Consider the following 71150-nt stretch of genomic DNA (forward strand, 5'->3'; position numbering starts at 1 on the left):
ATAAAATGACTCATGAATGAATGTCTCTGCTTCATCCTTCCCCATCTCCAAAGTACAAACTACTAGGCTAGCACAGAGGGTACTGCGGCAGGGTAGTTAAGAGCGTAGGCTGCGGCGTCAGATGCGTGAGGTCGGAGGCCTGGCTCTGCCACTCACTGTTGATGTGTCCTTGGGGAAGTTTCTGGACCCCTCCATGCTTCAGCTGTCTTCACAGTAACAGAAAGAGGGCAATAACAATAGCATCTATTTCATGGAACTGTTGACAAAATTAGTATGTAAAGCTCTTAAGCAGAAAATATTTGCTGTGATGTTAATATTTTGTGTAGCCAAGAGATAATGTCTAAAAGGAGGGCTGCCCAACATGGAGAGAGCCACTTTGCTACAGGCCCTCCTACAGTCCTCAGATCACACCATGAAGAGCCCTCGTTGAGTCCTGAAGAGGATGGCGTCCAGGAGAGGAAGAGGAAGGGGGTGTCTGGGAGACCTCCCATAAGTGAGCCTCCTTGGAATGTGGGGGAAGTACAGGGTGTTGCTGTGACTTCTACAAAGGCATCCTGGCCTCTGTGTTCATGACCCGGGGCACTGGTGAGCACAATGGCCGGAAGAGCTATTCACAGCCCAGCAAACAGACAGCGTCTGAGCCTCCCCATGCTGCCTAAGAGAGGTTGTTCATCAAATCCTGCTGAAGCAACCCCACCTCTGCCAGGAACACAGCACCCCCCCCACCCCTCCCAGTAAAGCACTGGGTAGCCTGGGCCTCCAGCGCCCCCACCAGCCAGGCCACAGCAAGACCATCTCAGAGCGGCCAGACGGGCACCAGCCTTGGCCTTGGGACAAGCCAGTTTCCTCTGAGCCTACCTGTCAGCATTTATGGAGCACCATCTGTGAGCAAGTCCCTAAGGGGCACTGGCTTTCCCAACAGGCGGCCCAGAGGCTGGTGCCAGGCCTGGACTGCAAGTCGCACTGCAAGTTGCAATAGCGGGTGTGAATTCTGCCGTGTCTCAGATTAGCTGGATGGACTTAAGCAGGTCACTCAACTTCTCAGTGCCTCGGCTTTCTCCCTGTTGCTGGGAGAAACCTCTCCCAGCCTGGGGAAAAGCACTGGAAGTTGTTTGGATGAAGGCGCTTGGAGGGCCCCACAGCACACAGCTTTCTTCCTCACACAGCACCTGCCAAGAAAGACCTGTGGCTCTCAAGGTCTGTGATGAGGTTTTGGGAGTGATACTGGGGTTCACGGGGTCCAGAGCCAATGACCCGGAAAGAATTCTGGAAGACATCTTTGGTGCAAAAAGGTGATTTTATTGAAGCATGGGAACAGGACCCCTGGGCAAGAAGAGCTACCCTGAAAGAGACTGTTTACAGCTATGAAGGTATAGAGGTAAAGTCCAGGGGAAGTTTCCAATGGGATTTTCATATGCTAAAGAAGACCCCCAGGACACTGGAGACCTAGCTTTTGTCAAGCTCAGGTTGTTTTTCCGACAGTAGGGAGTTCCTGGAGAAACAATATACTGATTTTTGCCAGCCTCAAGTATTTGTCAATGGGCTGCAGGTTAGAGGAAATGGAGTTCTATCTGCTATTTCCTTCTGCCTTTGTTTCCCACATCACTATGGAGGGATGCTGTTGGGGCTCCAGGAAATGGAGTCTATAGGTTTCTGGAGATGAGACTATTGAGAAGATTGCCTTTTTCTTGTGACTTACTAAGATATTTGTCCATAGATGGAGACTATGATCTCTATCAGTCAGCTATTTGTTTTCTCCTTTCTTTTGTTCTTGGGCAGCCAGGAGTGCCCCTGAGGAATATCACACATATCTCCCCTGGGGTGGGGGGGTGGGGGGGAGTGTGGCCTGTCAGCTTGCCTACTGAAGCTTACAGGTGAGAGCCTGGGCCCAGAGTGCTAAAGTGATTCCCCCAAAGTCACCCTGCACGCTAGTGACACAGCGGCCATGGGACTCCAGTGTCACCTCATCACCTTAGACGGATGGAGCGTCCCTGAGGTTTCTGGCCTCAGCTGAGTTCAAGAACAGAATTCCTGAGCCTGCTCCTAGTATGTGGCTCCATCACTTGTCTCTCTTTGACTCCATTTTCCTCCTCTATAGTTTGGACAGAATAAGCAGGAAGAATATTCAGTTCGATTCAAACAAAGTTCTAGGAGTTTTATTGACCACCTTCTTTGTGTGACGCACTTTAGCAGTCTCTGGCACACACAAAAACAAAAACTGCCCTAGGTCCTGCTCACAAGGAGCGCACAAAAATGACAGTAATTAAAATCTGAAAACACCTTCCAGTTTTTCTTTTTCTCACTTTTCCTTCAAAACAGGCAGGCGTTCCTGGCACTGTTTCACAAACACGGCCCTGAGATGGAAGGAGCTAGCCTACGTGGGGAATTGTGACATTCTCACCAAATCCTGTTACACTTTCCACGGTCTCTAAAAAAAACTAGAATCGAAGACAAAATTTGATGCTTTCTGTTGCTTCATCTAGGACTCTCTCAGCTGCAAGTGACCAAAGAAAAGAAGAAAAAAGGCAGAAACCAAATATGAGATCACAGAGCTGAAAAGTCCAGCAGCAGGGCTGGGCCATTTCCGGTGCCGCCTGTCGCGGGTTATGTTCCCACAAAACCCTGGTTTCTCTCCCTGTCTCAGCTCAGCTTTGATCGCCTCCCCGAGCTGATGTCTTCTCAGGCCACCTCGGATGACAAAAATGGAGACAGTGGACCCAGAGTCCATGCTTCCAGGTTCAAGCCTGGGGGGTAGGGGACAATGGGGCGGAGCCCGCACCTCTCTTCCAGAAAGTCTCATTGGCTCTGATTCGAGCCCAGGCCCCTCCCAAGCTCATCACCATGGCCTTGAGGACAAACTGTGGCTTTGGCCAATCTGGCTGACTCATAGAGTGGGATCAATCCCACCCAAAGTGTAAGTGCGGGAATGGGGGGGAGTGGGAGGTTCTTTTTTTTTTTTTATGTTTTTTGCTTATTTTTGAGAGTCAGAGAAAGAGGGAGACACAGAATCTGAGGCAGGCTCCAGGCTCTGAGCTGTCAGCACAGAGCCCGACACGGGGCTCGAACCCACGAACCGTGAGATCATGACCTGAGCCCAAGTTGGAGGCTTAACCGACTGAGCCACCCAGGCACTCCAAGGACGGGGAGGTTCTTAATGGGCATGTGAGGTGCTGTTTTACACAAAGGGTGAATGGATACTCAATGGCCTGACAATGCACATGTGTGAAAATGAATTAAACACTGTCATCCACCTCGTCTTTGTCTCTGTGTCTGGTTCTTTGAACCACCTTCTGTTGGATAACAGTTGTGCTCTGTTGGTATCTAAACCACAGCCTCCAAGGGCACTTAAGTGTTTTCAGGATAGGAGAGGTTACACAAAAACTCCACAGGCCCAGATTTGGATTGGAAATAGCAGATTTAATGGTGTATTGGGCAGCAACTGTGAAATGATATGTTCTGTCTTCCAAGCAGGTCCTGGAGGTCCATCTTTCCCTTCCACTCACCTCCCCCACCTACCCAGTAAGTAACCAAAATGTGACAGTCCTAATTCAGAAATGTTTCCCAGCTCTGGCCCCTCCTGTCCATCCCAATGTCACTGGGTCAATGCCAGCCCATCATCTCTCACCTGGGCTTTATTTAATTTTTTCAGTTTATTTTTATCCATTTTGAGAGAGAGAGGGAGAGAGAGAAAGAGAGAGTCAGCAGGGGAGGGACAGAGAGAGAGGGGGACAGAGGATATGAAGCAGGCTCTGCCAGAGCAGAGAGCCCGATGTGGGGCTCAAACCCACAAACCACAAGATCATGACCTTAACTGACTGAGCCACCCAGGCACCCCCTCTTACCTAGACTTTAAAAGTCTCTTAACTAGCATTCCTGGCTCCATCTCTCCCCACTCCACACCCATCTTCCTCGTCACCAGGGCTATTTTGCCCACCAAATACTCACTAAACCACACCCCTACTGCATCAGGCAGGCTGCTTGAGAGAATCAGAGGGAACATACAAAGGGATTTTCTAAAGAAGAGTTTCATGCAGGGTTCAGTGAACGGACAGGTATGGAGACACATCTGGGGACTAGCTGGGGAACTAGCTGCCTGACAGGCAAAGAGAAGAAGCCATGCTACCAGAGCCAAGGAAAGCCAGAGCTATGGCCACAGAGGGACACAGCCACTGCCTAGAGTGTGCCAAGGGAACAGAGGGATAAATACCCCAACTTGTCTCTCCTCCTGCCCTCCAACCAGGGGGCCAGGGAGCCTGGGTTAAGCAATGTATGGAGAAGGTGATAAGTGAGTGGGTGGGCTAGCAGGAAGGGGGGCAAAGAGAAAATAACCAGCACACACACACGAGGCCTAGATTCACTCCCTGTCACTCTCAGGAGCACGCCCAAGTTGGTGAGTCCAGTACACCAGGCACTCTGGCCACACCATCTCCCTACAACCTCCCACCACCCCCATGCTTGAGCCCGTGACCCCAGATCTACATAACCCTTTTGTGACTTCCTGCCTTGCCAGGTGCTATGTCCTCTGCTTATATTATGCTTTCGCCTTCTTTACATGTCAAATTCCTATTCATCCGTCAAGGCCTTTCTCTGACGGCACCTCCTTGATGCAGCCTTCACCAAGTTCCACACTCAGAGTATCTCCTCTGCCCCCACAGCCACCTACATAGACTCCATCAGAGCAGCCACGGCCTTATTCTGGGACAGCTTGCCTGTCTATCTCCCTGCTCAGGCTGTGAGATCCTTGAGGTTGGGGAATGAGTCTATTCACCTCTCCATCCTTGACCTAAACACAGTATCAGGCACATAGTCAGTCCATAAATAGTCATCGAATCCATGAATAAAAGATGAGGAGAGGACTTTTGTTTCCTTCTGCTTCTCGCCCCCACTCCTATTTTTTTTCTCTCACAACAGAGAAACAGGGTGGGTCAGGAGTAGGAAAGAGAAAGAGGAATGTGTACCCCGATATCCACCCAGTACCCTTCTCTTCCAATCCAGTTCCAGGCTGCGCCTGACATACTATGGGATGGCCTCCTCCCTGGCCTTTCTATTACTGGACAAGTGCTAGGTGTGAACTGAGTGGACCTAAGGAAACAGCTTTGTCCACCAGGCCCCTGACCTGCCCCTGGGACTTTCCACATCCACGCCACTCAGGAGAGATCCCAATCAGCTGGCATGGTCGGGGGAGCGGGGGGGGACCTCTACTGCCTCTGCTATGATAAGCACATTTTGTCAACACATGTCTGACTGAAGGGGGGCGGGGGCAGGAGGCGGGTTGGTCATGACAAGACTCATTCCTTCCCCTTCCTACAGTATTCATTCATTTACAATGTGTACCGAGTGCTCCAAAGAGCCCGGCACTGAGGACACAGCAGTGAATGAGCACAAAAGGTCCCTTGCCTCCTGGACCCACAGTCTAGAGGGAGGGAGAGATAGACGCTGAACAAGTAATTGTTCATATATTGTGAAAGGACTGTAGAGAAGGGGGAGGAGGCAGTGGAGTGAAGGAGCAACCAAGAGAACAAATGGAATGAAAGAAAAGCAAAAGCAGAAGAATCCTCACAAACAGGCTCCCCTTTTCTCTGTGAGTCTGAATTCCAGAAATCAAGGGACCTTGACAGGAAACATTACCACCAGGAGAGGTATTGTATCCATTTCCTGGGGCTGCTGGAAACTACCGCAGATGGGGGGGGGGGGTAAACAACAAGAACCTGGGGGCCAGAAGTCTGAGATGAAGGGGGCCAGGTTTGGTTCCTACTGAGGCCAAGAGGGACAGCCTCTCATGCCTCTCCCCCGTGTCTGGGGGTCTGCAGGCAATCATGGGTGTTCCTCGGCTTGTCAATGGTGTTCTCCCTGTCTTCACAATGTCTTCCCTTTGTCCATGTCTCCTTCTCTTCACAGGGCCTGCACACACGCATACGTGCCTCTGTGTGTGTGTGTGTATGTGTGTGTGTGTGTGTGTGTGTGTGTGTGTGTGTAACATACACATAACAAAACAATTTACCATTTCAAACATTTTGAAGCCTGAGAGTTCAGTGGCGTGAAGCACATTCACAATGTTGGACAGTCATCACCGCCATCCATCTCCAGAACTTTAGCATCTTCTCAAATGGAAACTCTTCCCCATTAAATACTAACTCTCCCATTCCCCACTCCCCTAGCCCCTGGTAGCCACTGTTCTGTTTTCTGTCTTTATGAATTTGACTATTCTAGGTACCTCAGAGGGAGAACCGTATATTTGTCCTTTTGTGTCTGGCTAATTGCACTTAGCCTCATGTCTCCAAAATCCATCCATGCCTGCAATGGCATTCTTTTTATAAGGACAGGATCATATTGGATTAGGGGCCCACTCCAGCCCAGTATGACCTTATTTTAACTTGACCGATTATATCTTCCATGACGTGATTTCCAGTTGCAGTCATATTACGAAGTACCCGGCGGTGGGGACCTCAACATATGAATTCGGGGGGAATGATTCAACCCAGATATGCACTGACCAAAACAGTGGGGAGATCCAGAAAAGGCACCTCTGATCAGAGTGGGAGGGGTGCAAGTTCTTGTTTTGTTGACCGACCCCTGCTGTACTCCCGACTGGGGCCATTTCCCTGGCGCACTTCCCCAACCTGGCTGACTCACTACACAGGAAGGGACGGGCAGGAATGGCTGTCTGGGGCCAAAGACACCTCACCTCTGGCTAGGCAGAGTCCCACACGCCAGGCCTCCCCACTCTGTGTTCTGCCTGGACAGTGGGTGGCCCCTAAGCGCTCAGAGGGAGGCCGAGGGGGCCCCTTTCTCTCTTGACAGCGTCCTTATCAAGCGGTCCAGCTGTCCCTGCTGAGAGGCATCCGCTGCAAGTCCTATCCATCCACACACATGAAGCACTCCCTTTTCAACAACTATGTATTAACACCCACTGAAGGCCTGGTCTAGGCCCCAGAGGTAGGGCAGCAAAGAAAAGGACAGCCATTGTCCCTGTGGAGTTTACATTCAAGGGGAAGGAGACAGAGGCAAAACAAATCAATGTACTTCAGGTGGTGAAGAGGGTGATGGAGGAACAAAGCAGGGCAGGTGGACAGGGAACGGCTGGGCTGGGCTGGGCTGTATCCCCAGTAAAGCTGAGAAACCATCCAATAGCGATGCATCAGAGCAGAGGTCCAGAAGAAGGAAGGGTCTTGAGGGAACAGCACGTGCCCAGGCCAGAAGGGGAGGGTGCCTGTTGATTTCAAGAACAGCCGAGTGTCCAGGGTGTACATGTTGGGAGAGGTGCACCATATACCGCAGGCCCCAAGGAATTGGGCTTTACCCTGAGGAACTGGGGATACAAGAGGAATGAGAGTAAAATCCCCATGCCCTCAGGGAATTTCCAGTCTAGGTTCGTAGCAGAGCGCTCCCCAGAAATGGGGTTCATGCTACATGTGCCTGGAACTCAGCCTGACTCAGGAGAGATGAACGTGGACTGCCAGGCCTGGGGGGGACACTGCATGTCTCAATTTAGAAGTCTGGTTTTCTGTGTCAATGTTGGTTGAAGACTCTTTGTTCCAAAAGGGGTTGGTTGTTTATTCATCTTAAATTTAAATTGGGAGGGAAAGTGCAGTAATTTCTGGGTTAACCACTTTTGCCTTGGTAAGCTAGCTAATCCACCCACAGCCAACCCCCTGCCTCCCGCCGCAGAAGGCAGGACAGTGTGTGTGTGTGTGTGTGTGTGTGTGTGTGTGTGTGTGCGCGCGCGCACATGTGGGTGCACACACTGGATGGTGTGTAACACCCTCCCCAGCCAGCCTCTTGGGGCCAAGAAGGAAATGATGTCTCCCTCTCACCGCCTTCCCTTGCCCCCTCTAGCTTCTGGCTTTCCTGGGACTGTTCCTCTCTGCTGGAGGGAGGGCCAGGGCAGGTACAGGAACTGAGGAAGATGCTGGGGAGACACTCTTGAGAGTGTGTGTGACAGAAAGAGGTGTGTACAAGTAAACAAGGTGACTGGGAGAAGGGTGGGCACAGCCCCTGTAAATGTTGTGACCACAATGCATTCCTGTGACTCTACAAATTTGGGAAAACAACTTGCAGATCTGGACAAGTTAACTAAGAGAGCAGTGCAGTGGGATGGACCCGGGCCAGAGCTAAAAATAAGGAAGTATTCCCATGCCGAGTAAAAGCATTAGCATCTGTGGGTTTGTGCGGCGGGGAGAGGAGTTTTAGCCCACCATCAGGCACAGGGAGCCAGAGAAGCAGGGAGGGCTGGGTGGGGCTCCGTCTTCAGCAGTGAGAGGACAGTGCTTCTCCCAAACCCCAAAGAGGAAGAGGGTGTTCCGGCCTAGAAGCAAAGCAGGGAGAACACCCAAGTTAGGGCGGGGAAGGTTGACAGCAAAGACTATCCACAGCAGAAGATTCCAGGCGGTAATGAATCCCTGGAGGCTGGCCCTAGGTCAGCGCCCTCCACTCCCCAGTAGTCAAAGGGGCAGCACAGACTCCAAACCTCCTCCCCAAGGAGCAGTTAAGATGTGGCCTGGAGTGGGAGAAAAGGGAAACGGAATTTACTGTGCGGGGGATATTTTCTGTAGGGCCCCACAGTGATGCCGAAACATAGATATTTTTTTTCCTTTCCTACAGATTATGGAAACAAAAAAGACTCACATAATCCCAGGGCCCATTCACCCTCGCCCCCAGCCTAGGATGCTCCTTCTCCCACTCCACACTCATCTAAAAAGCAGAAGGGCTGCTGTGTGGAAGGGGAAGCAGACTCATTCCATGTGGTGCCAGAAGGCAGAACATGGACAGGGGTCACAGCGAGGATGAAGGCCTGTCCAATAACCACAACGACCCAAGAGGAGAGTGCTGGCCAGAGGAGGAGGTGAGCTCGCACAAAGATGACTACCAGGGACAGGGAGAGGGATCCTGGACGTCGCCATCACTCAGAGAAGCTATGCCATGTGGGAGCGGCCTGAGAGCCTGCCAGGATCCATTGGACCTTTGACGCGCCCTTCACGTGGGAAGGAGGGAACCTCAACTATGGAAAAAATAGGAGAGCAGTGGTGGCCACTGCTTTCAGACGCTGCCTTGAGCTACCCCTGGAGCGCCCAGGGAGAGATCCTTGTTGTAGTAATTATGTTACTAATACTAGTAACAGCTGGCCTTTTAAAAATTTTTATTTATTATTATTTTTTAAAATTTACATCCAAGTTAGTTACCATATAGTGCAATAATGCTGTCAGGAGTAGAATCCAGTGATTCATCCTCTACTTATAAGACCCAGTGCTCATGCCAACAAGAGTCTTCCTTAATGCCCCTTGCCCATTTAGCCCATCCACCTCCCATAACCCCTCCAGCAACCCTCAATTTGTTCTCTGTATTTAAGAGTCTCTTGGAGCACCTGGGTGGCTCAGTTGGTTAAGCGTCTGACTTTGGCTCAGATCATGATCTCGCGGTTCATGGGTTCGAGCCCCGCGTCGGGCTCTGCTGATTGCTAGCTCAGAGCCTGGAGACTATCTTCAGGTTCTGTGTCTCCCTCTCTTTCTGTCCCTCTCCTGCTCATGCTGTCTCTCTCTCTCTCTCTCTCTCAAAAATAAATAAAACATTAAAAAAAAGAGTCTATTATGTTTTGTCCCCCTCCTTGTCTTTATATTATTTTTGCTTCCCTTCCCTTATGTTCATCCATTTTGTATCTTAAATTCCTCATATGGGTGAAGTCATATATTTGTTTTTCTCTGACTAATTTCCTCTAGTTCCATCCACCTAGTTGCAAATGGCGAGATTTCATTCTTTTTGATTGCCAAGTAATACTCCATTGTATCCAGTGTGTGTGTGTGTGTGTGTGTGTGTGTGTGTGTGTGTGTGTAATCACATCTTCTTTACCCATTCTTCCATCAATGGACATTTGGGCTCTTTCCATACTTTGACAGCTGTCCTTTTTATGTGCACTTACTATTGTCAGGCACTGTGCTCAATATTTGCATGGGCAGTATGATTTAATCCTCCAAGGATTTTATTACTCCCTTTTTTATAGATAAGCAGTCTCAGAGAGGTGATGTAACTTGCCCAAAATTGCACAGCTCGTATGTAGCAGAGCTGAGACTCTAGCCCAGATCTGTCAGATTTCAGAGCCAGTATATAACCTGGGGGCTTAATGCTGCTACAATCTCTGTGCTGATATAGAAGTATCTTCAAGATAGAAGGTAGTACCTTTACATTGCTGCTATAACAAATTACCACAAACTTCAACACACATTTATCATATTGCATTTCTAGAGCTCAGAAGTCTGACACATGAGTTTCATTGCAATAACATCAGGTGCCATAGGTGCTGTGTTCCTAGTTCTGGGGGCTTTCGGGAAGAATTCACTTCTTGGCCTTTTCCGGATGCTAGAGGCTATCCTCGTTCATTGGCTCGTGGCTCCTCTCCTCCAGTGTTCAAGCCCGGAGTGTCTAGTCTTTGACTTTTTGTCACATCTCCCTCTAACCACAGCCAGAACCACAGCATGGATTTTAAGGATCCAGGTGCTGAGACTGGATCCATTTGTATAATTCAAGATAATCTTCCATCTCAAAGTTCTTAACCTGAATCACATCTGCAAAGTCCCCTTTGCCATGTAAAGTAACATATGCACAGGTTCTAGGGACCAGAATGTGGACTTAGCGGGGGGGGGGGGTAGGCATTATTCTGCCTACTGCACATAATCAAGACGGGAAAAGCTGAATGCACTGGTAGCAGGGGGCTAAAAAATGGTGGGGAAAGGGAGTGAGTAATAACACATATTAGTATTTGCATGAAGAACCATGTATAAAAACCAGCACTGGTTACTGGGGTGTGGGTGGGGGGATAGACCGATAGGGGATGGGAGGTTGAATGGAGATTTGTCATTATTGAAGTGTTCAAATACACAACAAAGTACAAAGAGTAGTATAATGAATTCCATGCACGTTTACCGTGCATCAATAATGACCACCATTTTGCCATTTGTATTTCTTTTGCCTCCCCCTGTTTTGGGAAGGGGCTGAGAAGTTTAAAGAAAGTCCCAGACATCAGATAATTCTGGCCATAAAAACTTCAGGATGAATCTCTAAGAGATAGGGTGTTTCAAAAACACACCACAACACCATCATTCACTTAAAAAATTACAATGTTTCCTTAATATCATCTAATACACAGTCAGTATTTAAATCTCCCTAATTGCCTACACAAAAATTTTTTAAATAATTGATCTTGTTGAATAAGGATCCCAATCGGGCCCATATGTTGCCTTAGGTTGATACGACTCCTGAACCTTAATCTAGAACAATTCCAAGAGGGACCCTTCTCCTTCTCCACTCTTTTATATCTTTCTTTTTCAATCATGTAAATGTTAAACTTTAGATGTTAAACCTAAAGTTAAATTTAGAGGAAAATACACACCTAAAATGCTTCATGGAGAAGCTAGCCCCTCAAACATCCCCAAAAGGTGGTAGGTGAGAGATACCACCCCACGCAGTGACGACTCACGGGTGGGACGATGGGGGGGGGATGCAGAAAGCCCACCAAAGCCCCAGATGGTAGATGGAGTCGGGGAGCCCAGGGGTATGGCATTCTGGGGGGTTTCCTGGACTGTTGGGCAGAGGTGGGTTGATGGGTGTTGGGGACACAAGCCACAACGTAGCCTGGAGTAACATGAGGAATTCCCCAAAGCCAAGGATGACACAATCATTCTAAATATGCACGGTGCTGAGAAACCACAGGAAGCCCAGTAGCCACCACACTAGACCAAGTGTTACACCAAAGTATACCCAGACTGGACAACGGAAGACAGCAGAGACTGGCCAAGCATGAAGGATCGAGGCAGCCAGCCGATGAAACGGAACTCAGAGACCTGGGTTCCGGTTCCCCCTCTGCCACCAGCGACTACACTGTCCTATGAAAATCACCTGTGGACCTTGAGTAACCACAGCTGGGAGAAGGGGGAATGAGTAATAATATATGTTAGTATTTGTTTGTATTTGTATAAAGAAGAATATATAAAACCCAAATGAGAGTCAAATGAGATCCTGGGCATGGAAGGGGGAGTGGCACTTAATACTGCGAAGAGTCAGATACCCAAATCCCAAGCCTACCAAGTTTCCCACATTTTTGACTCAAAAGAAGGGTTTCTGCAGGATGAATAAGAGTTTGCTGTGAGCAGGAAAGTTACTGTGACAAAGAAACTGACAGGACCCAAGGCAAACAGGCAGGCATGAGCCCAGTGAATTCAGAGAATTAGAAAAAAATGGAAGATACTAAATCCCCATGAGACCTTAGATTGGATACTGGAACAGGAAATGGACATGAGTGGAAAAACTGGTGAAATCTGAATAAAATCTGCAGTTCAGTTAATAGTACTGTACCAATGTTAACTTAGTTTTAACAAACATCCCATGGTTATATAAGATGTTAACATTAGGGGGAAGCTGTACTATTTTTACAACTTTTCTGTAAACCTAAAGTCACTCTGAACTTTAAAAAAAAGCTATCAAGAAAGAGAGTAAGAAAAAAGAAAAGTAGAGCAGAATGTCTAGAGTGTATCAGTTTCTGGAAGTGGGGAAATGAGTGACAGACATCAGCACAGGACAGATCACCTCCTACATCATGCAGGGAGGTCCAGACTTTATCAATCTGCAGGCAATGACTTTGTGGCAATATTCTCCCTCTCCCAACCTTTCTCACAGGCCCCAGGTAGAGGCTACTGACAGCTTAGGCTCCAGGTAGAGGCTACTGACAGCTTCTTACCCCCAGATTTACCTTAACTGTATTTCACCTGCCCATATCTACCTGAACCCACACACACTAGGGTCCCAGGTCTTACACACACACACACACACACACACACACACACACACACACAGCCCCTCTGGGAGGAGCCTGTATCCAGCTTCTGATCATCCTCCTGAATCCAGAACAGGATTCAGACCACTCGGAACAGATATGAGAAGCCATCCCCACTCTGCATTGTAGAAGAAAAACAGCAAATCACCTAGCTCCATACCTGTGGAAAGGGAGGCTCAGAAAGACACTAGCAGAGGCCAGTCAGGTACAAATTCCGCCTGTGGCCAGCCCTGAGACTCAGAGAGTCGGCTTGCTTGGAGGCACCTTCAGGATGGCATAGCCCTTCACCCTCTGCTACTATCAAAGGCAAAAAGTGTTAACACATCCACTTAACCCAGGAAAAGGCAGGTTAGGACCTGGGTTCTGGAGCTAACCACCCGAGTTCAAATCCTAGCTCTGCTGCTTCCTAGCAAGTTAAGTAACCTCCTTGTACCTCAGTTTACCTATTTGTAAAGTGGAGATAATAAGACTATCAACATTAGGGAGCCATTTGTGGGTTAAATGAGTTTATATATAGCAGGTAGAACAGCACTGAGCACATCATATGTGCCCATCCAAGGGTTATTCTTCAGAATGTTTTTTCACTGAGTATCTGCAGAGCACCTACAGTGGGTACCACAGGAGCTGATAATCTGGTTGGGGAGATTTTTATTAAAGACTCATGAAATATGATATTACCATCTGGGACAACATCTGAACAGAGTCTAGCGGGTGATCCTGAAAAATTGCTATAAGAGTACTGGCGGGTGGTCAGCACCCCCAGTCACTGGGGCGTGACCAAGGGTAATGGGGAAGGTGGAGGCCCCGCTGGCCTCAAAGCTGGTCAGCTGCCCCCAGGGGAAGAGAGGGGGATGTCCTGGCTGAGGTCAGAGGAGGTGGGAACTCGGGCATAGATGCAGGAGTGCGCGCGTACCCTAAGAGAATTGTATATATCAGAATTGTAAATATCAGTTAAGACCAAGTACCTTTGTGATGATTTTAGAATTGGAACCTTAGCTTTTCATACATTCAATAAATAAATATTCCTCAAGCACTTGCTGTGTGCCAGGCACTGTTCAAGGCACTTGGGACACATCTGCAAACAGGACGGTCCAACACCCTCTCACCCCCCGGCTCTGCTGGAGCTCATATTCCTCCCGGCAGGCGGAGGCAGAGCCTACCAGTACACACACGAAGAAACGTCCCCACTCTGTTAGAGAGTGACAGCGCCCAAGAAAACAACGTAGACACAGGGGCAGTTGGGAGGTTTTTGAGCAGGAAAAAAATGAGTAGGGAAGAGCAAAGCGAAGCTTTAGGAGTATGACAAAAGTTCATTAAACATCCATTACTTACAACCTCTCCCTGGCCCCCCTTTTAAAAAGGACAGATCCTTGGGGCGCCTGGGTGGCTTAGTCGGTTAAGCGTCCGACTTTCGCTTAGGTCATGATCTCGCGGTTCGTGGGTTCGAGCCCCGCGTCGGGCTCTGTGCTGACTGCCAGCTCAGAGCCTGGAGCCTGTTTCAGTCTGTGACTCCCTCTCTCTCTGACCCTCCCCTGTTCACGCTGTCTCTCTCTCTCTCTCCTAGAAATAAATAAAAAACATTAAAAAAAATTTAAAAAAAAATAAATAAATAAAAAAATAAAAAGGACAGATCCTGAGAAATATGACTTGCATTGCTGAGCTGGGGTAGTGGGAGTAAAGGGTCCACATTGGAAGTGCCAAGTGAGCGCTCCATCACTCTGCCTGCAGAGAAGGCTGGTGGGGGCTGTGCTCAGGGGCAGGGGACAAGGCAGGAGTGCCAGCCACCGAATGTGACCTTGAAGAAAGAGGCATCCAGATACGGGTTTTAGAATGGTGTCCTCTCTAGGGCACCTGGGTGGCTCCATCGGTTAAGCATCGGGCTCTTCATTTTGGCTCAGGTGATCCCACAGTTCATCGGATCGAGCCCCAGGTAGGGCTCCAAGCTGACAGCTCTGAGCCTGCTTGAGATTCTCTCTCTCTTTCTCTCTCTGGCCTTCCCTCTCTTGCATTCTCTCTCTCACCCACATGGGCGGTCTCCCATTGACTGCATGTGTGTTTAATGCAATAGAAAGAAGATGTGGGTAGGAACGGAACAGCCCAAGCCCAGTGACAGCACAAGGCAATCTGTCGAGAAACATGTGTGGACTGGACAGGGGAAGACAAGAGGTCAGAGGAGCTGGGATGGTTGTTGGGCTGAGGTAGAGTTTTGAGGGCATGGCCCACAGGAGGCAAGACGAATGAAAGCTGAGAAACCCACTCGGAGCTGGAGGCAGAGGCCTGAGGCCTGATCGTTGCCACCAATCACTATCTCCTGCCTTAGCCTTGCTTCCGTATCTCTAAATTGGACAGCCTCTGCGATACTGCCAGCCGTGGCATGAGAGATGCCCAGAAACAAGCTCCACATTCTCGAAGCAGGTGTGGGACTGGAGGGAGAAGCAGTCGCAGGTAACATGAATTTCCGGGCTGACAGATGAGAGGGTAAGGAGAAAGGCTTCTGGTGCAGGGAGGCTCTCGAGGTCCTGAATTCTGATCTGGATGTTACTTTTGAGATTCCTCTTGATTCTGTAACAAATTAAGACCTGACGTCTAGGGGCGCCTGGGTGGCTTAGTCGGTTAAGCGTCCGACTTTCGCTTAGGTCATGATCTCGCGGTTCATGGGTTCGAGCCCCGCGTTAGGCTCTGTGCTGACTGCCAGCTCAGAGCCTGGAGCCTGTTTCAGAGTCTGTGACTCCTTCTCTCTCTGACCATCTCCTGCTCACGCTGTCTCTCTCTCTCTCTCTCCTAGAAATAAATAAAACATTAAAAAAAAAAAAGACCTGACGTCTAAAATTGTTTCTTCTGGCCGCTATACAGGACAATCGGCTTCCTGGCTGTTGCCAGCTTCTAGAAGCAACTGCTTGCGTCCCTTCGCACATGGCCCCACACCACTCGGACCTCTGCTTCCGCACTCACATCTCCTTCTGTGACTCTGACCCTCCTGTCTCTCCTCATAAGGACTCTCACGATCACACCTGGCACACCAACATAATCCAGGAAACCCTCTCCACCTCAAGGTCCCTAACTTAATCACACATGCAAAATGTCCTCTGACGTGCCCCCTTCACAGATTTAGGGGATTAGGATGCGAGGGACCATTAAAGAAGAAATACCCAACAGGCCCTTGGATATCAGGATGAGTTTACAGAGCAGTCAGCTTACAAGAGAAAAGGTGGAGGAGGGGGTTGTGTGTGAATGTTGAGAGAGAGTCTAGAGAGGAGCAGAGGGCATTGGACTAAAGCCTGAGGAAGACCAGTCCTCTGCAGTTTTTCCACACACGTGTCCAGAGGACCTGGCTGGGCAGGCAAGGGACTGGGAGCTACGGAGGACCCAGAAGTTAATCAAGTGAAGGATCCTTCAGAGGAGCTCACCACCAAAACGTGTACCCACAAGAGAACATGGTGAAGGTCAATGAAGGTAATCCATGGAGGGAAAGACCGGGATGTTCAAGGAAGACTTCATGAAATGCTGGCACTTGAGGAGCAGGAAAGAAGTTTCTAGAAGTGAAGGGAGTGAGTCAAAATGGTACAGCACCTCCTAGGAATACCAAGGGAGAAATGTCTAGAAAGAAGGGATGGTCAGCAGGGTGAAATGCTGCAGCAGCATCAGGGAGAAAACAAGCCATGAAAGGATCCCTAGTGAGATCCTGGTGGCCGGGAGGGCCTTAGTGGCCAGTGAGCACGTGAGTCCCGCCTGTTGCGTCCCACAGCTGGAGATGGGTGTGGCGGGTCATTAGCTCGCCACGCCCCCCGAGGCTTCCAATCTTAACACCAGGGGGCGCACAAAAGCCAAAGCGGAACTTCAGCCTGAATCTGGGTTTTTCCAGAAACAGGATGCCCTGAGGGAAGGGAGGAAAAGTTTCCCACTCCCAGCGCCACAAAGCCTGGAAGCCCTTTCTGCTTCCATGTGATCTCTGACTCAGGGGCTTACCCAGATTTTCCCCTTTCAGCTAAAGCAAACCACATTTTTTTCCATCTCTGCCTTTCCTGGTTGCCTGTAGAACTGTGTGTAATAAACACACTCTGGCCTGGAGGCTTGTGGCACCCTAGAATGTCACAATGGAGCCCCCCCCCCCCCCGCCATCTCCTAATCCAAAATGCTCATTATACAGGTGAGGAGCTTGAGGCCCAGAGAGAGAAGGGACTGACTCGTCCAAAATAAACCAAAGGGCAGATCTATCTCCACATTCACATGAAAAGGACCCTCTTGACTGTAATTTGCAGCATAACTATGCCCCCCTCCATTGTTTCTTGAGTAAAAATAATATTATGGTAACAATAGCTAACATTTCTCAGGACTTGTGTGGCAGGCGCTGTACTAGGCCCTCTAGTAGATCACCTCATTCAATATGCACGTCACCCTAAGAAGTAGTTTCGATTTGGGGCGCCTGGGTGGCTTAGTCGGTTAAGTGTCCGACTTTCGCTTAGGTCACGATCTCGCGGTTCGTGGGTTCGAGCCCCGCGTCAGGCTCTGTGCTGACTGCCAGCTCAGAGCCTGGAGCCTGTTTCAGTCTGTGACTCCCTCTCTCTCTGACCCTCCCCTGCTCACGCTGTCTCTCTCTCTCTCCTAGAAATAAATAAAACATTAAAAAAAAAAAAAGAAGTAGTTTCGATTTTAAGCTCAAATATTTGCTGAACTCCTCCCACCTTTGCTTGTGGACAGGTAGGGATGGGGAGAGAAGAGAAGGATATAAAAAGATAAAATCTTCTTTCTTTAGACGAGTTCTCCCTAGATAGGTGGCCTCTGCCCGGGAGCCACACAATGGGACATTGTCTGGTTTTTAACCACCCCCACACACTGCCCTGCCCCAACCATCCACAGTGGGCACTAGAATAGGGTGAGTCACTGAAGTAGAGCATTACCAAAACTCCTCTACTTGACTGCTCTCGGTACTGTGCGACACAGCAGGGAGCCCTGTTTTCCTGGCTTCTTCCTCGCCCTCCTTCCTTCCCTGTCTCACCCACTAGTGTCAGTTTCCCCAGAGTGGCCGGCCGCCTGCAGTTTCCTGTTCCATGCGTTTGCGTATACAGTTCCCTGGACCTGGAATTCCCTCCTCCCTGCCTCCCAAAGTCAGCTGCTGCTGTGTCCCCTGCACTGGGAAGCCTCTCCTGACGCTAGCAGGCTCAGGGATGCACCCTGAGTCCCACTTGTTCCTAGACCACAAGTCCCCTTAGCCAAGATTCCGGGAGCTCTCACTTGTCTGCCCTGCATGGCTCCCTCCGTCTCAGTCCAAGCCACAGCGGGCTCCCAAGAAGCACTAGAACGGGTGCATGGAGTCCATAATCTGGCTCTTGCTGTTCTGGCTGGGATCTCTCCCCACCACGCCCGTCCCCACCCTGTTGCCTACACACACACACACACACACACACACACACACAGTCCCCTCATCTGGTTTTGCTGCACTCTCCAGCCCCACCTGTCCACTTCTCTTTGTCTCTCACCTGAACTACACTGGAGCCTCTAACTGCTCTCCACATGTTCTCACCTCACCTCACCTTTTGTGTCCCATGCTCCCCTCACACTACCTAGTTTCAGGCACCCCCCCCCCCATAACTCATCACCTGTCACCTTCCATATAATCTCCCAAAGCTCTGAGCCAAGGTCTGCACAGACAAATTGCTCTTAGCCTCAAGGAGCCAAATGCCTGTACCTCCTGCCCTCCCCCACCCAGCTGCATAAAACACAAGTAGCCATCAACCTAAATCACACAACAGACAGGACCCACTCCCTGCCTGAATCCTCAGTGGTCCCTTACCTCAGGGTGCAAAGTGAGGGGAGGCTCCCCCTCACCTCACCCCAGCTGGGGCTCCACTTTCACCTCCCACAGACTCCCCCAAACTGTGAGCTCCAGCCCAGACCCCAGATGGCCCTGGCCCCAGGCTTTGCCCAATGTTCTCCAGTGATTACAACTTTCCCTGTGGTTCTGCAGCATGACTTCCCAGTCTGTATCCGAGGCCCCTCCTTTGAGCTCCCTGAGCCCCCAACCCTATCTCTGTGACCCCCAAACAGCACTCTCCCACATTGTCTGGCTGTCTGAATCCCTCCACCAGTGGACATCCAGCCCCTGCCCCTAATGATTGCCCTTATAACTAGACACTGAAGAATGTTTTTGAATGAATGAATCAATGAGCCAAATCTGACAGTGATAATAAACAGCAAGATAAGAGCTACAAAGTGCTGACATCCTCTGTTCCTAGTGGGTGAAACTGAGTTATATTCTTTTTTCGCTTGTTGGTACTTTCTGATGTTTATTGCTTTTGTAAAGGACACTTCATTTTGGAAAAAATATATACAAACAGATTTTGGGACTTCAAAAGAAGAGGGAATCTCCTCATCCTTTGGTGAGAAACAGGAAAGGAATGTTAGGGGAGCCTCCGAGTTTCTACGTCTGAGTTTCTACATCTGAAGAGGGTAGGGCCAGCCAGCCTGAGGGCACATACCACATGCCCCAAGGGCAAGGCCAAGCAGAGGTGAGGAGTGAATGGGGCAGTGTGTCCCAGGTAGAGCAGCTTTCAGACAGACACAAGATCAAGAGCTGAATGCAAAATCGGGAATTTCAACTTGGGCCATTGAATGGGGCGAGCTACAGACAGCCTTTGAGTGGGGGAGAAATAGGCCCAGAACTCAGCATTCGTAGGTCAAAGAGCAAGAGGGAGGGTGACATGGAGCAAGAGCAAGAACGGAAGCCTGGCCACAAACTCTCCTCCTCTCAGGGCATTTAAACCTCAAGGCGAGGAAGCACTCCAGGACCACCTGACTCTCAGCCTTATTACCATTCGGTGATTATATTTGAAAATTACTCCCATAAGCCTTCAACGTCTCTTCCCACCTGGACTGCCAGCTTCTAATTCCTCCTAGTCCGCATGACGTGCCAAATAAGTGTACTCCAATGACAGTTTACAAGGAGCCGCCTCAAGGAGAAATAAAGTCAGCCAGCTTCTCTTCAAGGGGAGCCCAAAGCAAGAAGAGCCCTCACTCTGCGGGCCACCCGCCTTGAGGTAGGGGACTCTACCCCCAACGACCCGAGGAAAGTCTCCCCAAAGAGAGAGCTCAGGCAGGAAGCCCAGAATCAACAAAGGGCGAAGGGCGAGGCCTCCAAAGAACTTCTAGGTAGAAGCGTGGGTGGGGGGTGGGGGGGCAGTCTGGAGCGATCCCAGGACGGTTGAGAGCGAAGGGGGAGGTCGGTGGCGGCAAGGAGGGTGCGGCCCACTAGGTGGGGGAGAGGGCTGTGCTGGAGGCGGGAGAGAAAAGGGGAGTGCAGCTCCAGGACTGCTGAGCCCGGAGTCCCCTTGAACCTGTGCTGCAGCCGGCCGCCCGGCATTGGCCGGGCAGGTGGGGCCAGGGGCGGGGTCGCCGGGGGCGGGGTCCACCGCACATGCGCACCGCAGTCGTCGCGCGCAGTAAGGAGTGGCACTTTTTAAAAGTGCTACCCGGAGGCCAGCCCGCAGCCGCCGACACCTCGGTCCGCAGCCCGGTGCCGCTGGTCCCGACCGCACGTCCCCCCGGTCCCACCCCAGTCCGGTCCAGGCCCGTCTAGCCCGCACCATGCCGGTCAAAGGAGGCACCAAGTGTATCAAATACCTGCTCTTCGGATTTAACTTCATCTTCTGGGTGAGTGAGTGCGACTGCCGCGCGCTCCTCTCCGGAGCCACCTGTTCGTCCCGGGGACCCTGTCCGCCCCGGGGACCGGGGGCTGCGGTCGGGGGTGCCGGTTGCTGGCGCAGCTAGCGCCGGGTGGACTTGGGGCGGGAGGAGAAAAGGCACCGGCAGCCGCCAGCTGGCTCCTCGACGGGGTCCGGGGACGAGCTGGGCGGGCACGATCGTAGAAGGGCTCCTCGGAAGCCGAGCGGGCAGCGGGGCGCAGGGGGCCGTAGTGGGGGGGGGGGGGCGCGGAGACCTGCCCCGGCCCTCTCCTTCGCCGTGGGTTCGGGGTGGGGTTTGTGTCTGCTCCCCGCCCAAGCCCCCCGAGTGCAGGAGAGGAAGGCGGCAGGGAGAAACGGAGCACCCCTCCTCTGGGAACTTAGGGCCCTGGCCAGGGAGGACTGTGGCGTGCAGTAGTTCGCGATCTGGCTGGGGTCTCGCAAGCGGAGGGGGCCTCGAGGAGGAGGGATGCGGGCGCACGGAGGACTTCAGCGGCGCAGGGGGAGCTCAGCCCAGAGCTGAGGACACTTTACCCTGGAAAGGGAGAGGGAGGGGGGACTGGGACTCCGTCCACCCGCGAGGAGGTACCTGCGCGATGGATTCTGAGCCGCCGCCGTGAGAAAGTCTCAACTGTCTTGAAACTACCTGAAAGACTAGCTTGTCTTGATTTTTTTTTTCAAAGGCGATAAGTATCTGAACTGGAGAGAACTCTGGGAGCGTTGGGGAGAGGAGGGGCAGATGCCTGTTGGCACTTTTAGTCCAGTGTTTTTTCCATTTCCGGGGGAAGATCAGGTGCCGGCCGCCCACTTGCCAGCCCGGGGCCTCCGGCCTCGCCCACGCCCCCATGCCAGCCCACCCAGTAGCAAGGCGGGGCCTCGGAGAGTGGAAGTTCACCTGGAGAGGACGCCAGGCCGGGAAGCTACCTGACTCCCACTGCTGACCACATTCCCCCTTTCTGCAAAGGGAATCAGCAGAAAAGGGGATGTCACCTCCACACCTTCTCTTGGGGGATTAAGGGACTGCCCAGAGACAGAAAGAAGCAAGGAATAGGGAACCTTTGTGTCCAAAGTCTGAGAGCTACATCCCCTGTACACAGATGGGCAGTATTTGCTCCTTGGAAGTCAGGAAGGAGTTTGGAAAGGCAGCCTCTATGCCACTTGAGAGATGACTATCGAAACAGGCCTGCCACCAGAGCCTTGTAACAAAAAAATATATTGTGCTTATTCCCCTGGAGGTGGTCACTGGCGTCCCCAGGAACCTTGGGGCAAACCTCTTGAGATTTTAATCCTCTCTCCAGAGCTGACGGTAAGGGACTGACCTGCCCTTGAAAGACTTACCATCCCTAACACATGTCTAGTGAGGACGGCACATAGATGTGCCCCTGCCCAACACTTGGCCTGTTTTAGGGAGACCCCCTGGTGGTGGCTATTTCTTCCTCCCCGGGTTCCCACCAGCCCCGAGCAGAGCAGCCAGCCTGCCAGCTAGCTCCCAGGCTTGGCTTCCTCCTCTCCCCAACCGCTGGCACCAGAAAAGAATGTGAGAAGGCGGGTTAGCCCCGCCCCACCCCACCCTTGTCCTTTGGGGAGTTTTTCTCTGCCCTTCCCAGCACAATCTCCCCCCCCCCCCCCGCCCCCTCAGTCTGTTGGTTAGTCCTCAGCTATCTGCCTAGGCTGCATCAGGGTTTCAAGCTGGGGAGGAACCACAGGCTACCCTGGGCCTTCATACCCCACCCCAAGTCTGCCCTGTAGTACATGCAGTAGCCTGATGGAAGGCTCCAGGGCTCCTCTGGTAACTGCAGTCTCTTATTGTCTCCAGCCTACCACCCCACCCACATTCAGAGCTGCCCCTGCCTGGGCTAGGTGCTGCTGATCAGCTATGTCATCTAAAACAGAACTGACTCACTCTGGGAACGTTTGGATCCAGAATTAGGAAGGGTTCTAGGGATCATCCAGTCTGGCCCTTAGATTCACAGTGAAGAAGCAAAGAACCAGAGAGGGGCGATTGGCCCAGGATCACAGACACCAAACCAATACCACAATTCCTGCATCCCTTACTTGAGTCTCATCCTCTTCTGTCTCCATCATGAAACCAGCAAGGGGACCTGGTAACAAGTTGGTGTAGGGGGGTAAGCTACATTCTCCTGAGTTAGCGATTGTTCAGTCGTCCTGCATCAAGGTCCCTGTAGCGATGATGGAATAAGGATCCACTTGTGCCGCCTGCTAAGGTCCCTTCCCAGTCCCATGATCTAGCCAGAGCAGGAAGCATCATCCCCATTGTGCTGGTGACCAGGAAACAAGTCCCCAGGGAGGTTAAATGACTTATCCAGGCTCCTGTGGCAGGATAGCGGACGAATAAGTTTGAAGGTAGGTCTGGTTGGCCTAAAGTCCAACATGCTTTGCATCCCAACCTGCTGCCAGGCCCAGCTGAGTAGGAACAACTCCCAAAAATATCTTTAATGGAAACTGCTTGGATTGTTACGATGATACCCCCAGTTACCTTTTTCTCTTGAGGCCAGGACTCGGCATTTGGGATCTGATGTGGGCCTTGAAAGACAGGAGTTGTGAGGCCAGGAGCCACCAGCCCTCCTGAACAAAGGATGCTGAGAGGGGTGGCCTAGCAGGGACCCAGAGGGAAGCCCACCTCAGTGGAGGTGGGATTAGGGGGGTGGGGAGACAGTATACCTCTTCCCTGGCCCAGCCCTTAGCCTTGGGGAACCCTCAGTGACAGCTGAGCCTGAACTCCCTGCTCTCCTCCATCTAGTAGGGCCTCCAGTGCTCACTGCCAGACCAGCAACCGCGTCTGTTCATCCAGCACCGCCACAACCCTAACTTTTTGGCCCTGTTTCAGTTGTTTCTGTATTTCCTCCAGATTGCCCCACCTACCCACTCCCCAAAAAACTGTGGGAACCTGGACAGGGACCTAGGTATCAGTCTAGCTTTGTCTTCATGTCACTCTAAAACCCTAGAGAGGTTGCTTTTGTGCTCCAGACCTCAGTTTCCTCATCTGTAAGACCAGTGGGTTGAAACAAATGGTCACAGAACGCCCCTTCAGCTAAGTCTATGAGCCTGGCCCCACCCCAAGTACCTGCAGCAATAGGACTTTCCCAGACAACCCAAAATCAAAATCAGAGTTGGGGGAGGGACATGTGCAGCAGCTACGAAGGCTTGTCTTCGGAGCCTGGCTTCATCTGGGTCTTTACCTCTTCTGGGTCCTGATTCTTGGTCTCTGCCCTGTTCGCCTCATATTTCCCTCTCTCTTGCCCTTGATGGGGTTCCTCTGTGTGGGGGCTCTCCGTTTTCCTCACCCTTAGCCATTTGGGACGGTACTGCCGACTGGGCAGCGCCCCGCGCTGGATTCAGTCTCACCATCACCAGATGGAGCCGGCGTCTACCCCGTGGCGTGGCTGCGGGCTAAATGAGGGAATGTGTGTGCTGCCCTTGGCATAGTAGCCTAGTACTAGACACACAGTAAACTTTCTGTTTACTCTAGTGTGGTTGCTCCTCTGTTGGAAGTAGATTGAGGCAGTGGGGAGGGTGGGAGCACTTCCCTAAGAAGTGGAGAAATTGAAACCAGGGACATAGGCAGGAATCCACATTCAGAATCCACACACATCCCCACCCGCCTGCCTTTCCTTCTCTCCCTGCATCACTGCCAGCCTCATGATCCACCCCGCCTCTGTGATTCCCGTGTTAGGACACCCACTCCGTTTTATGTGTGGCTACACATTTGCCTTTGGGGCGGCGCCCCACTTCTGAAAATAAACTACACAGCAGAGGAACCCTAAGACATCAGGCTTCTGGGTCAGGGTGGGGTATGGACCTGGCGGGGGCGTAGTGGAGGAAGCCCATCCCACCCAACTGGCAGATTCCCCCAGAAGCTGTTGACCTTCAATGTGGGGCTGAGCAAGCAGCTAGGACTATTCCCTAAAATGGCTCCCCAACTTTGGCACACAGACAGCCGGAGCTCTGGGAAAGCTGGCGGTGTTTGTACTGAGGCTGGCAGGTTTGGGGAGAGGTGAGGCGAGGCCAGGTGTCTGCAGCTGCTAAGGAAAACAGGACTTCTCCCCTTCTCCTCTGCCCAGAATCTTGGTGGCTTCCCCCCCATACTTTCCTATTGGTTATCAGTAGCAAAGACCTGACTGATTTGGGGGAAAGGGGATTCCTCTACACACACACACAGGCGCTCTCTCTCTCTCTCTCTCTCTCTCTCTCTCTCTCTCTCTCCCTTCCTTTTCAAAGTGCCCCGCACCATTCCAGACCTTACTCTTTTGTAAGGAAGAAGAGGTTGCTCGTTAAGACCTGAATTTGGATCCACTTTGATAAGCAGCCCCGCGGAGGGCCATCCCTGCCAGAGCACTTAACTCTGCTCAGTGAGTCTTCTGTGATTTCAAACCTCACGAGCCAGTGCTCTCACACCTTTTGTTGTGTGTCCCAAGTTTGTTTTCCGGTTCGATTCAATTTTATAAGGAGGCGTGGCTTTTGGTCTCACAGTCTGGAACTTAATAATACACCTTGAACTTGCAAAGGCACCTTTTCTTCTAAAGAGCACAGCCTTGACAGTTCTTCTCTGGGCCCGCCTGGCTGTGAGGGTAAGGGACCTCAGGCCATGGGTTACTGTGGCTCTCATAACCTGTTGTCTGCTTGGTAGCTGAATGTTCTCAGTACAGCTGTGTCCAGCAGGGGAGAAGAGAGTGGAGTGTGAGGAGCTGCGTGTTTATTTTCTTCATTCCCCCTCCCCAGGGTGGGAGTCAGTGGGACTTCCTTCCATAGGTCTTTTCAAGCAAAGAAAAGAAACCACCTTTCCGTCTCTCCTATACGGGAGAGTGATGACTTCATTGTTTAAGGGTTTTGAAAATCTGGGGAAGAGCCTGTTGGGCCCATGTTCTCGACTACTCAGAAATGTCCTCTGAAACTGAGGGAATTCTGGAGACGAGAAGAGCTGATCTCAATAATACAGTTTTTAAATTTATGTTTTTGAAGTCTGCCTGCAGATCACTTGCCTGTTTCATTCTGTGGAAAAAGTCATGCTGGTCCAGGGACATTTTCATTTTCCATCAAGTGATGGCATCCAGCTGTGGAAAGTAGCATCCTGCCTCCCGATGAGATAATTTTATAATAATTACATCCATCCGGTAATTCCAATTCCCCCCACCCCCAACCACCACCCCGAAAAAGTATTTGGTTCTATATAGTTTGTAAATACTGTGTGCTATCATCCTAGACTCATGGACCTTAACCAGATTTTTAGGGAATCCCACAAAATCAATAGGATCTGCCTTCAGAAAAATGTTAGGCCTTTTTTCTTTTTCTTTCTTTTTCTTTTTTTTGTTTTTTGTTTTGTTTTGTTTTGTTTTATTCTTTTTGGAGGCCAATGGACCTCAGGTTATGAACACCTCCTTTTAGGTTTTCTTTCTTGGTTTCCAAACAACCTCTTCTCTGTTCTAAATCCTTTTTTTTTTCTTTTTTTTTTAATTGTTTATTTATTGTTGAGAGAGGGAGAGAGAGAGACAGTGTGTGAAGGGGGGAGGGACAGAGAAAGAGGGAAACACAGAATGTGAAGCAGGCTCCAGGCTCTGAGTTGTCAGCACAGAGCCCAATGTGGAGCTCAAACTCACAAGCTGCAAGATCATGACCTAAGCCGAAGTCGGACACTTAACTGACTGAGCCACCCAGGGGCCCCTGTTCTGAATACTTTGTTTCAGCCATGAGCAGTGGGTTGCCTTGCCACTACCCAGGGACAATGTGGGGGAGCTGGGGGTGATTTGAGAAAGGCTAAGTTCCCTGATGATCAAGAACAGTATAGACTGGAGAGCTAGCCTCCCCACCCATACTTGCTCTGATTCTCAGCTTAATCATTGCCCAGGGAGTGGCTTTGACTCTCGATTAATTTAATGAGTGTTCTGTATTTCTAGTCCACATGAAGAATCCAACTTTATGAGCTTCTAGCCAAGTTTTGCTTCTTGGGTTAGGTTTTCCCATAACTTGGGTGATTTGTATCTGTTTAGGAAGAACTGAATTCTGTCTTTCCTTCCTCCTCCTTCCCACCAAATGGAGACTAAAATCAGCCAACCTTCCCTGGCCTTGCCCTTGAGGACTTTGGAAAGGGAGACGTGTCCCCAGAGGAGCATTTGGGGATTTGGACTCCTGAGGGAGATGATACTCAGTCTGGTTGAGTAGCAGGGGAAGATGAAGCCCTCTGACTTGGAGAGGGGCCTGCATTCATGTGATTCTAGCAAAGATCCCTGGGTAGAGAGATGTGGAGGCTACTGACTTGGAGAAAAATCAGAAACCTGGGTTTTAAAGATCCTTCTTGTTCAATCCTCTGGCCAGACACTGTACAGGGAGGCCTAAACAATGACTCTTGCTGGTGTTGTTACCAAAGTAACCCTTCAAAGCTTAATCCTGTTACTATTATATTCAGCGCACATTCCAGGTTCCACTGAGCACCTCTCAGGCCGGGCAGGCCAATGGCCCGTGACTTCTACCAAGCCCTCGCCTCCTATGCTCAGGACACGATCCCTTGCTTCTGTTCCCAATATGAGCTACATGTCAGTGTCTAAGTGTAAAAACAGCACAACACATGGATCCTAGCAGCAAATCCTTGGCCGGAGCTTAAAAATACAATCAAGTAAATCAGTTTAAGTCGGTAAAATCAAGAGTTTCACCAACTTCAAAACATTTCTATAACAATCCAATTTTATCTTTAAACCTACATTGATCAAATCAGTAGTGTGATGGATGATAAAATTGATTTATTAAAACTTTAAATGAAAAGATCAGCAGACTCATACTTAATTGTGAACCCATTGCTTTGCAAGTCAATAGAAGTTTGGTGTTTTTAAAGATAGTTTGCTGTAGACTCAATGTTTGTGTCCACCCCCACAACCCGACCCCAACCAAATGTATTATGTTAAATCCTAAAGCACAGCATGATGGTCTTTGGAGGTGGGGCCTTTGGGGTGATTGGCACCCTCATAAAAGAAGAGGCTCCAGAGAGCAGTCTCCTTCCTTCCACCATGTGAGATTAGAGCAAGAAGACAAATCTGTGTGAACTAAGAAGCAACTCCTCACCAGACACCAAATCTGTTTGTACCTTGATCTCAGATATTAACTGTGAGAGTAATTTTTTGTTGTTAAGACACCCCGTCGATGGTATTTGGTCATAGTAGCCCAAGCGGACTAAGACATAGCTATTTACACATTCAGAATCACCTCTTCCAGCCTAGGTGAGCGATTGCACACACAGCTCACATCGGTGCCCCCTCTGGTGGGTGGCAGGCCAGCTCACCCCCGCAGCACCCCTGCTCGGGGGGCAGAATGCACAGTCGAGACACAAGAAACCCTTCCCACTAAGGCTCTGTCTCCTGCTCTCCCGCACGCAGAGTGAATGCTTCACTCACACGTTACTTCTTGCAGTAGGGAACTCTGCATTTAAATCTGTTACTATTATGCTCGGGCTTTCTAAAGCCTCCTTTCTCCAAGCCTGGGAACATCTCCACGTTCCCTACTTTTCCCCAGTCCCCCTGTATTATAGCTCTGACTCCCTAAGACACATAATCCTTAAGAGACCCAGAATGCTGATTTCAGATAGGAAGTAGATTCTCATCCAGTGCTGGGAGGGACCGTCATTATGGGAAGCTGGCATTAGCCTCATGTGGCTGGTGCCTCCCAGGACCCCACGGCCAGGGCTGTAACACAGGTCTGCGGTCATGCCCTCTCATGCCTTTTGCTGCCAGGATGGTGCTGTGGGGAAAGGGCAGAGGTTCTGGGCCTTCCCTTGGGGCTGTTCCTATAGGGGATGCGAGGACGGTGGCCAGTGGGCAGCTCTAACAGTGCCTGCACTTACCAGGCTTGTGACAGTAGCAAAGCTAGGATGAGAAGAACACATGCCGAGTTACTCTGGGGAATCTGTTTCCCAGAGCGGTCCTTGTGTCCACACAGACTTTCTGGCCAGAGCAGCAAGGGCGTGGACGCCACTCTGGGGCCAGAGGCCAGCAGGAGGAAGTGCATTCTCTCTCGACTCTGTCCATCAGGCAGCCAGCCTCGGAGAGAAGATGGGTTCAGGTGGCGCTGCAGCCAGGTGTCTGTTGCAGGTGTTCGTCTGTCTTGAGAAGGTAGAGCCCTTTGGTGGGCTCTTTTGGACCTTTAAGGATAGAAGGTACACTTTTGAAGTGGGATCAGATACGGCTAGGAGGGAAACAGCATGAAAGTGAAACCTTCCGGCTCTGAAATCAACAAAACTGATCTAAAAGACAGTTTGACAGGATGATTGAGAATTTGGGCTTTGCAGTCAGACTGTCTAGGGTTCAAATTCTAACCCAGCCGCTTATTTGCTATGTGATCTCAGATGAGCTGCTTCTGTGTCCAAGTTTTCTCATCTAAAAAATGAAAGCAAATAGTAACTACTTGGTGGATCTACTGTGAAAATGAAATAATACATGTAAATTGCTATGGGACACAGCCAAGTATTGTCGTGCTAGCTGTCCAGTGACATACAGTTGACCACCGAACAACGCGGGAGTTAGGAACACCGACACCCATGCAGTCAAAAATCTCTTTATAACTTTTGACTTCCCCAAAACTTAACTACTAATAGCTTCCTGTTGACCAGAAGCCTTTCCAGTAAGTCAGTTAACACATGCTCTGTATGTTACATGTATTATATACACTGTGTTCTTGCAATAATAGTCAGAAGAAATGAAAATGTTATTAAGAAAATCATAAGGAAGGGAAAATACATTTATAAGACTGTACTATATTCATCAAAAAAAAATCTGCATATAGTTGGACCTATATATGAGTTGAAACCCATGTTATGCAAATGGCAGCTATAATTAAGAGACCTAAAATGTAGGCAGGGATTGTGGCAAAGGGATAGGATAGATGCTCAGTCAGACACATCAGCTGGGGACCTTGGCCCTTGCCCCTTTCCTGGCTCTGTGCTCAGAACGCACCATGTTGGGGAAGGAGGGCCATTTAACTGAGCAGTGCCAATCCACATACTGCTAATCCACATACCACATGGCATTGTTTCAAAGGTATAAAAAAAGGGGGCATTTCCCACCATTCAGGGCTATGCAAGCAAATGGTAACTGTTCCCACAGATGGAATGAAAGTTAGGTGGTCCACATGGCCAAAGTGTATAAACAAGAGTGTGTGTGTGTGTGTGTGTGTGTGTGTGAGTGATTACCAGGCATCTTAGTGAGGCATACACAATGGAAAACAAATGTGTGGTATTCTGGAATTTAAAGCAAAACATCCCCCAAACAGTCCCCCACATCAGATGATTTTGGTTAAGATCAGAATGCCTGCTTTCAGCAGAAAACAGATTTATGGGCTGGCTGATGTATGATGCTGCATGTCTGGCAAGCAGGCAGTGGAAACTTGAAATGAGGTTTCTTGTTTAGAAAGAGGTTATCTTGGGCAGAGGCCCTCCCTCTCGATTCTTCATCCCCGAACTACTTAATGCTAACCCGTCATATCAGCTGAAACTTTTCAACCCTCTTGGGCAGAATAACGGCTCTGGTTTTTAAATGATGCTGGTGTCCTTGGAAGGGAGGATTTCTCAACTCTTGATCTGGTTCTGAGCAGGTCGCTGCCTAATTACCATCAAGATGTGCTGAGAAAAAGCTTCCAAGGCCCTTCACCCTCTGCCACACCCCAGAGAGGGGACCACGAGGGACGAGGGATGAGACAGGCAGTCGAGTAATTAACCTCTTCATGGCACCTGCTGTGCATGTGACAGAGGGAGGGAGTTGATGGCTGAGTTGCTCCATACCTGCTCTGTGACCTGGGGCAAGTTACTTTACCTCTCTGAGCCTGTTTCCTCATCTCAAACTGGGATGATCAGAACTACCTCAAAGGGTATAAGGTGGTTCTACCAGTCCTCTTAGATTCACAAGGGGCAGCAGGACCTTACTGTAGAAATCTAGCTCCCTCACATTCCTCTTCTCGCTGGAAAATGTTCCTGTTAGCCGTACACCAGCCTTGAAGTCAGACTGGAATACACACTGGCCCAAAAGAGCCACTCTAGCAAACTGATGGTACCCATAGGCTGTACCTATTGAGCCACCTTCCCCCCTCCACCCAGGAGACTGCCCAAGTGCACTAGAATCCCCAGAAAGTGAACCCCTGCCCCCGGCAAGGTCAGCGAGCAGGCTAAGCAGGTGCTTAGGATGTCAGCAGTGCAGGTAAGCCCAAGGAATCATGGAGAAAATAAGAACTTTTTTGAACTTTTTAATATTTATTTTATAATTTCGATTTTTTAAAAATATCGAATTACATTTTCAATATAATTATATTGGTGGTGGAGTGGGTGCCATCATTTTCTCAGTATTTAGGGCTGTAAATGGTCACAAGAGGCAGAAGTGTGCCTCCCCAAGGACCTGGCTTCTCAGGGACATTTGGGTTTGTTGTTGACTTCCTGATGTGCCCCGATGTGGTGTAAAAGAGCAGCACATGGTACCAGGGCCGTTTATGACCCATGGCCATTGTTAGGTGTGGGAGGAGTTGACTTGGCAGAAATGCAGATTCTTGGGGGAAATTGGTGACTCTCCTTAAGCCGTACTTCCCTTACTTGAGTAATGAAGGTAGTACCACCAAAGGCTTAGAGTTGTTAGAAATGATGGCATATTTAATGTAAAGCTCATCACAGTGCCAGGCTCAGACACAAGCTCAGGTATTAATTTGGCAGCTATTGCTGTAGTTACTACTGCCTCTCGCAATGTTTCAGAGATTGAAGTTGTCCTAAAGATTCATATTATTCCATGTCTTCTCGCTTCAGCTCTGTAAAGCCACATGACACAGGATTGTTCAAGGCTGAGACTTTACCCCTAGGCTTCATCCCTTTCAGAAGGTGAATTAGAGGACTTGTCTTTCCATCTGTCCACAAAAGGTCTCCATTTCAGAGATTTCCCCAGTATGGGAAAGGTGGGTGAGGAGAGGGCCCAGTTTTGCACCCAGCTGGAAGTGGCCCCAGTATTGGGGCCATTTGGCAGAGTCCCCCCCCCCCACCCCCACCCTGTGGAGTTGAACTGGGAATTCAACACTAGCCGTAAGAACAAGAAATCTGCTCTGCCTCCAAACCAGGGAGCATAGCCTCAGCACCCACTCTGTTCACTTCCTGTGCTTCCCAAAAAGAGGTAGATTCCTCTTATTTAGAACTTTCCCAACACCTTAAAGCCAAGTCTCAGAGTGGGGCAGGGCCAAAGTCTCTATTGCTTCTACGTGGACCCCATAGAAAGGAGAAAGAAGGTGGAGCTGGCCCTGAAGGTGCGTTTTCCCTGGCACCTGGTGATGGTGGGTTGAAACCTCCACCTCTCCCAGCCTCAACAGAGGGGAAGGGGAAGGAGAGAGAGAGAATAAACCCCAAGGAGAAGTTAGTGGTCAGCGAGCTCCGTCCCTCTTGGCTTTCCTCTAGGCTGGGGTTGGCACCCTGAGTATGAATCACTTTACCACAGGAGACAAGTTAAGGTTTAGATCAGAGCATTTTGCTAAACGCAGCATGTCCAGATGACCTTCTTGTCCCCCGAGAAAGCTCCTAGGGTTCCCAATTGTCCCATTCACCAGCTGGCCAGGAGGGAGCACAGTGTCAGAAAGAGGGTCTCTAAAGGTGACGAGATGATTAAATGAGATGATGTATGTCCATCACCTCCTATAATGTGAGAGTGCATCAACGCCCATAGAGAGTAACTGCTCCTATTACTCTATTACTGATTTTCCCTTCTCTAGCCTCTGGAGGAGTTGCTCATGGACAGAAAAGCATGCCAGAAGGCAACTCAACACTAACCTACAGTGTGTTTGACCCTCAGCCTCTGCATGTATTCTTTTAAAAAAAAAAAAAAGTGCCCCCTAGAATTTAGGAGTGCTTGAGGAAAAGAATCCACTCATACGTAATGGCTGCCCAGCTTAGGGAGAACGCAGGTTGCAGAAATCAGGAGGAAGTCTTTCCTGCCCTGCTGTGGAGGCCGTGGGGGCCATTTTGGCTTCTTGGGGAAGAAGGTTCACAGGGCTGAGCCTGTGTGATGAATGCTTATTTGGAAGCCAAATGCAGGTTCTAATGTAAACCATTTACTATGACTTCCCAGGCTGAGTGGGTTCAAGCTAGAGCTGTCCAGCATTATCTCTTTCTTACCTTTTGCTTCCTTCCACTTACCTGACCTGTGTCCTCCCCCTTGACTATCACAGTTCAGCATATTCCTGAGTTCCTCAGGTCCACGTGACTTCACAGCACTAGGTGAAAGAGTTGAGCTCGCACTCTCCAGATTGCAATGGAAAGTGGAATGGCAAAACTCTGCTCCACATAAGGGCTGAGCCCAGAAAAAGCTCCTACTTCCCCCTTCCCCCCAACACATACTCCATGGCTTCCTGCCCTTCAGCACTGGCATTTAGGAAACTAGTCTCTGGAGGTGCCTGGGTGGCTCAGTTGGTTAAGCGTCCAACTTCAGCTCAGGTCATGATCTCACAGTCTGTGAGTTCGAGCCCTGCATTGGGCTCTGTGCTGACAGCTCAGAGCCTGGAGCCTGCTTTGGATTCTGTCTCCCCCTCTCTCTGCCCCTCTCCCACTTATGCTCTGTCTCTCTCTCTGAAAAATAAATAAACATTAAAAAAATGTTTTTTAGTTAAAAAAAAAAAAAGAAAGCTAGTCCCTATGTCCAGAACCCCCAGAGGAAGCTTCTCCATGTCATCCTGATTATATACTGTTTACATAAAGGCCCACAACAGTGGTTCTCAAACTTGAGCAAGCATCAGAATCATCTGGGGAGTTGCTGGGCCCCACTGCACTCGTTTCTAATTCAGTAAGTCTAGGATGGAGGCAGTGGATTTTCACGTCTAACAAATTCCCAGGTGCTGCTGCTGCTGCTGCTGCTGCTGGTGTGGGGACCACACGTGGTGGCCCGCTGGGCTAGAGACAAGTTTCACAGTGGCCCAGCTTCTGTCCATCTGAGTGCTGCCCCCAGATGAGTGGCTCAGTCAAAGCTTCAGAGCAGTTGTCCAGAGGGATGAGATGACCCCACCCCCCCAAGACGATCATACTCACAGAGGGACTTATTCTCCAGGACTGTCACCTCCACAGCTTTCAATTCATCTCTAATAAAATTAAAGTTACTGATAGGTCCCTTGTTGCTGTCTTTAAATTCTGCCAGGAGTAACATTTTACTTGTGATCCTTAATGAAAGCAAGTCATGGTAGTTTTCTCTCCACTCAGGAGAGTGGCGTTTGGTTTTTGTCGTTTTCCTGCTCAGTAGGACCGGGGACAGGAGGACCCCAGCCTCTGCTCCTGCCTGGAGGCTTTGCCGTTCCAAAGATGACAACCTCAGCCTCCATTTGGAGGTGGGAGTGGAGGGTGCCAGGAGAGGATCAGAGAGGTGGTGGGGACTGGGCTCCTGCTTGTGCATGCTGGCAGTGCCCGGCCCAGCCTCCTGACGGGTGAATCAGCCCATCCAAGGCTTGGCAGTCAGCGGTGAGCCAGGGTTGCCATGGAGATGGGTGAGGCCTGAGCCCACAGGTCTGGGTGGCCTGACTTGTTTTTAAATGTTGAGGCCTGTGTGAACATAGAGGCCCTTATCTCTGCTTCTGAGGGTTTCTTAAAGCGTGACTGGTATTTTTGGGCCCAGAAAAGGCTGGTAGGGGAAACTCACATCCTTGGCATTCAGTCTGTTACTGATTTCCCGGGTGCCATGGGGAATTATGCCTACAGGTCTCCCATGCTTAGTCCTTTAAAAAAATAATAATAACCAGGGTTGATACATATCTTCCTGAAGGAGGGAAGTAAAGGGGTAAAATTGCCTCCCTCTCTGCTCCTTTAATACCTCCCTTTTGGGGAGCTAATTCACCCATGGAAGCAGCCTGTCATCCCAGGACGGACAGAGCCTGCAGTCTTAGCTGACTGTGCCCTTCAGCCTCCCTTCCCCACTTTCCTTCGGCCGTCCCTGCTTCCTAGCAGAGCTCCGGGGGGCGGGTGTGGGTGTGGAGGAGGTAAATTTATCCTTCGTCCTCCACTGCACCGCACTCACACAGACCCAGAGAAACCAGAACCCCTGTGTCCCAAAGTGGCCTGTTCCCTCCTGCGCAGCCACCCTCTCCGATCGTAGAGGGACTCAGCTGATAGCTACCAACTGCCATGAATTGCGCCGCCACCCCCCCCCCCCGTCATCGTGTGTCTTTCTCAAAGTGGATTATTCTTACTATTGCGATTATTTTCCGTACGGAATCTGGCTGGCTGTAACACATTGTGGTCATCGTGGGCTTCAGAGTGCATTGCCTCATTTAATCCTCCCCTTCAAGCTAGATTAAAGGCAGGACAGGCACCCTGCAATCTTTCTGCCCAAATGAGAATGCTTTTTTTTTTTTATAATAGTTTCTTTTTAATTTTCTTAATGTTTATTTATTTTTGAGAGAAAGAGAGAGCATAAACAGGGGAGGAGCAGAGAGAGAGAGGGAGACACAGAATCTGAAGCAGGATCCGGGCTCTGAGCTGTCAGCACAGAGCCCAGTGCGGGACTTGAACTCACAAACTGCAAGATCATGATCTGAGCTGAAGTTAGACGCTTAACTGACTAAGCCACCCAGGTGCCCCAAAATGAGCACTCTTAAGGGTTGGAGAAACTAAGGAAAGTGCTTAGTATCAAACAGCACCTAAGTGGCAGACCAGAGTTACCCCCAGAGTCTGTGGCTGTCTGCTAATCTAGGGCTTCCCAGCAGAGGCATGCCAGAGAACCCCCTGGAGGAGGGACAGATGCATGTGTAGAATTCCCCAGGTGATTCTGACATCCACCCCATGTAGACCAGGCCCTGGCTGGCACAGGCGTGCGAGTGACAGGTGACAGAGCCAGCGCCTCCTACTCTTTCACTTTGTCGTTCTTTATGCACCTTTATTGAAGAATGTTGTAGCATCTCACTGACCACCAGCTCACCAAAGTAACCACACGACCATTGCTTTTCCAGAAGGACAACGGGAAGCAGGAAGGCAAGCACCCCTCCCTCCCCTATGCCTCTCCTCTTACTACGGCCCACCTGCGACCCCCCCCCCCAAGTGCAGATGTGACCACCTAAACTCTGAGGCCAGCCTTAGAGAAAAACCGCTGGTGGAGAATGATCTGCCCTCCCCCTTCCGGGCTTTCTAAGGCAGTTGGATAGAGAAAACCTGATGAATATTATGTCCGTTAACAAAATGTGTGACCGGTCAGGTCATATTACAGAAGGAAAAGGGGACCTGGAGGAAAGAGTGGGGAGGCTAGCCTAGACCACCCAGTTTGTTTGCCATGAGATTTTTCTTTGAAGTGGGATGTGTCCAAGGCAAACAGGGCTGTTTAGAGGGGAAGGACACAGCCCCATGCACACACACGCACACACATCCACGCACACAGCTGCTCTTCTCGTCTCATCCTTCTCAGACTTTCTTTGAGTGTTTCCCGCCTGCATGTAAATACCTCCTCGGGCTCTAACTGGAACGAGTTTTGCAAACTTGGCACAGGGTCCCAAGCAGCCAGGTGCCCCTAAGTGGCATTACGCTTTGATTTGTTTTCAATTCTCCTTTGGAACTAAAGACACTTCCTTTAACTCCAGGTGTGTTTCAGTGTAGGATTTCTGGGCCTGGCCCTCTGGCGAGATTCGTGGTGTGACTCACTGAGGCTCTCAGCTTCGCGTGGCTGCCTTTTTTGTGAGTGATGCTTTCCGTGGCAGGAGAGGAGATGACCAGGAAATGGCTCTCTGTGAGCCTGAGCTGGGGCCCTGCTGGGTTCTCATGGCCCCTTGGAAATGGCATAAACCCCTGGGTGACGGGGTTACCTGTGCATTCCCCCAAAGATTGGAAGGTCGAACTGGACTTCTTCGTGGGGTGAAGAAGTGACTCATGGACTCTTCATAACTTTCATTTTCAAAAGACCCTATACTGATCTGTCACTAAATCTCACTGCGATATTCATCACATGCCCTTATGGGTCTTTTTCAGATTATTGTTCTTGGCAGTTTCTAGTGAGAAACTAGAAGTTGAAATCTGGATGAAAGGCCAGTTGGAAGAGGAAGCCTCTTGAAGAGGAGAGGACCAGAGAGAATAGACTCTGGTGAATTTCAGAGAGTCTGTCCCATTGCAGCAATCCTCTCGTTTGTTGGATGATTGTTGATTGGTTGATCATTTATTCATGAATGTAGCATTTATTCACTGTTGCATCCAAGGTGTGGATGAGCTCTAGTGAGACCCGAGCCCAGCACACCCGTGAGAGGAAGGGTGCGTGTGAGGATGGTGGAGCTCGTGGGATCGTGTTTCCTCCAGAGGAGCCTGAGGACATCTTGGTGGGGAAGCAGCAGGCCCGGGTGGCCAGGAGGCATTCCAGAAGGAAGGGCTGCCACGAGCGGAGGCGAGGACGTGGGGAACTTATTTGCGAACCCGAGTGGTTCTATCTAAGGGGTGGATGAGGAGGAGGTGGGGTCAGGGTTCAGCGGTGTCATGCTGCGGAGAGATCAGAAAACGTGAAGACACAGCTAACGTCTTAAAACTCAAAACCGAGCAACTGACCTAAGCCTTTCCAGGAAATGGCTGCTGTCCTCCGTGGAGGACTGGGTGCATTATACAGTGACTAATTCGTGGGAAACTGGAGGGGGGTAAGACGCTAGCTCAGATGTTAGAGCACAGGGCCACCAGAAGGAGCAGCGAGCCTGGAGGAGGAGAGAGCTCATTTCTGTTAGGAATTTTAGGATAGACAGACCTAGAAGCTTTGAAAGAGAAGCCCCAGCTAGCTTCATATATATGTATATACATGTGCGCACACATGTATAAACACTCTTAGTTTTAGAACAGTTTCAGATCTACAGAAAGTTTGCAAAGACAGTGGAGGGAGCAGCCTTATGTCCCAGCAGTTACCTTGTGGCTAACACCTCTGTTACCATGTTACATTTGTCACAAGTAAGAAACCAACATTGATAACGTCACTGTCAACTAAACTAGGCTTACTCGGATTTCACTTGTGTTACCAGTCATGGCCTCTTTCTGTGCCAGCGTCCCATCCGTGGTACCACATGACAGTTATACTTCTTCGTCTCTGATCTGTGACAGCTTCTGTCTTCCCTGGTTTCTCATAACCTTAGCAGTTATGAGAAGTGCTGACTGAGCAAGTATTTTGTCTAATGTCCTCGGTTTAGGTTCTTCTCATGGCTGTCTTCTAAGAAAAAAAAGAACATGCATGAAGAATTTAAGAATTTCCAATAGGGGCGCCTGGGTGGCTCAGTTGGTTAAGTGTCCGACTTCGGCTCGGTCGTGATCTCACTGCTCCTGGGTTCGAGCCCCACGTCGGCTCTGTGCTGACAGCTCAGAGCCTGGAGCCTGTTTCAGATTCTGTGTCTCCCTCTCTCTTTGACCCTGCCCTGCTCACGCAGAAAAAGTGACTTTTTCTCACTGTCTCTCACTCTCGCGCTCTCTCTCTCTCTTTCTCTCAGAAATAAATAAAACATTTTAAAAAAGAATTTCCAATAAAACAGTGGGGAAAAGCTATCCTTTCTCTCTGCACTGTCACAGAGACGGGACCATTTTGGGCCTGAAGGCAAAGGACCTTTTCCCAGCAAAACCAGAATGTTCCCTTTGGCTTCCTTTGAGAATGAGGTAAGCAGGCAGACTAGGCAGTGCCTCAGGCTGGAGTAGAGGCTCAGGACTTTTCACTTTCATCCCCACCACCCAGCTGGTGGGCTTGGGCAGATGGCTATCCTTTGCATGGGGGGAGGGAGGCTCCCCAGAGCAGGAATCGACTAACTGAGCAGGTCTATGTGAGTGAGACCTGCCTGGATCCTGTGCTGTTACAAAGCAAGGCAGCCGCCGTGGTGACTGCGTGTGGCCAACGTCCCTGCCACAAGTCAGCTAACTAGTCTGGGGGGAGACCGCAACTTCTTGGCCTCCCAGACCCTCGTTTTCTTACTTTATGGAGTCTCTTCATAATCGATTCGGTGCCCTTTTGTCACAGTTAAAGCTCTCCCTGGTTCTTGCCATTTGTTTTCTCCTAGTATTCCAAGTAGCTAGGGGTGAGAGCCGGGCAGGGGGCTGGGGCCCCCCTCAGTGCCATGCCAAAAAGTGAATTCTTCTAGAAAGTAATCCTAGAGCTCCTTAGATAGTGCTGCCTGCACAACCATTAGCCATTATTAGGTGACACCCATTATATGTGGCCCTGTGACCCCAAACCGTCACATCATTACCCAGCCGATAAAGAGATTTCTCCAATAGCATTACAGAAAATAGGGCAGCTAATGGCTTACATATCTTCCCCTCAGGCCAATTAACTTGGTAATTCAATCCAAAAAGGCCGCAGGGCTCATTCCTCTGATTTTTGTGAACCATGTGCTCCCAGTTCTGACCCTGATGCTCCCTTCCACCTGGGCTTCTTTCCTAACCCTTCTTCCTTGTCCCTTTTGGTGAGTTTATAAGCATAAGAAACTGAGATCATTACTGGTTTTTCCATTTCTCCAAAGCCAGGACTTTTTCTTCCTCCTTTTAGTAGTGTTGTGGCTTTGACAACCAAGCAGCATGATGCCAGGCTTTGGGTGGCTTCCAAACATGTAGGACCCCCTACTCTATCTGGCCTTGACCTTGGCCAGGGTGAGACTTAAAGTCTTTTCTCTCCTGGTTCCAATGCTCCAGCACAATGTCCTTCTTGCCACCTGTCTGTATAGACCAGATAAATGACTGGACTTCTACAGATTGTCTCAGGCTCTGTGACATGATAAAATGGAAGAGGCCTGATCACTGCAGGTTTTATGTGAGCGCCCTGTTACCCATGGAATCATTCCCAAAGAGAAATAATTGAAGCTAACTTGTCTTTTTAAAAAATTTTTTTAATGTTTATTTATTTTTCGGAGAGAGAAAGAGGGAGACAAGAGTGCAAGCGAGGGAGAGGTAGAGCGAGAGGGAGACACGCAATCTGAAGCAGCTCCAGGCTCTGAGCTGTCACCACAGAGCCCGATGCGGGGCTCAAACTAATGAACTGCAAGATCATGACCTGAGCCAAAGTCGGTGGCTTAACTGACTGAGCCACCCAGGCGCCCCTGATTTTGTTTTCTTTAGGTAGGCTTCACACCCAGCGTGGAGGCAAACACGGGGCTTGAACTCACAACCCTGAGATAGTGACCTGAGCTGACATCAAGAGTGAGACACTTAACCGACTGAGCTACCCGGGCATCCCACGGCTAATTCTTTGATAAGCCCAAGCATAGAGCAGAAACGGCAGTAGGGACACAGGCCTCTCTTAGGTCCCAGGTGTTCTTAGCAAGAGGGAGGACTGAGGACAAGGTTTTTGGCCAATTGCTGCCTGAAACCGAGAGCTACCTCCAGAGCATGGTCAGTACCTGCCTACCGTGGTCTCAGGTCAACACTGTCATGTCCACATGGAGGCCAGCAGCCTCAGTCTCCCATTATCCAGGGGGCCCACTGGGCCTCTATATGTGGTGGGGAGAGGCAAAAGTATTGCCTTCTTTCTTTTAACTCTCCAGGAGCCCAGGGCGGAGCTAGGCCAGAGCCCGCCCACTGGAGTCAGGACCCACTTAGTGTGTGCTTGTCCTGTGCTCAGTGTGCAGGGATTTCCCGGCCTGGCCCCACTGTGTCCCTGACCCAACGGGTGGCACTACTGAGTCAGGAGAACACAGGGTGTCCAGGCTAGTAGCCGGAAGGGAGATTCCTGCTTTCCCCCATGAGCCACATCTGCTGTCTTGGGATGAGGCTGGGAGACCCTCACTCACCTGCAAGTCTCCTGTGAAGAGGGAAAGCCTGGCATCCATGAGTTTTTCTTTCCTGCAGCCTCCAGCCACGGGGCACCTGGGGTTAGGTATTTCCCACTGATGTTCGATGCTCGCCTTCTGTCACGTGAGGACTAAGTCTGGGGAGACGAATGACTCCCCTCCGACGGGGGGAGTGTGATGCTTGTGGCCTGGGTGCTGATGAAGTTCTTCCCACAAAGCCCTTTGGGTTCCTCTTTCAGAATTACTTCTAATATGATCCCCTTTACCTCCAGCCATACTTAAAAGGCAAGGAAGGGCCACATTTCACCATTCCTGTTGTACAGATGGGAAAACTGAGGCAATAGAGCTCTGAATCAGGAATTCCAGAGCCTCGCTGTGGAAATACACCACCGGAGGCAGGGGAACGGTTTTGACCCTATGGCAGCCTGAGGCCCTGGGTCGTCCTTTCCACTGCCGCCACCTCCACCCCCCACCGCCAAGTTCTGGGGAAAAGAAGAGGAGCAAACAATTAAGGAAAGAGGACTGGCCACACCATGGGCCACCCCCGCTCCTGGAGCAGAGAACCAAGCTCTCTCAGGAGCAGGGCTCTGACATAGGGCGCCTCTGTTGAGGAGGCATCCAGCAGGCCCTGCGCTGCAGCCTGAGAAACACTCTCACACAAGCCCTGGTCCAAGTGAGACACAGGGGAGCCCAGCTGGCCCTGGGGGTCAAGGACAACTTGGCAGTGGGCCACCTGCATGGGCTTCTAGTTCATCAATGCCAAGCTGGCATTTGGCAATTCTGTCCCTTGGTGGGAAAGGCTGCCCTTTGTGGTCCAGCGATTCCACTTGCCCACCTACGAAATGGGATTTTCAGAAGATTGGGAGATTACTCAGAGTGTCGTTAGCAGATGTTTGTTTAAGGATCACTCATAAGGAAGCACGTGTCTGAAGGCTGGAATGGGACTGGTGAGGTTTCCCAGGGAAAGGGACAAATGTGGGCCACTTAGGGGAGATGCTGCTATATGTCACTTAATGAGCCATGTGATTTTGTGAGGAATCACAGCTGCCCTCGTTGGTGCGTGGCTGTGTCCTTTGAGCAAACTTCTTTTTCATCATATGGTACATATACAGAGTAGTGCCTGAAACGTGAACAGATTAAAGAATAATCACGAAGGGAATATCCACGTCACCACCAACCAAGTCAAGAACTAGAACTAGATCCTGCTCTCCCAAGTGCTATTCCCTTATCAGAAATCCCTTCCTCCCCCTACAGGGCACCACACACTTGACTTTATGTTAATTCCTTTTTTTTTTTTTCTTTATCTTTGTCATTTATATATAGCTCTGAACAGTAGAGCATTTTTTAACTATAAGGCATCACATTGTATGTTTTTTGTGTCTCTTGCTTCTTTGGCATCATAAGATACACTCACTGTATTGCATGTAGCTACAGTGACTCATTTTTCACTGCTGTAGAGTATTCTAGTATCCATAAAGTATCCATTCTACCAGCTAGACTGCTACTAGGCAATTGTTCCCAGCTTGCTGATATTTTTAGCAAATGGACTGAACCCCACACTTGGCGGCTGTCACTACCAGGTGCACGGGGAGAGGCTCAGAGCCCTTTGCAAGTATCCCCTTCGGTGTTGTGGGGCGGTGCTTCCACCAGCAGCCAGGACTGACGCCACATCCTATATATCCTGCAGCTTGCTGGAATCGCGGTCCTTGCTGTTGGACTATGGCTCCGATTCGACTCTCAGACCAAGAGCATCTTCGAGCAAGACAGTCAGCCTTCCAGCTTCTACACAGGTGAGCAGGGGGAGACAGTATTCCCTCCAACCGTGGAAATTTCGGTGTTGATCTGGGGTGGGCCTGGGGAAAGACTTTTGCTCTAGCCACACTGGCCTGTCTTACAGTCTCTTTCGGGCAATGCTTTGTATTGCATGTGCCACAAATTTGCATCGGACTGATGTGGTTTCATCATGCTGACTAAGTCTGGCATTCTTACCATTCCCCCAATAGGAAATGGGCTCTGCCAAAAGTTGCTGCCACTCTTGAGGGTTTAAGAACCTCAGTTCTTATCCCTAACCATCTCTTAATGTCATGTCTTCTTAGGCTTGATCATTTCTTTAATTCAAAAAAAACTTTGTCCTGGGGATCCAGAGTCCCAGGAGTAAGGGAGGTGAGTCCTCCCCACGGTACCGATAGGGGCTCTGAGAACCAAAGCATCTGTCTGCTGCATAGTACAGTCAGGGTTAATAAGAGACCAGCTGAGATGCCAGCCCCTTAAGCCCATGGTGCTGGTAAATGCCACAAGGTATTTGGTTTTGTTTGGGGGTTTTTTTTCTTTTTTTTTTTATGTTTTTATTTATTTCTGAGAGAAGGAGAGAGGCAGCGTGAGCAGGGAAGGGTCAGAGAGAGAGGGAGACACAGAACATGAAGCAGGCTCCAGGTTCTGAGCTAGCCATCAGCACAGAGCCTAATGCGGGGTTCGAACCCATGAACCGTGAAATCATGACCTGAGCCTGCCGGACGCTTAAGCGACTTGAGCCACCCAGGTGCTCCTTTTTTTTTTTTTCTTTCTTTTTTTTTTTTTAAATTTTTTATTTATTTTTTAGGAGAGAGAGAGATAGACAGCGTGAACAGGGGAGGGTCAGAGAGAAAGGGAGACACAGACTCTGAAACAGGCTCCAGGCTCTGAGCTGGCAGTCAGCACAGAGACCGATGCGGGGCTCGAACCCACGATCCGCGAGATCATGACCTAAGCGAAAGTCGGACGCTTAACCGACTAAGCCACCCAGGCGCCCCTTTTTTTTCCTTTTTTAATGTTTGTTTCTTTTTGAGACAGAGACAAAGATAGAGCATGAGTAGGGGAGGAGCAGAGAGAGAAGGAGACACAGAATCCAAAATAGGCTCCAGGCTCTGAGCTGTCAGCACAGAGCCCAATGTGGGGCTCGAACCCAAGAGGCAGGAGATCATGCCCTGAGCCGAAATCAGCCACCTTTCCAACTGAGCCACCCAGGTGCCCCTATATTTTTGTTTTTTAAAGTGCTTTTGCTTTAGGGCAAAAGTTTCTAGTTTAAACACAAATAGGCTTAGCAGCTCACACAGGCTCCTGGGCATCCTTTTCTCTTTTCTACCATTATTCTGTCCCTTTCACCTGCTGGGTCACCACTGAGGCTCACCCAGTGTAACGCCCCAGTTTCTAGGCAGTGCAAAATCCATAGCCCTCCTTTCTGTGTTGGGGAGAGGAAACACTTCATTTACGAGAAACGGAGGAGCCCCCTATTTTTAGGATAATGCTGCCATGTCATCAGGCTCAAAGTGTAAGTTTGGTCACTTCCTTCCCACCCACCAAAGGAGTTATTTTTATTATTTTGTTTAATGTTTTATTTATTTCTAGGAGAGAGAGAAAGACAGCGTGAGCAGGGGAGGGTCAGAGAGAGAGGGAGTCACAGACTCTGAAACAGGCTCCAGGCTCTGGGCTGGCAGTCAGCACAGAGCCCGACGTGGGGCTCGAACCCACGAACCGCGAGATCATGACCTAAGCGAAAGTCGGACGCTTAACCGACTACGCCACCCAGGCACCCCCCAAAGGAGTTATTTTTTTAAAAAAAGATAGAGAATACAGGCTGAAGAGAGTTATCCTCCAGGCCTTCTGGAAGAACGAGGTGGCTGGTGGCCACACGCACCCCCTTCCTGCCTCCCAGGGGCCACCTGGGCCGGGCCTGCACAGCCTGCTTGGCCACACGCACCTGGGCCCTCTGGACATTCCCCTCCTTTGATTGCTTGTTCCTGTTGTTGTTGGGGTTTTTTAGGGTGTGTCTCCCATGTCTCCCTATTTCCAGAAAGCAAGTGAAGGAAAGAAAAGCACAATTATGTTTTCTGGGAAAAAACAAACTACACACACACACACACATACACACACACGTGTGCACGCACGGTTTTAGGAAGCAGGTTTCCATAGTGCCCTGACTTATTTTAGCAACAGCATATTTGCAGGCCTGCGGTTGAGAGCCTGGAATGCCGCCCTGTGGGGAGAGAGCAGCACCGGGGTGCCGCGCTGAGGGGGGGCCCGGAGCACCCCTCGTTGTCATGCCAGGGAGCTGTGAACCCTGTAGGGGAGAGAGGAGGGCACGCCTGCAGCATGTGGACGCGAGTGGCTTCCTGTTGGGGCCGGTTGTGCTGAGAACCGCCTGGTCTCCTGCTCTGCCTGCACTGTCAGCCCCAGGTTCTGTCTTCCGGGCTCTAGGACTCTGGCTGATTCCAAGTGTTTTTAGATGTGGGCAGCAAGGATCACCTTGGCAAGTGGACGTATTAGAAGGAAGACGACCCCTTGTTCATGTGTCTCGCACTATCTCGCACTGTGTATTGTTACATAATTCCATAGGGTACATGGAATGATTTGCATCTTCTCTCCGAAGAAAGCAAGGCCTACAGAGGCTAAGGAGCTTGCCCAAGCTAGGATTCGAACCCAGGACTACAAAAGCTGCTTCTTTTTTATTTTCTAAACATTTATTTAATTAATTAATTAATTTATTTATTTATTTATTTATTTATTTATTTTTGAGAGACAGAACATGAGCAGGGGAGGGGCAGAGAGAGAGGAAGACACAGACTCGGAAGCAGGCTCCAGGCTCTGAGCTGTCAGCACAGAGCCCGATGTGGGGCTCAAAATCACAAACCATGAGATCATGACCTGAGCCAAAGCTGGACGCTCAACCGACTAAGCCACCCAGGTGTCCCCAAAAGCTGCTTCTTGGATTATCCATTTTAGATTGTGGAGACGACTCCCCGTGTGGGAATAGAAAGAATCTCCACTGACTTGATGTTCCCCATTGGGGGAACCTTGGCCTTTGACCTTACCCAAACTGTAGTTGAGAGAGAGAAGCCACCAGCACTGGTGGCCCTAGCCAGCAGATGACAGGTGAGGAAGTCATGCTGGGCGTCAGGAGAGAGATGAGCGCGCGGCTGGAGTAGCCACAGCCTGCCTCTGGGAATCTCACAGGATGCAGGAGGGCAGTGGTCCTACTTGAAGTGACCAGAAGGGTGACTTGAAGGCACAGTCCCAAAGAGACACCAGGATCCCTCGTTGGAGGCCAGTGGGCACTGCCCCCTCAGCTCTAACAGAGGAATATTGACTTTGCTTCCCTAGGAAAGGGCTCTACTTTGGAGATTGTATTGTGCTTGCAGAAGCCCAAGCAAAGGAGGGTCATTCAAGTGGGACTAGAGCCGTCAGTCAGACGGGTGACCGCCGGGATCTGACTGGGCCTTGCAATTCACCAAGTGCTCTGGGAAACTGAGTCATCGTCATCCATGGGCAAAGGGCCAAGGAGGCTTCATTCTCTGTGTCCCCTTCGCCCTTGAGCTGTGACACCAGCCTTTGTGACGCCATGGCAGAGTGTCAGCTCCACCCTGATGATATTCCCAGCATCATGGGGTGACCGTACCTGGCACTGGGGTGCTAGCCATCTGCGGGGCAGCCCACGGGCCAGCCTGACCAGGCAACTGGCCCTTCAGAAACCCTGAAGGACCCAGGGGTGTCTTTTCTCCAGGGAGGCAATGGCTTCTAAAATAAAGAAAGAAACATAACCAGGCAGAGAAGCAAGTTAAAGCTGAAACTTTCCAACATTCAGAACAGTCGATAGTGAATCCAGAATAGCTGACAGCCTTATATGGGCCTTTTCTCCAATTCAGGCCCTGGGAGAGTCAGCCCGTCAGCAGTATCCATAATCCCAGGCCGCAAACATGATGGGGGAACTTCATTTTCTTGGTCCCGGGCCAGCGGCCCTTCTTAACTCCTTGGTGTCCTTCCAGAACCATCACCACTGAATGAGGGCATCTGGGGGCTCCAGCCAGAGGCCACGGATGGCCACCCCTCCCCAGGGACATTCCTCTTTTTATGACAAGGTGCCTGATAATTTCCAGGATACATGGCTTTTGCCCTCAGTGTGCTAGGGCAGTTAGTGGCCTTGGGCACTTTGTCGTGTTGCTCTGTGCCTGGTTCTCCCCATCCTGAAACTGACGGGGCTTACCCACCCCACACCTCTCGGAGACAGACAGCTACTATGCTTGGCTTGTTAGTGCCAGTGGTCATCGGTGGGAGGAAGTGGGAGAGAGAGAGAGAGAGAGAGAGAGAGAGCGCTCCAGTGGAGAGCTGCATAGGTTTCCTTTGAACCCCTGATTGAGTATTTGGAGACAATAAACTGTTCCAAGTTGCGAGATGGGCTTGGGGTGGTGACAAGAGGTGTGTCATTCTGTAGCCAAAGCCCAGAGCCCTGATACACAGGGGAAAAGAATGCTTAGTTTCATGTATAAAAGGACACCCCGGCATTTGCCTCTGCTGCACCAAAGGCTTTTTCTCTCTGGCCAGACCTGTACTGTCAGCCTGAAAAAGGAAGAATAAACAGCCCTAAAGCAAATTAATACAGTAATCCTGGAGAAGGCTCCGTGACGAATAACTTTTTCCATGAGTCAGACAGAAAGCCAACATTCACTTGTTTTATAAAGGGGAACGCTTTGTCATTTATCATCGCCGGCCTTTGCTAACACACTCAGGATGCAGGCGAGAAGGAGCCTTGCCAAAGGGAAGCCCTGCGTGGCCCTGTAAGAGGTGGCCAAGCCCTCCAGTGGTTCTGTGGCTTCCGGGGAGTGTGGCTTGCCGATGAGACCCCCCTCTGGCTTGATAGCTGCTGCTAACATCCCCATCGACAGCTACCAGGGAATTGCTAGTCTTCAGCCCCAACTGGAGACGGTAAGCCAGGATGCCCCAGATCTGCATCTACCTGAGCAAGATTTAAACCCAGCAAAACCTTTGTCCTATGGGCTTCATCTGCTAAGCCCAAGAAATGAGTATTTACTATTTGCCAAGAAGCCCATTAGGAGGAGAATGTTATCTCTCTCTCTCTCTCTCTTTCTCTCTCACTGCATGGGAAATGCTTTTTTATTTAGTAGCTTCCCACTGCAGCTGATCCAACTCTCCTGACTTCCACCAGGGCTGTCCCAGCTTATGAACTGGGGTCTGGACTTAGAGGAAACATGTCTGTCCGTTCATTCCCACTCAATTCTATTTCATGTGCTTATAAATCCTTTTGATCTCTTAATACCCCCTATTTATTCAGCCCCTGCCTCGGAGCTCAAAGGAGTGACCTCATCCTTACTTGTCTTGCCCCAGCGAGATGGGGAGAAACCAGGGCCGTTTGACTGCCGCAGCTTGCTGATGCCCCCATGGCAGAGCCCACGGCTGAGGGAGGCCCTGCCTCCCGAGGCACCCGTGCAGTCCGCCCATGGCCCCACAGTATCGGACAGCCCAGGATAGGACTTGACTCCGGGACAGGCTCCATTTGTCCCCTTGCCCAGTCTGGGCCGGGCATGCATGGGAACAATAGCCATATTCATACAACATAGGGGGTTGCCAGTAAACCCATGTGACCTGACATCACGACAGATGTGGGGGGAAAAAGCAGAGACACAAATGCTCCCTTGTGTGTGCTCTGCTTGGTGCTGCCCGTGAGCCTCAGCTGCAGGCAGACTGCACGGTTTGTTGCCTGCAAAGCCTCAGCCCCAGGACTGGGGGTGCAGATGTGGGACAGTGAGGTCACTGTGTCACCTGCCAAGGTTCTCATTGCAGTACCCTGTTGTGCATTGTATGGAAACATCACAGTCACTCTCTCTCAGCTTCAGCCTGCACTTCAAGGAAGTCTCCCTAGTCCCAGTTAGTAGGGAGGGATCCGCAAGTATGTAAAAAGTCATCGCTGCGGTTATTAATAATTGTCACCCATCCCCTGTATTACTAAGACGAACAGTAGCTAGCATTTGTTGTGCATATTTGGATTAGATCACTTAATCTTTACAACAATCCTTGAGGCAGGCATGATTACCACCCCTGTTTTGAAGATTGAAAATTATTGCACAGAGAGATTAAGCAGCTTCCCTAGGGTCACAGAGCTGGCTTTCACACCCAGACATGTTCTCACCATGTGACAGGGATATGCATGCAAGACAGAGAGGCACGGGACTTCTCTTCCACTGTCCCCATGGGGTCTGCATGTTGGGGAGCTGGAGAAGGGGGTGATCCCTGCAGGACAGCTGTGGCTTTTCAAGAATATTACTGCAAGATGGGCCCATCTGGGCATTCCCTGGGGGGGTCATAGGACTAAGGCCAGGCTCCACTGTGTTCCCCTCCCAGGGGTTTGCTTCCTGTTGGGCCTCCGCAGAAGTTGCTCCCTTCTCACCACTTCCCCCACCATCCCCACCTCCCCCCATCAGTTACTCAAACCCGACTTAAAAACAGGGTCGCTCACTCACCCTCCCTTTAAAGGAGGATCCTTCTCAGCCTTTACCTGGAGTCAATGAATTGCAACTGAAGATCTCTTTCGAGCACTCTAAGGGATGTTTTGAAATGCTCTAGCCACCAACCTCTCATTCTACTGATAAAGAAACAGAGGCCCAGAGAGGGAAAGTGTCTTTCCCAAGATCACACAGTAGTTAGTAGCAGAGTTGGGATCAAAACAAGAGTCTTCTGACACCAGGCCTGTCAGAAGTACTTTGCACGAGAGCAAGTACCTTTGCCAACCCGAGCCCTTGGGTGTTAACTAACTGCACTCGCCTCACTACCACCTGGAAGCCGGGCAGGGAGGCGGCCCTTCTGGGAATGAGGCGGGGCTGGTCCACCAGAGCGTGGATGTCTGAGTGAACGCAACACCTGTCCTATGGAAAGCTTGCTCTGACGGACTCTTGTCGGGTAGAGGCCAATGGGAGGCTCGTCAGGTCCCAGGAAGTTAGCCCTGGTTGGGAGGGTCTATTTTAATTAGTGAGAGTGGATTTGTTTTGCTGGAAACAGCTAACAGACTGGATCCGTTTACATCCTGAGTCAAACCTGGGGATTCCGGTGGATGTCTTTTTCCTAGTTATAGAAGGTAATGAGTACCCTCCAGGAAGGCCAGGGTCAGAGAGGGGTGAGGACTTCATGCGGCCGGGGTCCTAGAAAAGAAATTGGTGGGAAGGAGACTTAAGAGCAGAGGTGGAAGAGGCTATTTTGTTGTTGTTGTTTTAATTTTTTAATGTTTATTTTTGAGAGAAAGAGAAAAGAACATGGTGGGGAAAGAGATGGAGACACAGAATCCCAAGCAGGCTCCAGGGTCTGAGCTGTCAGCCCAGAGCCTAGCGCGGGGCTCAAACTTGAACTGTGAGATCGTGACCCGAGCCAAAGTTGGATGCTTAGTTGACCCAGGCGCCCTGAGGAGGCTCTTTTCAAGGATGGCGGTGGGGGTGGAGGGGCGGCACAGATTATAATCTTATAGAGGGGGAAAAAGAGTTGCAAGACATGTCTAGGTCTCAACACTAATGACTCCATGCCTTACCCTCTGCTGTCTGTCCTCAGGAGTTTATATTCTGATTGGAGCCGGTGCTCTCATGATGCTGGTGGGTTTCCTGGGCTGTTGTGGGGCCGTGCAAGAGTCCCAGTGCATGCTGGGATTGGTGAGTACCCCTCCTGCTCCCTCACAGCCACTCTGACCCAAGGGCCCTGCCCCCAAGACCTCATAGGACAGACGGGGTAGGATGGGGTGCAGAGGGTACCCTAAAGGCATGAGCTATCCTCAGCCCCCACAGTGTTGCTCCATTCCAGGCCCTGCCCCCAACCCCAGCCTCCCAGCCACTGCCCCCCTCCCCTGTAGTGAGGCCTTGCTTCTCTTCTGTTCTGGAGCCTCTCTGTCTTATCACTTCCTTTAGGCAACTAAATGCCAGGACTTTGTTTTCCCCTTTTCCGAGGACCACGTTTGCTTTTTTTCCCTGAATCCACAGGTACCTTTGCCTTCTCTGATTTTAAAGTTTGTTAACAAGTTTCTTCAAATTTCAGAGTGTATTCACTTTCTTTGTTTCTTCAAATCCCTGCGGGTTTCGTGAGTAAGCAATGGTATCTCATCCCTGCCTCTTAATTAACACCTTAAAAATATCAATTCTGGGGTCAGCCGCGCCCCGTTCTTTCCTCCTGAGTTGGAATCTCTTCCTACTACTGCTTCCACTCCTTGCCTTGACTTAATGCTCACAGTTCCATAAACTTCTTCCATCCCTTCCAGGCTGTTCATTTGCACCCCCAGATGTCCGGCCCCCACAGAGTTACCGTTCCTCCTTATTCTCTAGGATGCCCTTTGTGGTTGGCTGGCTGGGATTTCCCCTCATCTTACCCCTTCTTTGCCTTCTAGTTCTTTGGCTTCCTCTTGGTGATATTTGCCATTGAAATAGCCGCGGCCATCTGGGGATATTCCCACAAAGACGAGGTAGGTATCTCCTGTAAGATCTCTCGGCAGTGATCCAGGTTTGGGAATTTGGGGGTGGGCGTGATGAGAGCGGCAGGTGTCCCAGCTGGCCACTTTGGTCAGCTTCCAACCATCAAACGTGCCTCCCATTTCACCACGTTCCCAAACACCCAGCAGAGCGTGAGCTCCCCCAGGGCAGGGGATGTGGGTGTTGTGCCAACCACAGCTTCCGGGTCCATGAATGGTGCTGGCACAGAGTAGATGTTCAGGAAATTCGCATTGGGTCCGTGTGTGTGTGTCTGTGTCTGTGTCTGTGTCTCACACCTCAGCAGGCCAGTCCTGACTCCTCTAGAAACATAACTTAGGAAAATAAGCCTTTGTGGGAGCTGGAGGTCCCTGCTCCCCCACCGAGTCTATGAATATGTGCTACCATGAGCCAGGTGCTGGCCAGACCCGGTGTGGGTCCAGAGATACACAAGCTGTGGTCCCCACACTCTGCCACCCAAATGTGGGAGAAAGATATGCATTTGATAAGTGTCCTAGAAGTCATTATATCCAGAAGTTCCATGGGGTTTGAGAAGGTGGCATGCCAAAGGGAAATCGCTTCTGGCTTCATGGAGAAGGGGACACCTGCCTAAATCTTGGATGAGAGATAGGATTTCAGGAGGAAAGTTGGTGGGAGACCAAGTACTTTCCGGCAAAGAGAGCTGAATGTGGGTTACACTGGGGGGCCACTGAAAGTTGTGGGCCAGATGGGCCATGTCAGAACTGTTTTAGGAAGGGCTATCTTGGCATGTTTAGCAAGAAGGAGAAGAGAAGAGAGACTGGATGTAGAAACGCTGTTTTAACAACAACAAAGATTTAATTATCCAGACATAAATGCTACAACTGAAGAAATAGGAAGGGCTGATCATGACAGCTGCTGGACAAATCCTGGATGTTCATCAGTTAATTGATTGGGGGTGGGGTACCAGGGACAGGCATTTGTTAAAAAGCTAGGGTATACTCAGGTACCCAGATGCAGGAGGGTAATATAGCTTTCATATTATAACAGCTAATACTTATTCCACATTTACTCTGTGCCAGACACTGCGCTAAGGGCTGAACAGGCAATACCTCACTTAAGTCCTCACAGTAACCTCTGAGGAGGCATGGACTGTTATAATCTCTGTCCTACATATGCAGAAACTGAGGTACAGAGACGTTTGGTAACTTGCCAAAAGTCACACAGCCTCTAAGGGAAGAAGTAAAGCTGCAAGCCTGAGGAACTTGCCCAGTCAGGAGCTAAAGGGTTTTTTTTTGTTTTTGTTTTTTTTTTTATTGTTTTTTTGAGGAGAGTCCATTTGGTGCACAGGTGAAGGGAAGTTGCCAAGTGGGGCAGGAGGGACCTGCCCAAGGTGCAAGAGAAGGAGAGATGGCCGGATTGGGTTCCCGGGGCCGTGGGAGGAGACGAGGAGGGCGCCCGAGGTGCTGGGAGAGGCGGGACCAGTCTGGTGGCTTCAGTCTGCTCAGTGACGTTTTCCAAACACAGGAGTTTGTTTGCTGGGCGTGAACAAGATGGAACAGGTGACATGTATTTGTTCTGGAAAAAGCATCTCTGCCCCCCTCTTGTCCACCCATCGTAGGTGATTCAGGAAGTCCAGGAGTTTTACAAGGATACCTACAACAAGCTGAAATCCAAGGACGAGCCCCAGCGGGAAACCCTGAAAGCCATCCACTATGCGGTATGTTACCCGCGTCAACACCACGACGACCACCCCCCCCCCCCCCGTCCCGCCAACCTTCCCCCAGAACGTGCGTGCACACGGGGTACGCATTGCACCGGCCCGTGCGTCTCCGTTCTAATCACCCTTTCTTGTCATTGTTTCTCTTTCCCCATCCCTGTGCTTCCCCCCGCAGCTGGACTGTTGTGGTTTGACTGGTGGCATAGAGCCGTTTATCTCCGACATCTGCCCCCAGAAGGATATACTGTCCTCCATCACAATGAAGGTAAAGTTAAAAACACAATGAAGGTAAACCGTTGCGTCCTTGCCTGGCTGCTCCCACGAGGCTTGACGTAAAACCTTGCCCTCTCATTCTGGGGGGACGGGCATCTAAGTGCTGCAGAACTACCCCTTCCGGCTGCCAGAGGGCCCCACAGCAACCGTCTCTTCCCTCCCCTGCCCTGGGGCCTCTGTTTCCTCAAGGGCAGCAAAACAGAGCCAGGCCAGGGAAATAGCAAAAGGGTTCTAGTGGCACCTGGAACTACCAGCTGCTGGCTTATCTCCAGCCTCCCCAGGTGTGCTCTTATTCTGTACTCCCCCTTCTTAGACGTATAAACGAATCATGAGTGTAAGCTAGAGCTAATGTCCACACTTTACAATACTAGGAAGTAGCCCGATGGCCTGATAAGAAATAGTCCCCAAACCCTTCTTCCTTCCCTTATTTCTTACCCAGACTTTAGGGACCCACCTCCATATCTCTTGGTTCTCCTTTCCACCCACCAGCCAGGACACCTGAGCACTCCTGTCCTGAGCCCCTTGTCCGGGACCCCCAGTGTTCCCAGTGTGAAGCAGGTGCTGTGGGAAAGAGGAGGGGCGCCTGGAGCAGGGATTGTGTGTGACCTGAGTCTTGGTTTGCCCCCCCAAGCCCTGCCCTGAGGCCATAAAAGAAGTCTTTCAGAACAAATTCCACATCATCGGCGCGGTGGGCATTGGGATTGCCGTGGTGATGGTGAGTACTGGGGACGTTGGGAGGGACTGATATGTCTTCGCAATTAACACCTGTGAAGCACATACTCTGGCCAGGCACTGTTTTCATGAATCAGTTTATTCATCAACTAGGTTAATCCTCACCATACCTATGAGACAGGAGCTGTTAGTACTCCCACCTTACAGACCAGGAAGCGGAGAGAGAGGTTGAGTTGATCAAAACCTCGGAGCTCATGAGTGAAGCATCTGGGATTTGAGCTCTGTATGTCTCCAGAATGCATTCTTTTAACCATTAGGGTTCAAGGGCAAATGTAAGGTGATGCCAGTCTGGCTGGTCGGTGAACCATTCTTTGAGTAGTGAGAGTGTAGATCACCCAGCCCTGTTAGTGACCCTGGGATAGTCTTCAGGACATGTTTCTGTTATGTGCCTGCTTTTCTTTTCCCGAAGAAAGTAGTTCACTTAAAGTTACATGGGTGGAAATTGTTTCACACACGTGCATTACACCCATAGTCTGAAAGGCATGTGAAGGTGGCACAGCCAGAAGGAAGATTCTAGGCTTCAAATAAGCTGCTGTCCTGCCAATCAGCCCCTAGAAACCATTAAGTGCATACGAGGTTCTCTGGGGTTACTCCCTCTTTCCCCAAGAGGGAACTCTGTACCTGGCCTCCCACTGCCCCAGTAAGACTCCCAAAAGTGAGAATTCCTTCCTTTCTTAGTGGTTATTTACACCTAAGAAAGGCTTTGAGGCAGCTTTCAGTAAAAGGCATAATACCTTTTAATAGAATATAAAACAGACATTCACAAAGATGGGAAGTTCAGGCCTATGTGGATTATCGGAATGTCTGGCGTTTGAGCATTAAATGTAGCTCTGAATTGGGGCGCCTGGGTGGCTCAGCTGGTTGAGCAGCTGACTTCAACTCAGGTTATGATCTCAGTTTCTAAGTTCAAGTCCGCATGTGGCTGACAGCAGTGAGCCCTCTTTGAATCTTCTGTCCCCCCCCACCCCTCCCCCATTCACACACACTCCCTCTCTCTCCAAAGTAAATAAAACTTTTTTTAAAATTCTAAATTTAGCCCTGAGCTTATTTGTCACACTCTGGAAGTTCTTCAGGGAAGTTGCTTGTGCAGTTTCATTCACAAGCGGCTGCAGACCCTCCGAATCCCAGCAGTCAGCGGCTCTCCTCATTACCTCGCCCCCGTCCCTCCTGCTTCGGCACCCTGTACATTCCTGGCCATGACTCCCTCTTTCCTCTTCCTCAACCTGCCCGGAGCCACGCCACCCTGTTCCTCACGTTCCTTGTTGTCTTCTAGATTTTTGGCATGATCTTCAGTATGATCCTGTGCTGTGCTATCCGCAGGAGCCGAGAGATGGTCTAGAGTCAGCTTGTACCCCTGAGCAGGAAGGTTCACCCCTAAAGATTGTTGCTTATTTTCCTGGGGTTTTGTGTTTGTGTGTTTTGGGTTTTAGTTTTTTGGTTTTATGTTTTTTTGGGTTTTTTTTTGGTGTTGTGTTGTTTTTGTTTTTGTATTTTTTTTATTTTTTGCCACTAACTTTAGTATTCATTCCGCATTGCTAAACAAAAAAGTTATTCCATGTCTGTCTTTTTAATGCTTTATTCAATATTGGTATTTGTAGTTGAGGGATTTGGGGATTTGGTTTGCTTTTGTTTATAATTTTTTTGGTTGTTTGTTTTGGCTTATTATGTTAAGCAGAAATCCTGCAATGAAAGGTACTATATTTGCTAGACTCTGGACAAAAGATATTGTACATAAAGAGAATTTTTTTTTTGTCTTTAAATAGATAAAAAAATGTCTATCAAACTTAATCAGGTTGTAACTTATGTTGAAGACAATTTGATACATAATAAATGATGATGACAATATCCTGGACTGGTTTTTGGTTTTGCTTCCTTTATTTTTTTTTATTATTTTTCATATGTCTTTCATATGGTCTAACTGCATTTATATGAAAAATAGGTTGGAAAGTTGGTCTCCCTACTTGACTAATGAAGAAAGCAAGAGGCGAAGGGATTTTGATCCAAAATCACACAATTATTATTTTTTTATGTCTTTATTTTATTTTGAGAGACAGAGACAGAGAGCGAGCAGGGGAGGGTCAGAGAGAGAGGGAGTTACAGAATCCAAAGACAGGCTCCAGGCTCCAAGCTAGCTGTCAGCACAGAGCCCGATGTGGGGCTCGAACCCACAGACTGTGAGATCATGACCTGAGCCGAAGTCGGACACTTAATCGACTGAGCCACCCAGGTGCCCCCAAAATCACACAATTATTAACAGAGTCCACATCAGACCTAGCCTCCAACTCTTTCTTGTAGCATTGGGTTGTATCTTGGGGGGACAATGGTGACTCCCTGATGGCAGGGACTTTGTTCTATTCACTACTGTGCCCCGAGCACCTAGAACCTATTGTCTAGTGCATAGTAGGTGCTCAGTAAATATTTGTTATCCATTAATATTCGTTGGTTGAATAAATGAGAGTATACACATCAGGGCTTGATCAGAGAAGTGAAATATTAATGTTAAATATCATATAATTTACATTATATATGTATATATAATGTGTGTGTGCGCGTGTGTGTAATTTGCTACAGGGATTTGACCTTGTACAATCATTGGAGTTGGTTATACAGTCTCTTTAAAACCATTGTCTTAAAAAAAAAATTAAAAAAAAATAAAAAAATAAAACCATTGTCTTTAGTCTGGGTGGCTCAGTCAGTTAAGCATCTGACTCTTGATCTCAATTCAGGTCTTGATCTCAGGGTGGTGACTTTCAGCCCAGCACTTGAAAAAAAAAAAGCCATTGTGTTTACATCTGACACTAGATGTAGAAGCCCACAGTGCAGTCAAGAAGGCAAGAAGATGGATGTAGTTGGGGAGAGCAAGAACAGGTCAGAACTCAAACATGAGCTAGCACCCATGAAAACAGACAAATCAAGGGGCACCTGGGTGGCTTAGTTAAGGCTTAAGTGTCTGACTTCAGCTCAGGTCATGATCTTGCAGTCTGTGAGTTCGAGCCCTGCATCAGGCTCTGAACTGTCAGCTGGAGCTGCTTCGGATTCTGTGTCTCCCTCTTTCTCTTTACCCCTTCCCTGCTTGTGCTCTGTCTCTGTCTCTCTCTCAAAAATAAATAAACATTTTTTAAAAATTAAAAAAAAAAAAAAAGAATCTGTGTCAATTCTTGTTCCTCTGATGCTGGTGTGGGTCCTACAGAGGCCAGGACCCTATATGGTAGAGCTAAACACACACTGGCCAGGAGCTCGAGAAGCGGACATGAGCCCTCAAAAAAGCAACAGTCTTGTGTAAGCGGCAAAATGCTGCCTCGTTTCTTTCAGGCCTCCTCTGTGAGGAGGGGGAGAAATCAGTGTTAGCACGCTTGCATCTCCTTGCTATTTTGTGGCCCCAGGAGCCCCATTAATCTGAATATTTGAGAGCTAACTGTACCGTTTCAGTGTGGAAATAACAGGTCAACCGTTCTTTTTATGACAGTGTGAATGAGACTGTCTTCACTCAGGCATCCCAATCCCCGATTAACTCTAATACCTGTCCTGTTGGTGACTGTCAGCTCCCTCTACAAAAAGCAGGTCCCATCCACACATTTTCTGCTCTTCACTGAAGAGTGGATGGACTCAGAGTGTAAGGGCTTGCTACTGCTTCAGTCGAGGAACACTTCAGGGTTATACCCTGTCTTTTCAGTTTGGCATAAATAAAGGATCAATTGGCTGGCTTAAGCAAAAGCTTAAGAACACAAATGGTACCCCATGGAACCCAAGAATGGAAACACGGTTGAGCCATAGCAAGTTCCTGGAACCATGGGCTGGGACCCCCTGCCGCTCTGCACTCCTGAGAGGTGCCTTTCACTCTCCAAAGAGACCCCTTGTCTCTGCCACTCTGTCCACATGGGTTGGAGAAAGGACTAGGCATCAACCCCCAAGTTTACACAGACAACCTCCGGTGACCTCACCTGAAATTTCAGGAGAGAAAATCACCCAGTTTTCAGTGGAATATCTATCCCTGACTCCTCATCGAGCAGGTTGGGGGAGGAGCGCATGTAGTAAAGACTTGACCACCCTCTGACCTGTAGACTGAGCCTAAGACCAGAAGAGAAGGGGTCACCGAGAGCTGGCAGACACCCAGAAAGGAGCCAGCTGGTCCACACTGCCCTCAACACAGCCGAACGAGCTTCCCTGACTCCTGGAGGGTGGGTCTAGTTGAAGCTTTGTAATTAAGGCAAAGCCAAGCTGGTCCACAGCTCTCAGAACCTGAAGGGCTTTTGGAACAAAGGCCTTTAGGAAGCTTTAGTCACAAAAAGGCAATAGACTGCCAATAGCATTAATAGCTATGTGTCCAGAAGGAACCTCCTTGAGCAAACAAAAGAGGAATGAACACACAGCTGGGTGTATTGGCCTTTTGGTTCACCTGGGAAACGCAGTGCGGGGGCTACAAGTTTGAATATAAGCAGGTGGATAGTAAAGGTTATTAAAGTTTATTACTTTACCTGATGCCCCTCAAGTGATTTAAAATCCCCAAACTCCATGCCTTCTAGGGCGGAGCTGAGCATGAGCGATGCAAAGGTAGAGATGAGACCACAGGCATCCTGGCACTCATTCCGTGCTGCTGCCATTTCCTGTGGGAAGGGGTTTTAACTAGTGCATTAGGGCACTCCAAAAAGACAGTGTATTTTTGTTCCACTGAAAGTTAGGTCACCTCCTGAGCTGTTTGGGCACAGTATAGAAGAGTAGGGGTGGACTTACAGCACAGTGAGGCAGATCAGTAGCTGGGTGAACACTCCCATGCAAGGGCAGGGATCTGTGGGTAGGCTGGGGGTCCCGCTTTGCCCTATCCCAGTCAGTGTTTTAAATGACTTGGAATATTATCAAATATTACAGGTCTCACAAAGCTCTGAGGAATACCCAGTGATTTGAATGACAGAATTAGAGTTCAAAGAGATGTTAGGATCTGGAATAATGGATTATGACACCCAAAGGTTGTATCTTAACAGGAATAAATAATAAGTAAATGAAATCAAGGATCTACATGTGATTTAACATAGGTCCTCCTCCTTACACTTGCAGCTGAATAATACGTGGATTGCATGTTTGGCTGGCTAGATGATGGGGTTTTTTTCCCCTTATATATTAAGTCTTGAGGCCACCTCAGGTGTTGAGTTAGCAGCAAGGCACTATCAAAGGTAGTATTTCTTTAATTCTCTTGGCTTCTCTCACTCTGTCACAAGGTAGCTGCCACAGCTCCAAACATCTCTGTATTCACAGCACAAAGTAAGGTAAAAGGGCAAATACTTGCTACAACTACCTCTTTTATCTAAAATGCAAAAGCTTCCCCAAGAAGACTGGAAGCTGACTTCCATTAGTGCATCATTGACCAAAATCTGTCACATGAGTACTCAGCTACAAGGGAAGTGGAGAACACAAGTATTTAATTGTTCCAATCTTAGATACAAAGAAGGTGGGAAAGGGACGAATGAATTATGGGTGTTTTTATTCCATTTTAAAGTTGGAGGACATAAGATCTGGAGAAGTTAAGTATTTGCCCCAAGATCATACAGTTAATATATTGAATACAGATTTGAATCCAATTCTGTTTTTCTCCAGTCTTATTGCACATTTCACACAGTGGTCCCTCCAGGATCAACATCACAGGAAGAAATTTAACAGGAACACATAGGAACCTCTTTTTAAAAAATTTTTTAATGTTTATTTTTGAAAGAGACAGACAGAGCACAATCAGGGAGTGGCAGAGAGAGGGAGACAGAATCTGAAGCAGGCTCCAGGTTCTATCAACATGGAGCCTGACACAGGACTTGAACTCATGAACCATGAGATCATGACCTGAGCCGAAGTTGGATACTTAACCGACTGAGCCACCCAGGTGCCCCTTGGAACACACTGGATCCTCTTGATTGGAATAACTCATTACATAATTCAGGATGGAGAAAGAATTTCATTTGAAAAAAGACAAGGAAGTATAGCTTACCACAAACTTAACAGAAGCCAAAACTGTGAGGTGAGGCTATCTTGGGCTCCATCCAGAGAGGTAGGTATCCAGATGGAAGGAGATAAAAAAGCCACAAAAAATGTAGCAGTCAGGCCCTCAGGCAGTATGATGCTCCAATCTGAGGGCCTCTCCTCAAAAAGTAAGGCAGCCAACTACCTTACTGAGATGAGGGAGACCTTACTGAGGAGGGGCCTAAAACCATGTCATCCAAGAGGAGAGTGAAAGACCAAGGGCTTCTAACCTGCATGGGGTGGGGGGAACCAACATCACAACAATCTTGGTTTTCAAATATCTAAAGTGGTATAACGTGGACCAACGGCATATGTTGTCCCAGAGGCCACAGTGAGAACTTAGGGTGGAATTCACAGGGAGCAGATGGTCGTTTAATACAAAGAAGATTCCTTAGAACCTTGGACTATCCAACAGAGTAGTGGGCCCCAAAGTGTGAAGGAGGCTCCAGGAGAAGCTGGAGATGTGGTGTGCCAATTCCTGCACCAATTGGGCCTTGAAGGAACTCCTACATCCCTCCCATCTCTAAGAGCTTACAAAGATGTAAGTCTTCAAGTAAATATTCAGTGTTGGGGTGGAAGAATTTCCTCTGCCCTTCAGGGTCCTTCTAGCTGAATTAAGAATCCAATTGGCATGAGACAGATTAATAAGAGAAAATCAGATTTAATAGCATATGTACAGGAAATTCACACTGACACGGAAATTCCAAAGAGAGCCAAGCACATGAGCTAAGGCAAGGGGTAGAAATTTGAGGATACAGAGGGGAGAAAACCCAGGAAGGTGAAAGAAGAGATGTTGGAAAACAAAGTCTGGCCTATTATGTAGATAAGTTTCTTAGGTAAAGAGAGATCTTTATGAATAGCTTTCTTCCTAGAACAGTCAGTTGAGGGGGAGGTAGAGAACTTTTCCTAAATCTGCTAGGTTTTGATTGCTTTTAACTCAAAGTATTGTTCATGCCAAAGTGACCCATCTTGGGGCTGCCTGCCCTTTGTCCCTGAATCAGGAAACCATTGCTCTGTCTATATAGGTTTTTCTTTCCATTATTGGGAGGGGGGGGACAAAAAATGAAGGGGGGGCCTCTAATAATGGTTAAAGTAATAGGAACCGTGAATAGTTCTATTGGCAACCCAAAAATATTTCAAAACAATGTTTTATATCTGAAACTTGCATTTTTTTCCACACTCAGTGCCATTTTGGGGCTTTTTAAGATGCAAGGAAAAGAACACCCAGCCCTTAAATAATGGGGTTTGTTGGAAGGATAGTCAGCATCTCAGCATCCATACCACAACTTCTTCCTTTCTGCACTTCTTTCCTGGATGGTGCCTAGTAGAGGCCTGAGATAGGCTCATTCTGGCTCTGTATATGCATCTCTGCTTCTCCCTGCATCTCATATTCAAGCTCCCTTAGCAGAAAGGATCTAATCACTAGTTTGGCATTATCCAATAAGAAGCATCCCCATTGGCATCTCTTGTCAGGACACCGGCCCCTGATGCCATGGTTGTGGCCAAGGGAACAATGTTAATGTCCAGGATGCTTGAATGGCCTTCCAAGCACAGGAAATTAGGCAGAAAGAACTCCCCAGGATATCGTTTCTGGTCAGAGCTAACTGGCTCAAGGATGCATGGGTCAGTCACACTAGATGAACCCTGCCACGTTTTACTCCAAGGGAATCTACAGTGGAATTCTCCGAGTAAATACTGTTGAGGTTGTTTTCCTTCAACAGGTGTGATCACACTCCAAGAGAGGTAAGATTATGCGTGCGGGTCTCTGAGAAGGAAAGTTGCAGAGAGGGTCTGTGAACCATGAAAAGTCAATGGCAGAGGCAGATGCAGCTTCATCAGTCCCAGGCCAGGGATCATCGAAGGCTAAGGACTTTTACACTGCCAAGCTAAGCTATCTCCTCTCCCCCTCTGGCCACCCCATCCACCCTCAGTATTTATGCTAGCTTGGAGACGCCTGAGAAGCTAATGTAATCGTTTTTACTCAATCATTGTCCAGCAGACGCCTGGAGAGCTAATTTGATTTCTTTACTTTTAAATTGGATTTCCCCAAACCATCTGCTTCCCCTGTAGTCATGCAGACAGAATCAGATCTTATCCCAATGTGGAATCTCTACTCCTCTGCGGGGCTCTAGGAGCCTGAACTGACCCGGCCAAGCAAGGCAGTGAGGGACCCAGTGAGGCTGTTCCAACACACCTTGCAAGGACAGTCACAGAGTTTGCGCTGTCCAACTGACCCTCAGCACTGCCCTGGGAGCTAGGAAAACATGAGGATTTTTCTCAATTCTTTTTTTTTTTAATGTTTATTTATTTTTGAGAGAGAGAGAGATGGAGCAGAGAGATGAGACACAGAATCTGAAGCAGGTCCCAGGCTCTGAGCTGTTAGCACAGAGCCTGATGCAGGGCTTGAACTCACAAGCTGTAAGATCATGACCTGAGCTGAAGTCAGATGTGAGCCACCCAGGTGCCCCTCTCTGTTCTTAATACAAGGGGAAACTGAGGGCCAAAGAAAAGAGGCAGTGACTTGCCCCGGACCACAAAGCTCAATCAAGCCTAGAGAAGCCCATTGGCTATGGAGGAAAGGTCAGAATGAGACACTGAAACAGATGTGTGTTCAAAAGACATTCCTAGCATTCAGCTAGCATGGTCTTGAGCCTTGGCTTCTTCATGCGTGAGTAGGAGCTGATAAAACCTATCTCACAGGGAAGTTTTGCAAATTGAAAGTATTAAAAAGAAGTGGGCTACCAAGCTGTGGAAAACACATGGAGGAACCTTAAATGCATATCACTAAGTTAAAGAAGCCAATCTGAAAAATCTACAAACTAGGTGATTCCAACTATATGACGTTCTGGAAAAGGCAAAACTAAGGAGAGAATAAAGAAGTCAGTGGTTGCCAAGGGTTAGGAAGGGAGAGAGAATAGATAGGTGGAGTGTAGGAGATTTTTAGGACAGTGAACCTATTCTGTATGATAACATATATAATAGTGGATACATGGCACTACACATTTGTCAAAACCTGTGGAATGTTCGATGCCAAGGTAAGCTCTGGTCCCCTCAGGTAAACTACAGGCTTTGAGTGATGATAATGTGTCAGCATTGGTTCATCAGTTGTAACAAATGTACCACATCCACACCAATGTTGATTGCGTGGGAAGTTATACATACAAGGGGCAAAGGGGAGGAGGAGGTATTTGGGAACTCCCAGTCAATGTTGCTAAAATTGGTCTAAAAATAGTCTGCTGATATAAAACAATTTTAAAATGTCAATGTATATGTAACAGGATGATAACATGGAAGTTTCAACTAAGATACCAAGATACATCTTATATCTATAAGGTTCCAGAGTGGGGTGCCAGGAACAAATTTTCTAGGGATTCATTTAAAGACCAGTTACATGACTCTTGAGCCTACTTAACCATGGTAGTACTGAGGTGGCAGCTTCCATGAGCTTCCATGTAAATTTGGGAGCTGTTCACTAGCCTGTAGGCCAGAGGAACGATTTTTTTTTCCATTTTACTTTATTTTTCATCATGAGAAGTGTATGCTTTAACCCCCACCCCCCATTTTCCTAATCCCTCAAACCACCTCCCCTCTGGTACCATCAGTTTGCTCTCTATAGTTAAGAGTCTGTTTCTTGGCTTCTCTCTCACTTTTTTCCCCCTGTTCATTAGTTTTGTCTTTTTCAATTCCACATGTGAATGGGATAATGTGGTATTTGTCTTTCTCTGATTGACTTATTTCACTTAGCATAATACTCTCTAGCCCCATCCATGTCATTGCAAATGGCAAGATTTCATTCTTTTAGATGGCTGAGTAGTATTCCATTGTATATACCACATCTTCTTTATCCATTCCTTAGTCAATGGACACCTGGGCTGCTTCCATAATTTAGCTATTGTAAATAATGCTGCTATAAACACAGAGGAACATGCATTCTCTTGAATTCGTGCTTTTGTATTTTGGGGGTAAATATCTCGTAGTGAGATTCCTGGATCCTAGGGTAGTTCCATTTTTAACTTTCTGAGGATCCTCCATGCTGTATTTCACAGTGGCTGCATCAGTCTGTGTTCCCAACAGTGCATGAGTTCTTTTTTCTACATACTTGTTGTTTCTTGTGTTGTTGATTTTAGCCATTCTGACAGGTTTGCATTTCCCAGAAGTTGAGTATCTTTTCAGGTGTCTGTTGGCCATCTGGATGTTGTCTTTGGAGAAATGTCTGTTCATGTCTTCTGCCCATTTTTTAATTGGATTTTTTTTTGTATGTATTGAGTTGTATCAGTTCTTTATATATTTTGGATACTAACTCTGTATTGGATGTCATTTGCAAAAATCTCCTCCCATTCCATTAGTTGCCTTTTAGTTTTGTCAACTGTTTCCCTTGCTATGTAGAAGCTTTTTATTTTGATGCAGTCTCAATAGTTTACTTTTGCTTTTATTTCCTTTGCCTCAGGAGACATAGCTAGAAAAATGTTGCTATGGCTGATGTCGGAGAGAGCCTGTGTTCTCTTCAAGGATTTTTATGGTTTCAGGTCTTACATTTAGGTCTTTCATCCATTTTGAGTTTATTTTTGCATATGGTGAAAGTGGTCCAGTTTCATTCTTTTGCATGTGGTTGTCCAATTTTCCCAGCACCATTTGTCTTTTTCCCATTGTATATTCATTTCTCTTTGGTCAAAGATTAACTGATCATATAATTGTGGGCTTATTTCTGGGTTTTCTGTTCTATTCTATTGATCTATGTGCCTATTTATATGCCAGTACCATACTGAGTTTTTTTTTTCTTTTTTTCATGTTTTTTTAAAATTTTTATTTATTTTTGAGAGAGAGATAGAGACAGCATGAGCAGGGGAGGGTCACAGAGAGAGGGAGACACAGAATCTGAAGACAGGCTCCAGGCTCTGAGCTGTCAGCACAGAGCCCAACATGGGGCTCCAACCCACAAACTGAAGATCATGACCTGTACTGAAGTCGGACGCTTAGCCAACTGAGCCACCCAGGCACCCCACTCTATTTTTAAGATAGAGAGAGAGAGACCATGAGTGGGGGACAGGCAGAGAGAGGGAGGGGACAGAGGATCTGAAGAGCTCTGCACTGACAGCAGAGAACTCGACATAGGGTTCAAATTCACAAGCCAGAAGATCATAACCTGAACCAAAGTTGGACACTTTATTGACTGAGCCAACCAGGCGCCCCCAGTACCATACCATTATAATTACTACTGCTTTGTGATATAACTTGAAATCTGAAATTGTGATAGTTCCAGTTTTGTCTTTCTTTTTTGAGATTGCTTTGGCTATTTGAGGTCTTTTGTGGTTTCATACAAATTTTAGGATTGTTTGTTCTAGCTCTGTGAAAAATGCTGTTGGTATTTTTATAGGGATTGTGTTAAATCTGTAGATTGCTTCACATAGTATAGGCATTTTAACAATATTTGTTCTTCCAACCCATGAGCATGGAATGTCTTTCCCTCCCTTTGCATCGTCTTAAATTTCTTTCATCAGTGTTTTACAGTTTTCAGACTACTGATCTTTCACTTCTTTGGTTAAGTTTATTCCTAGACACTTTATTGGTTTTGGTGCAACTGTAAGTGGGATTGTTTTCTTAATTTCACCTTCTGCTTTGTAATTAGTCTATAGAAATACAAACAGATTTCTGTACATTGGTTTTGTGTCTTGCAACATAAATGAATTACTGAATTCATTTATCAGTTCTAATAGTTTTTGATGGAGTCTTTAGGGTTTTCTGTATACAGTATCATATCATCTACATATGGTGAGAGTTTTACTTCTTCCTTGCCAATTTGGATGCCTTCAGAGCAACAATTCTGACATGTGGGAAGGTACAGCTTTGATTAAGGTTGATAGTGAAGTTAACAGCTTTAGGAGTGCACTGAAGGTGGTAATATTTTTGAACCTTCTAACCAAAACTGTGGAACACATAGAACAAAGTCTGTTTAAAGAAGCATTAGAGAAATGAAGGTGGAGAAGGATGAAGACAGGATGGGGAAGGAGGAAATAAAGAGGGGAGGAGGAGAAGGGAAAAGAAGAAGAAGAGAAGGAAGAAGGTAAGGGAGGGGGAGGGCAGAGGAAGGAGGAGGAAGGGAGAGAGAGAGGAGGAGGAGGAATGGGAGGAGGGAGGAGGAAGGAGGAGGAGGAGAAACACACAACTCCAATGAGACAGTGAGGAGTGGAGGCCACAACAGACAATTATTCTAGCATTTGGACAGAAGGCAGCAGACTTTACCTAGCTACCTTGCTTTGGTGTGAAATAAAGAGGAGCAAACTCTCCTTGGTCCACTTTTCTTCGAAGCAGTCATCGGTAATTAAATGAACCAGAGAATGAAGATGATATGTAAAGATGATATTCAGCAAATTAAAGTTAGGAATCCTCTGAATGTCTTGGAAACAAACCAACCCTGTGATGTCATGAAAGACCCAAGGGAACATTTTTTTTTTCTCTTGTGCTGTGTCTTCTGCCCCCACTAGCCTTACAAAGACCTAGATTCAAATTCAGTGGCCACCAGCCTGTATATCATATCCTTCTGGACAAGAGTGAAGTCTCCTATCTCCTCCTCACTCCCACATCCTACTGATGATGCTGATGTGATGGAAGGTGTATGCCTACTTTGGTCCATGAATGACATATTAGGCACCCTCTGGGTTTAGAGCAGAGGCAGAAAAGGAAGGTCATAGCACTTCAGTTAAGGCAAATCACTCCCAGAGAGAGCAGTACCTTATCAAATCCTGGCTGACATAAGCAAATGTGACATCATTTTCTCCATAAATAATGGACTGTTATATTTAATATAATTCACAGCTTTTTTTCAATTTTGGCTGGTTGTAAATCGTTAAACAGCCACTGTATAATCAGAGTCTGACCAAGAAGACAAAATCTAAAATAGGTAATTCATCAGGAAGAACTGAATACAGAGAGTTGGTTAAGCACATTTTAGAGGACTGAAAAAAATCAGAAAAGAGAAGGAAGGAATGCAGAAATAATAACCACTGGGTAGAAGAACAGAGGGAAGGGATAAGGCTATCAAGCCCTAGAAGCTCAGAGTAAGGGCCATGTCCCCACTGCTGCTGGCACCACAAGGGCTGGGGAGAGGTTCACTCTATGCCTCTGATCATTGGCCTGGGATTCCCAAAACCTTCCCTAAGTTGGAGCTCAGAAAATGCTGTTAGGTGAGCAGAGCAAGCAAGAAAGGAAATTCTGGCCACACTTCTTCCCAAGCACAAGGAAAGCAGCTCTATCTTTAACTATAATTGGAGGCTTTGACTATCACCTATGACTAAACCTTGTAATTCTGGAATGAAGACTGTGTTTTGCCAGCTCGAACTCACTGTAGGACTTTACCCTAAAAGTCATCAGGATAGTCACAGGACTGCCACACCTCTATCCTGGACAAAGATGAACTGCTCTCATTGAACACAATAATTTAGGAACAGGGAGAGACAAAAGAGAGTGGCTGTAAGGTTACAACCCATGGGCCATGCTTGTTCAGCCTACTAAGTGCAATTATAAAGTGCCTAGCACATAGTCGATGCACAATAAATGGTCTTGTTACTGCTGAATCCCAGGGCTCTGACCCCTCTTGCACTGTTACATAAGAATGTTAGATCTTCCCTGCAACAAAAGTTCACAAAATCCTCAGGTCCCAGCTGTGCTAGGACCAGAGGTTTTGGAAAGTGGCCCTGGGAGCCCACTCTGGGTAGAGAGCTCATTGGAATGGTGATTCGTCTTCTCCAAGTGGGAGGGGCTGCCCCAAACTCAGATTCCCACAACTTAACATCCCAAGGACCCAAAGTCCACAGCCAACAGTGCGCACTCAGATCCAGACTGGCTGGTCCCAAGCAGCCTGTGGGTTTTTTCATTGACAAGGTTGCCTTCATATTTGCCCTATGAAAAGGGACAGTGTGTCTTTATTAGAACATGACAACTTAGTTTTGCTGACCCTGGGCTTGTAAATTTTCTTTTTCCTCCACCCCTCAATAAATAAATAAAGCCTCTTTCTTTATCCATGCCATGGATATTGTGTGATTCCTCCTGAATCCTGATGCTCAATAGGTAAGGACCCAGACAAAGTCTATCTGCATAACAGTCCCAACTCAGCTCTGGGGAACACAAAACGAAATAGATTGACAAGACATTCAAGGCCCTTTGTATTCTGATCTCATTCTCTCTACTCAAATCTGTATACCTCTCCACCCCAAATGCAGGCCTTTCTCCAACCGGGTGCCCTGTGAATCAGCTTTTTACCTTAATACACACTATGTCCACCACCCACCCCCCGAAAGTCCCTCCTTCCCTCCCTCACCAGGTCCCTACTCCCTGGAGGCCCGGCCATCACAGCTTCTGGCAGAGACCGTCTGCCAACTGTCAAATGTCCCTCAGTTGTTACTAGAAGGGGCTGCACAGCCAGTCTCCTTGCAAACACAAGGGGCTGTGTGACTACTTCTAGCTGGTGGAACAAAAGTAGAAGCAATGAGTGTAACTTCCAGCCTACGGTGCTTAAGAAGCAAGTGTGCCTGCCTCATCCTCGCCTACTGGCTAAGTGGAGAGAACCCCAAGAACGGAGAAGAAGGATGACTGCATGAAAGGTTGCCTTTTTGGGACTGTGCATGGACTGTGACACAGGGAGAAACAGTTTGTATTGCATTAAACACAGATTTCCAGGCTTATCTGTTACAGCAGCCAGCCTACGGCTCTGGCTGCCACCGACTGCTTTGCTTGACCTTCTCCAGCACTCAGAGCCAAGGCCAGCTGATGCCACACTTTACCTCAGTCGGTTAAAATGCTTTGGTCTACAAGTATCAGGAGGCCGAACTCAAAAAATCTGAACCAATAAGGAACTTATTCACAGACAAGAAATTCAGAGATAGGGCTCCTCCATGGTTGACCATCCTCAGTACACTGGCTTTTGCTCTGGTGTCTATCCCCTTCATGGTCACAATGTGGCTGTAGCAACTCAAGGCTTCATCTCCTCCCATGGCATCTATATTTAAATACTAAAAGAGAAAATATTTCTTCCATGTGTCTTTTTTTTTAAGAACATGAAAATTATTCCCCAGATTCCCTCAGAGGACATCCTCTCACATCTCATTGGTCAAAATTGACTACAGACTCGTTATTTTTTTTCCAATGCTCCTACTTTTATTTTTTTATATATTTATTTAGTTTTGAGAGAGAGACAGAGCACAAGCATGGGAGGGGCAGAAAGAGAGGGAGATACAGAATCTGAAACAGGCTCCAGGCTCTGAGCTGTCAGCACAGAGCCCAACACAGGGCTGGAACCCATGGACTGCGAGATCACGACTTGAGCTGAACTCAGATGCTCAACCAACTGAGCCACCCAGGTACCCCTCCAACGCTCCTACTTTTTAACAATTAAAAACTTTTTTTTAACCAACTTGACAATAAACTATTTGTAAGAAAAAAAAATAAAAACTTTTTTTAAAAAATTAAAATATAGCTGACACACAATGTTACATTAGTTTCAGGTGTACAGCATAGTGATTCAACATCTCTATATTTTATGCTACACTCACCACAAGCATAGCTGCCATCTGTCACCATACAAGCCTATTACAATACAATTGACTCTATTTCCTATGATGAGCCTTTAATCCCCGTGACTTATTCATTTCATAACTGGAAGCCTGTGCCTCCCATTCTCCTTTACCCATTTTGCTCCTCTTCCAAGCCCCCTCCTCATTTACTCATTCTTAAATCAAGGCAAGTGGAGCAGAATTACCATAAGTGGGTCTGACTAAGCAAGACATTCCCTAGGGCTCAGGCCCAAGGCTAGGAAGGGTCACAGCCTCACTTGGGGTACCCAGCCTCTGGATACTGGAGTGGGGTAGGACCTGGTGATTAGGTAGGCTCTAACACTGTAAGCCAGATTCATCTGTAAGCCTGTAAGCTTTTTATCATCTCAACCTGTGGAGGGTATAAACTACCGGACAGGAGATGTGGATTCTGGAAGCTAAGAAGATGTTGTAGAGATAATGTTGGAGAGACTTTTTACCAAGTATGACAAACTTTTGAGAAATGAAGCTTCACCCAAGAGTTTATAAATGACTCCCACGAGGTGGTCCTTTGTCCTCGCTCCAAGGCTTCTAATTCTTCCCTGGATTATGACCCATGTTTGTTAAATGTGGAGAATCCCTAAGGTTTCAAGTCCCCTGATTATAACCTCCTGAGGCCAGGGCCCAGCCTTCATTTTTTCCCTATATCTCCAACTCAGTTCTGGGTGCAAGATTAACATTCAGTGGACATAGTAGCCATTCAAGAATTTTGATGTTTATACTTCAATTCTTGAGAGAACCTGTGATATTGTGAGTTAATAAGAATACAGAGGGCCACCTGGGTGGCTCAGTCGGTTAAGGGGCCAACCCTTGAATTTAGCTCAGGTTATGATCTCTTGGTTCATGGGATCAAGCCCCATGTCAGGCTCTGCACTGCCAGCTCAGAGCCTGCTTAGGATTCTCTCTCTCTCTCTCTCTCTCTCTCTCTCAAAATAAATAAACATTTAAAAAAAGAAATGTATATCTGATATTCTTCCCATTTCTGACAGAACTCCTTTAGGAATTTCCTTAGTGATAAGAATAATAAAGGTGTCTTGATATTCATAGCAAACCCCTTTCATATCTCTTCATCTGGTTGTTGATTAATACCCTTTAACATCCTTGTAATAACTAGTAATCTAGTAAGTAAACTGATTTCCTGAGTTTTGTGAGCAGCTCTAGCAAATTAACTGAATCCACTGATGGGATCATAAGAACCTACCATTTATAGCCAGTTGGTCAGAAGCACAAGTAACAACCCAGGCTTGCGACTGGGGTCTGAGACGGGAGGCAGTCTTGTGGGACTGAGCCTTCAACCTGTGGCATCTGATGCTATCGCAGGGTGGACAGTGTCAGAATTAAGTGGAATTCTAGGACACCCCACTGCTGTCAAAAAATTACTTGGTGTAGAGGAAAAAAGCAACACATCAGAATCTGTGTCAGAATTATAGACCCCAACATCCATGAAATGTGGTGATTTGTAGTTGTGTTGAAGCATGGAATCTGAATTTCATGCTGTACGGACGGTCTGTAGGAGTGAATCCATCAGCCTTTGGGGGAGGCTGCCAGACTGCATGGCAAAAAATTCATCTGGGAAAACAGACCTGAGTTCAAATCCTGACTCTACCACTGAGTGACCTTGCACAGGTCACTTAACCTCTGAACCCCATCTCCCCTCCTTAAAATGAAGGTGAATTTGTACTCAGCTTCATTAGCAATCCAGGAAATGCAAATCAAGGCCACAGAAAGTACCACTTGACATCATTCGACTGATAATAATTATGAAGCCTGACAAGACAACGTGTGGAAAGAGGTTTTATTTAAATACAGCAACAGGTTCTCCTGTATATGGTTAGAGGTGTAAATAGGTACAACAACTCTGAAAAACAACTTGGCTTTTTTTCCCATGATGTTTCAACATGACATTATGCAGCTCAGTGATTCCTCTCCTCCGGATCTACTCGACAGAAATGCCTGCACAGAGATGTGTAAATAACGTTCTCAGCAGTGCTGTTTCTTATTGCAAAGAGCTGGAATGGCCCAAGAGGTCATTGCTGGAGAGTGGATAACTAAACTGTTTTCTTTGCAGGATGAAAGACTACATAGCAGTGAACATGCATGAACGGAGTCACCCTTTTAAAAATGTAAGTCAGATCAGGTACTGCTCAGCTCAAACCCCTCAATGGCTTTCCTCTCTCTTGGAGGGAAGGCCAGGCTTCCCAAGGATCTGCAGACTGTGACCAACCTGGCCCACACTACCTCTCTGTCCTCATCATTTCCTCTCTGTCCCGGGCTGAGCCGGTGCCCACCTCCACTTCCTGTTCCTTCTGCCTGGAGAGTTTATCCCTTAGGCACACCCTGGCACATTTCCTATTGCTCTTCACATTTTTTTCAATGTTTATT

The 71150-nt window shown here is 48.5% G+C and overlaps 1 protein-coding gene across 1 annotated transcript; it reads left to right on the forward strand.

Annotated features, from left to right (window-relative positions):
• The first annotated feature begins 20260 nt into the window (after positions 1-20260).
• CD9 (CD9 molecule) lies at positions 20261-55033 on the forward strand. Its single transcript, XM_039218405.1, has 8 exons — positions 20261-20467; positions 41900-42002; positions 49576-49673; positions 50399-50473; positions 52078-52176; positions 52352-52441; positions 53081-53164; positions 54455-55033. Exons 1-8 carry the CDS (start codon positions 20402-20404, stop codon positions 54518-54520), a joined length of 681 nt encoding a protein of 226 aa, XP_039074336.1. The 5' UTR covers positions 20261-20401; the 3' UTR covers positions 54521-55033.
• Positions 55034-71150: the final 16117 nt, after the last annotated feature.

This window comes from Hyaena hyaena, unplaced genomic scaffold (genome assembly GCF_003009895.1).
Source record: "Hyaena hyaena isolate Hyena2069 unplaced genomic scaffold, ASM300989v1 scaffold_760, whole genome shotgun sequence".
In the NCBI taxonomy this organism is placed as follows: domain Eukaryota; kingdom Metazoa; phylum Chordata; class Mammalia; order Carnivora; family Hyaenidae; genus Hyaena; species Hyaena hyaena.

What these genes read in the sequence shown, in the direction of transcription:
- CD9 (XM_039218405.1), top strand. Translation starts at nt 20,402, where the DNA reads ATGCCGGTCAAAGGAGGCACCAAGTGTATCAAATACCTGCTCTTCGGA. An exon ending in GCCTTCCAGCTTCTACACAG is followed by an intron (nt 42,003 to 49,575) that starts GTGAGCAGGGGG and finishes GTCTGTCCTCAG; the next exon opens with GAGTTTATATTCTGATTGGA. An exon ending in TGAAAGCCATCCACTATGCG is followed by an intron (nt 52,177 to 52,351) that starts GTATGTTACCCG and finishes TTCCCCCCGCAG; the next exon opens with CTGGACTGTTGTGGTTTGAC.